The sequence below is a fragment of the Carassius auratus genome, chromosome 21, assembly GCF_003368295.1.
Source record: "Carassius auratus strain Wakin chromosome 21, ASM336829v1, whole genome shotgun sequence".
NCBI lineage: Eukaryota > Metazoa > Chordata > Actinopteri > Cypriniformes > Cyprinidae > Carassius > Carassius auratus.
In genome coordinates this window covers 26,100,596-26,172,684 of record NC_039263.1, presented here as the reverse complement: position 1 = coordinate 26,172,684, position 72,089 = coordinate 26,100,596, and the positions used below count along the sequence as shown (strand labels likewise).

The window sequence follows — 72,089 nt, the reverse complement described above, 5'->3', positions numbered from 1 at the left end:
AACTAAATATTTGCCATAATGTAGCTTTAAAAAATGACTGTACTTCTAATAACATCAATAAACTGATGAAGCCAAGACTTAGAGCAAGGAAACTCTTACCGCTGTAGTATCTCCTCTGGTTTACTCCCAGCACCTGCATTTGATATTAAACATTTCCAAAGATTATGATAAAGATTAAATAATTGCCAGTACAAATAACTTTCTTTGTTTTTAATTCTAAATCATTTTCATCTACATTTGACATGAGGATGTGATTTCTGAGGATCATTTGTTTATTTATTTGAACACAAAATTAATGACGATAAAAAATTCTTCATCATGTAATTTATGGACTTACAGTTAAAGTAAGGAGGAAGACCAATACTCTTATCTAAAGCATCGCTGTCATCACCGGATCCAGACAGTTTGCGACGGCGATCCATTTCTTGGGATTAGTTTACTTCAAGCAGAAGGAGCTGAGTGAAATATTCAGAAAGAAATTCAGAAAGATACACAGTTTGACTTGTGATTAAATCACACATGTTGATTCGTCTGGTCCCCGGCTGAGTCTGGGTTCTCCCAATGTTTTTTATTTTGTATTTTTTCCTGCATTTCCTTGCCACTATCGCCTTTGGCCTGCTTAGACTTACCCTTTCCTATTTTTCCAGTATTATTAAATTGAATAACATGTGTAATATGGTTTTCTATAAATAACAGGTAAAACAAGCAGTTTCAGTTAATAAATGTTTCTGTTGATGGATGAATATTCTGGCTTCCCAGACATTACAACAACAGCGAGAGTGAGAAGATTTGTGCGTGCGATCTTCCAAAGCGTTCAAACCCTTGCCTCAGATCGTGTGCAAATATAAGCTCTCTCTGAAGTATTGTGTTTAAATTGACAAATTCACACTGAAATTGTGTCTTGGTAAGTATCCTACAGCCGACTTAAAGTAGGTCTACTGGATCAGTGCAGTGCATTAAAGTGACTTTATATTAATCAAACAGCAACAACAATGAAATCACTTACTGCTCTTGATTAAAGATTTTGTACCTTTAATTAAGAATAATCTTTGCTGTTTTACATTTGATTACTTTATTCAGTTTTTCTACCTAAAAACTAATACTAGACCCCCTAAATAAAATCACGAAAATCAGTTTATTTTATTTGTATCTTTACTCTTTTGTATTTATTTGTGTTGTTGCTTGTAGTTAGATAGAATATTCTTAATGATATGATAAAATATATTGTGACGAGTGGTGCGGAGCCGAGAGCCGTGGGAACAGAGCGAAGTCGGTGAAGTGATTGGAAATGAGCGACACCTGCTCGACCCATTGGTCTCGAGTCCCACGGAGGAGATGGAAAGATATAAAACAGGAGCGACGACAGTGACGGACGAGAGAGGACCAGGACTGGGCTTTATTTTATGTTTTGTTTGTGCGCGGCAGTCGTCCGTGAGGGGCTGTCGAGCTAGTTTGTGTTTATTTTATTATTAAAGTCTTTATCGGATTGTCCGCTGGTTCCCGCCTCCTTCTTCCCGTGATCATGTAGTTTTATTGTTACATTGGTGCCGAGGCCCGGGAGAAGGAAGGACGCGCTGCTGAAGATCCCTCGCCGCTGTGGGGAATCCGCGGTGCCATCGAGCTGGTGAGGAGTGTGGTGCCATGGACGCTCGAGGCAGTGGGCTGGAGTGAGTTTCCGGGGACGGATGAGAAGGTATCACTCATTTCCAATCACTCCACCGGCCTCGGCCCGTTCCCACGGCTCTCGGCCCCGCCTCACTCGTCACAATATGTTTTTTTAAAGTTTAGTTTTTTCCATGAATATAGCAATACCGAACCAAAACCGTACCAAAACCAATTTTATTATGTGCTATCAGCCTATTTAAAGCTATTATAATCCCCCTGTATCCTCTGAGTAAGAACAGAACTGGTGAGTTTGTGCCGTGTGTTCACTGTTGGCCAAGCAAATTACTACAAATAATCAAAAGTATGGGATTTCCAGAATAATCAAATATCTAAATTAATACATAAACAAAATTTATGATCAGTTTTTAATAAACTTTGTCTAAATTTGATTATCACTTGGAGTCAGGTTGAACATGGAGCCAGACTAAACTGTAAAGTAAATCCTGATAAATGTAGAAGTGCAGGTAAAAGACTGAATATGCATCAAACCTTCAACCAGGAGCTGGACTATCTTTCTTGAGCCGGTGAGTGGATCCTTACACCATTATATGTTTTGGCCTCAGAGGGGATCTGTTAAATACAGCAGAAAGTGTAATGAAGCAGAATGTATAACCTCCTCAGTTTTTCATTTTGGTAAAGAATTTATTTTTCATTTTAATTTACATTTGTCTACAAAACATATTTAAGATATCTATCTATCTATCTATCTATTATATATATATATATATATATATATATATATATATATATATATATATATATATATATATATATGCAGGAATCTTTATAGCCTATCAAAAGATCTTTAAAAATAAAAATAATAATACTGTCATTAATTACTCCCTCATGTCGTTTCTAATCTGTAAAACCTGTAAAACCATCATCGGAACACAAATCAAGATATTTTTGATACACTCAAGGACACAAACACGATCAAGGCTCAGAAACGTAGCAAAGACATTATTAAAATAGTCCATGTGACACCAGTGGTTCAACAGTAACGTTATGAATCTATAGAATACTTTTTGTGTGCAAGTAAAACAATAATAATGACTTTATTCAGCAATTTCTCTCTGTCGTGTCACCCTATTGTGCATTTTGGAGAGTATCACATATACAAAGAACGAATGCTGTTCTGTGTCAGAATCACATTCATGATACGCTGTTTACGTTATTCTTACGCTTTGATCTGAACATAAACAATGTATCCATGTACATACGTTGCATATGTTGTTTACATGTGATATTCTCAAATGGAGTATAGCGTGATGTGGAGGAGACAAATTGTTGAATTAAGTCGTTATTATCGTTTTACACAAATTCTCGTAGATTCGTAAAGTTACGTGGATCCGTGTCACATGGACTATTTTAATGATTTCCTACGTTCCTGTAACTTGATCTTCTTGTGAGTTTGGAACGACATGAGGGTGAGTAATTAATGACAACATTTTCATTTTGGGGTGAACTATCACTTTAAGATCATGAGATTGTCGGCTTGTACTGTCTGATTACACGCGCTAACATGCTAGTGTAAAAACAAAAACAAAAACCTACAGAGAGTAACTATAGATGGTAGTGGTTTTCAAACCGGTTTTAAACATATAACATTAAACATATAACGATGATGATTATTGTCTGCTGTTGTCAATAATGTGGCAGTAGCCTGAGAGGTTAAAGGTTGAAGCTAAATGTCTCATATTTTCAGTTTATTCTAAGACTTTCACAGTTTGTTCTTAACAAAATTATAATAAAGAATTTCAACAACACTGCAGCTGAGGAGACTTTATCTGTGTCTGGAAATACTTTGGATCTGGAAAAACTGAAATGAAACGTAAACCAGCACTTTGTTGGAATATGTAATTAAAATATTGAATTGTTTAAAACATTTATTTATTAATTTAATTTTATAAAACTTTTTTTAAAGAAAGAATAATATGCAAATAAAAAATAACTATATAAAATAATTATATAATATAATTCTCAGTATGATTTAACAGTAGGCCTAATCAGGTTTCCATCCAGTTGTTTTATGCATAAATAAATAAAAAAAAACAAAAAAAAAAACACGGCAAATCAGTAAGTGGAGAAGCTCAGCTATGGCTGAAAACTAAACAGAAGTAGCAGCTTCCCTGAGAGTGAAGTTAGATCGGTACAGACAGGCCTACAGTATGTCCAGAAACGGCCTCTCATAAATATCTGACTGAATCAGACTGTCTGTGTTATGACCCTCACTCTCGACATACTCTTTTGGTATAATATGACATAAACATGTTTTAATAAATGATGCAAGACACAGAAAGTCACAGCATTAGCATGCAGCTGGAGAAAATAAACACTGGTTGACCCCGCTCTCCCCCAACATTCATTTACACGACATAAAATCATTAAATCAGATTTAGACTTTTTAAAACTTGCCTCACAGAAAAAAATAACTTTGAATATACAATATTTTTTTGGGATCTGACCTCGAGCGTCGAAATGTTTGTCTGTCGTCAGTTTAAGCGAGAAAATACTTTCGTTTTCAAAAACAACGAGCAGCACGATTCGTGCAGAAATTAGAGGCAAGAGAGTGACGTCATCAGAGAAACATGTTGCGTTCAGCTCGCATCCGAATAGTTTAAAGTTTTACACAGAGTCTGAACAGTGACAAACATACTTCATACATAAGATTTGCAATTGCATTACGACGATCCTCTAAAATAATTTATATATATTTGTTTTTGTATTTTATGAAAAGATAATACGACATGGGATCAACAACGAAGAAAGCTTTCAAACCGAAAGTAAATCTAAAGTAGAACGTAAGTACAAAATGAGGAAATATTCACGTGTGTCAATTTAAGATACACAATTAATTCATTGAAAAGTAATCTCGAATCATTCCTAATGGCAGAAAGTTACCTTTTTGACCACGATTGAGATTTACAGCAGATCACAGCGACGCTCGCGCAGTTTATAGCGGAACTCTCCACTGAGAACTTCCGGAAGCAGAAAACAGGCCAGAACTTAAAGTGCGTCATAAGAATAATTTCTGCCGTGTATCATAAAATCTGCGTGAGGCTGAAATATGATATCAAGGATAGTAATGTAAAATATACTGGATTTCTGCTAACGCATGTGCTTTACAAGTATGTGCAGTATTTATTATGTGTTTTGGAGCTGATGTTTGTCAGTCATCAGCTGAACATGAACTCTCTCAAAATAACGCACATGTAGGAACTATTGTGCACTGAATAAATGCTCAAAGCATGAAAACAAAGAAAGAAAGCTTGTTTTAAAGTCACTTAATTAAATACTTATTCTCTAAGTGTCAAAATGCCAAGGGGCTCCTCATTAGGGCAGATATATTACAATAATATTTTAATTATGATATCTTGAAGTTAATTAGCTACAATACAACTAAATGTAATATAAGATATAAATAGGCATCTGGATATTTGATGCTTACCATGTATCTGTCCTTTTATATAATGTGGGCTATAGAGTGAATATATAATCATTTAGGAGATGCTTTTATCCAAAGTGTCTTACAGATAATAAATCCCAAACCAGACTGTCATATAAACATAGATTATTGTGTTTAGACTGCCATATACTTATTTTACATATAAACTATTATAATGAAGATAAACTGATTTGAAGGAAACATGAAGGCAAACAAACTTGTGTGTGGATGTAATTTTGATGATGCAGGGACAACAAGACTTTACCTTAAATAAGACTGAACAAGTACACGATTAAACAATATAGAGTAAAAACACATTATCTGCAAACCTAGAGATGACTCTGTGTCCTATCAAATAAAGGAAAAGCCCACAAAATAATAATAAATGAAGATGTAATCTGGCTTTGATTAATAGTGGAGTGATAAGATCATCTGCCGGTGAACGAGTGAAAGGTGAATTAATAATTTAAATGAGAAATTACATTTTGCGTAACCAGCATTTCTCCTGATGTCTGTCCTGCAAACCTAGAAAACTTGCTGCTAGATTTTCTTTATGTTAACACAATAAACTGTGCACATTTTTTTAGTTTATCATATTAACTAGACTGCTAAAACTAAAACTACTGTCGTTTGCAATGTGTAGTTTCAGTAGCTAATAAGAAAATTCACAAAATCACATACATTTTAAAAACAAATATAAATGAACATATTACAAATCTCATTTTCAATCTCATCTCACCATCTAACCAGCTTTTAATGATAAGAGACAGACACAAGAGCAAATCAGCAGAGGAGGACACTTACACTTACAGTAGCGGTGCTGATTAACAACAGGTGCTGCTAATTAACTTAGAAAATCAAGAGATACAACAGCCATACACAAAGATACCTACAATAACATAACACACACACACAGTCACACACACACACACACACACACACACACACACACACACACACACACAGTCACACACACAGAAGATTTGACTAAATACATACAAATTCAGGTCTATATTTATAAGCACAGAATTTCAATTGCATAAAAAAAGTATTAGGGCATTATAAATAAAACAAATTCATGAATGTGTTCCCTGCTGAAGACTCGCAGTAATTTCTATCTTTGTCCACCAGATGACAGAAGAAGATCCTCAAACACAGAGGATCGTGTTTCACATCATGAATCATAAACTCACTGATCCTCAAACACACATCTGAGTCTGGATCATATTCTGTTACAGAAACACTGTTATTATGACACAGACAGCTTCATGAAGAAACCGGTTTTAGAGAAGAAGAAAGAGCGATGCATGCCCTTACGAAAAAAAGAAGTTTATTCAAGTGTGCTATTAGTGTACTTCTTTTAAACAAAGAATAGGAAAGTATGCTTTTAGTTTACTTTTTATGTACTCCTCAGAAATATACTTAAAATGATATTTAAGGATACTTTACTTGTACTTACAAAAAGTCTAAATATATTTGAGCTATACTTGTGCTCCTAGAATGTGCTGCCTTCGATATCCCACAATCCTGTGCGTTCCATTCTGTGACAGTTAAGGTAAAACATAAAGATGGCGTCTGAAGTTGCAGTCGGTGGTCAGTTTGTGTGTAAATGTATGTTTTTGTGCAAAGTTTTCCACTTTTTATGTATTTTCTAGTGAGAAATTATCTATTTTTATCACCACAGCTCTCTTTGTTTTGCTGTAGATTATTAAACCCTTACTCTGCCTCAGAAGATGTTCCCTAAATCCCTAAATCAGTTTCATGAGATGCCTGCAAAGTTATTTCCTGATACGACAGAGAGTTTTCTACAGATACTAACACACGTAATCTAACACGATCATCTGACATAAAACAGCATCAAAACTGTAAGGTTATAGATTAAAATGTTGACGGATGAAGAGGTAATAATTACAGTCAAGCTTCATCTATGTTTTGATTATCATTCTGAATCCAATTCATAGTCTTTATTCAGCTTTTCGTTCAAATGGTATTTCTTTATTTTTTATGAAACTTACCCACATTAAAGTGTTTTAGAAAAGAATGAATAAAGCTAGAATAAAATGTTTTTTTGTTTACAATCAGATACTCTGTTCTTTCTTTGGATGTTGTGTATGTTCAGATATCCACAAAACAAAATATATACACATTAATACCTAATGTAAAGTTCACTTAAAGAAAACTTATAAGTATACTTGCAGTATAACACAACTGAACTAGTTGTTTACTGAGACTATACTCCAAAGTGAATAAAGTATTTATTTAGTAAACTATCAGTGAACCTATAAGTTCACTTTTAGTATTTAAAATATACTTGAACGTTACTTAAGTATACTTAATAAAAGAAACTTGAGTTCTACTACTTTTTGGTAAGGGTGGGTTTGAGATGAGTTATATGATGTACAATGTTTATAATGACTGAAAGGTAGACAGTTATGACAGTTTGTCCAAATAAATAATGTTCACAGCTAAACATGTTTTAATAAGAGCAATCACTGCTGACGGGGATCTTTATAATGAGAGAGACCAGTTTGCTGTAACGAGACAGACTTTATCTAATATCTCATCTCTTAAGATCAGAGCTAGATTTGATAATGTGACTTTGTTTGATGGTGTAGAAAGTGAAGGCACAGGGGTATGAATATCATCAACAATATCCCTTCATGTGTTAACCTTTGAACATGATGAGTAATAATAGTAGCGTTTTTCATCCTAGAATCAAACCATTCAAGCCTCGAAACATAACCACACACAAACTGTCAGATACACACACTTCTGCTCAAAGACTGTTTCCTGTTATAATGTGTGTCTTCTCATCAGATGAAACTCCCTCATTCTGAAACTCAACACAAGATGATTACAGAAGCTCTTACTGTAGTCAAACTGTGACACTAAAATAAAAAAAATGTAAATACACAGTGACATAGCAAAGATAGTAATAAGAATATATTGTATTATAGTCTAATATCACCAACACAAGAACAACAGACTGGAGATTTGATGAAAAAGAAAGAGGTCTGCTTCTAAACAAATGCTTTTATCTCCTTTACATCATTGATGTAGAAACATGTTTTTACTGAACACTGTTTTATTTCAGCAGGAATTGATTCAATAATATATTTCTGTTTTGCCTCAAGAAGCAAAGTAAAGTCCATGTGTTGCATGCAAGAAAGAGCTTGATCTATTGTTCTGATGACCAATGTTCAAAACATCTTCTTGTGTTGATGACAGACTGATGATTTTTGGGTGAACTATCACTTTAAGAGCTCTATAGTGTAGATTGGGGAGAGGGTCCTGGAGGGGCACTATCCTGAAGAGTTTAGCTCAAGTCAAACTAGACGCATGTTCTGTTACTTCTACAGTCAGAAATCTGGGTGTTATATTAGACAGCAACTTGTCTTTTGAAAATCATATTTCCCAGTGTTACAAAAACTGCATTCTTCCATCTTAGAAACATTGCCAAGCTACGAAACATGTTATCTGTTTCTGATGCAGAAAAGCTAGTTCATGCATTCATGACCTCTAGACTGGACTATTGTAATGCACTTCTAGGTGGTTGTCCTGCTTCTTCAATAAACAAGCTACAGGTCGTCCAAAATACAGCAGCTAGAGTCCTTACCAGGTCAAGAAAATATGATCATATTACCCCAATTTTACAGTCTCTGCACTGGCTACCTATTAAGTTCTGTATCAGTTACAAATTATCATTACTTACCTATAAGGCCCTAAATGGTTTAGCTCTTGGTATCTAACAAGCCTTCCTGATAATGTTCGGGGTTCAGACTCACTCTCTCTGTTTAAATCTAGATTAAAAACGCATCTCTTTCGCCAAACATTCGAATAATGCATCTCATAATTTGTGACTGCAGTTGTATCTGATCAAATGCACATTCTTATTCTTTAGCTTGGGTTAAACTAATTAATTTTACTTTGTTGGAACAGCAGCTATGCTAATGATGTCTCTACACTCAAAAAAAAATTTAACCCCAAAAGTTAAAACTTATTTAATTCAATTAGATGTCAATTTTACATCCAATTTAATCACATAAATCCAACGCAAAAGTTAATATTTGTTTAAGCTTCACCGTTTCATGTTCAGTTAACGTAAATGAATTAAATACATTTTATGAAAACTGATGAACTGTGATTTAAGCTTGTATAATACTTAAACTTTACTCATTTTCAATAACTTATGCTTTATATAAGCACCTTACATTTTCTTAATTCTATTAAATAAATGGACAAAACATTACATTTACGTTACATTTTCAAACCTTTATTGTTGTAATTGAAAATGAAAAAAGTGAAATGACATTCAGCCAAGTATGGTGACCCATACTCAGAATTTGTGCTCTGCATTTAACCCATCCGAAATGCACACACACAGAGCAGTGAACACACACACACACACTGTGAGCACACACCCGGAGCAGTGTTCATCATTTATGCTGCGGCGCCCGGGGAGCAGTTGGGGGTTCGATGTCTTGCTCAAGGGCACCTAAGTCGTGGTATTGAAGGTGGAGAGAGAACTGTTCATGCACTAACCACACCCACAATTCCTGCCGGCCTGGGACTCGAACTCACAACTTGTCAATTGCCAGTCCGACTCTCTAACCATTGGGCCGCAACTTCCCTATTTTTATAAGTTTAGCTAACTTGGCAGGTCCTCAACCCAACCACAAGCTCCACACTTCACCACAATGGTAACTCGCACAAAATACACCAATATAAAGTATTTTAACATGCCTACATAATAGAGGATTAGACATGAAAAAGTCTCCTTATTATCACATTTTACTAAAAACTGCATAAAATAACACTTTATTTCAACATTTTCTCTCCCCATATCCAGTCCTGTGCAAAGCATGATGGGAAGTGTAAAACTTATTTTGAGGTACTTGATTGAAACATGTTCTTTCAAAATGAAACCTTTATGTTAAACCAACGAGTGACAGTTTTGACACAATCATGTTGAACTGAAAAATAGCCAAAATGGCATTAATTCAACATGAATTGTTCAGGTAAAGTGAACAAAACTGAAAAATCATTTTTTTGAGTCTATTTGTTTCTCTGTTTTGGTAACTAGGATTTACACAAGCTCCAGTCTGGATCCAGAACATCTGAGAAGAGATGATGCTGACCCTCAGAGGACCCCAGATGATGCTAACCCTGAATCAACAACAGAACTAACAAATATTGCTACTTACTATGCAATCACATTATAATTGCTATTAATAATGTTCATTGTCTGGTTGACTATGTCTTGTTTTAATTTTTCTGAAAATTCATGTCATATGCAAATTTAATAGAATCTATAGCCATTTGCACTATAGTGTAAGTAGCCACTGCATTTCTTATTTTAATATTTCCTCTGTCATGGTTCTTGTTTATCTATTTATTAACCATAATTTTGGACATAGTTATTTTGCTTTGGCAATACTACATGTGAAATATTTAAGCCAATAAAGTAGTTTTAAGTTCAGCTGACATCATACAGTATATATTCAGTGTCTGCATCACATTTTATGCATGTTGCCTCCAAAAAACCAAATAGATTTTTATTACAAAGAACAAAACAGTAAATATAATTGGATATAGAAATATAGATTAAGACTGTAGACATGACACAACAGCAACAAAAACCTACTAATTCTGAAATTCACCTCCATCACTGATAAAACAATCAGCCGAGCAGTAGCCCTCAAATACTTTGAACGAATAAAACCCACACAGGACTCCTGTCCAATATTTACCAAATTTGACTCGGACCATCTTCAGACCATGCTGGCAAAAATGTATGACTTTCTTGTCGATATACGAAATGGTTTTCCTTTAAAGCATCAACGAATTTGCTGGAAAGATACCAAACCTTATCTGAAGCTCTGCAAAGCTTTGACATATTTACACCAAACATTGTACGTGCCATTGTCACATCACACTGACCACACCACATTCATTTGGTAAAAGCACTACATATTGGTCAAGAGTAATAAACCATTTATTAGCCATTAATTATGAAATTTCCATTAGCCTATTTTAATGCATTAACCTATTTCAATAAACAATTAGTCTCAAAATATTCCTTGGGTCATGCTGGCAACATACCAATTATGCAAAAGTAATTACATTTCAATATTTTATTCAGAATACAACATAGATGAGATATCAAATGTTTAAACTGAGAAAATTTATAATTTTAATGGGAAAATAAGTTGATTTCATATTTTATGGCATCAACAAATCTCAAAAAAGTTGGGACAAGGCCATGTTTACCGCTGTGTGTCATCCCATCTTCTTTTTATAACAGTCTGCAAATGTCTGGGGACTGAGGAGACAGGTGTTTCAAGTTTAGGAATATGAATGTTGTCCTATTCTTGTCTAATACAGGCTTCTAGTTGCTCAAATATCTTAGGTCTTCTTTGTCACATCTTCCTCTTTATGATGTGCCAAATGTTTTCTATGGGTGAAAGATCTGGACTGCAGGCTGGTCATTTCAGACCCGGATCCTTCTTCTACACAGCCATGATGTTGTAATTGATGCAGTATGTGATCTGACATTGTCATGATGGAAAATGCAAGGTCTTCCCTGAAAGAGACGAGGTCTGGATGAGAGCATATGTTGTTCTAGATCTTGGATATACCTTTCAGCATTGATGGAGCTCATCTTTCCAGATGTGTAAGCTGCTCATGCCACACACACTCATGCAACCCAACACCATCAGAGATGCAGCTTCTGAACTGAGCACTGTTAACAACTTGGGTTGTCCTTGTCCTCTTTAGTCCGGATGACATGGCGTCCCAGTTTTCCAAAAAGAACTTCAAATGTTGATTCGTCTGACCACAGAACAGTTTTCCACTTTGCCACAGTTTATTTTAAATGAGCCTTGGCCCAGAGAAAACACCTGTGCTTCTGGATCATGTTTAGATATTACTTCTTTTTTGACCTATAGAGTTTTAGCTGGCAACGGCGAATGACACGGTGGATTGTGTTCACCGACAGTGTTTTCTGGAAGTATTCCTGATCCCATGTTGTGATCTCCATTACAGTATCATTCCTGTATGTGATGCAGTGCGTCTAAGAGCTGAAGATCATGGGCATCCAGTCTGGTTTTCTGGCCTTGACCCTTACACACAGAGATTGTTCCAGATTCTCTGAATCTTTGGATGATATTATACACTGTAGATGATGATAACTTCAAACTCTTTGCAATTTTTCTCTGAGAAACTCTTTCTGATATTGCTCCACCATTGTTCGCTGCAGCATTGGGGGAATTGGTGATCCTCTCCCCATCTTGACTTCTGAGAGACACTGACACTCTGAGAGGCTCTTTTTATACCCAATCATGTTCCCAATTGACCTAATAAGTTACAAATTGGTCTTCCAGCTGTTCCTTATATGTACATTTTACTTTTCCGGCCTTACTTTTCTGGAATGAGTAGCTCTCATGAAATCCAAAATGAGCCAATATTTGTCATGACATTTCAAAATGTCTCACTTTCAACATTTGATATGTTATCTGTATTCTATTGTGAATAAAATATAAGTTTATGAGATTCAATTCCTTTGTTGCTCACAATTTGTACAGTCCCAACTTTTTTTGGAATCGGGTTTGTATAATAATTGCTGCTAATAGAGTTCATCGTCTGTTTGATTGCATCTTTAATTGATTTTTTTTTCCTGTACATTTCTGCCAGTCGTACATAAACTGACCTACTTTATACTGAAGAAGTGTTACAATGACTAGAGTTTGTGCAGGAATACCAGATGTAATTATTCTTGTTGATTAATTGTGTTTAATTTATAATGTGGCTGGTGTATTTTTATAGTTTTACTGGAAACAGCTTAAAATCTGGTTAATTTTCAATTAATATGAACAAAAATATTAAATACTGTTACACATGTATTGTTATTGTTAGTTCAAGTTAATATTCACTAATGTTAATGTAAGGCAAGGAGCAGCAGGTCAAATCTTAGAGCTAATATACTATTTACCCGGTATACATGCATGCTTTCACACACAACCAGTAAAGATCCCGTAACGACACGTGACATCAGGGCGTGACGTGTAATGTACGAGTCGACAACGCTAGGCACGATATACTTTCACTGAAGCAAGCGAACGATCTCGGCGTCAGCGAGGAAAGTGAGGAACTAACTGATCTCTGCTTCATTACAGTTTGCACATATTTTTTTGTCGCGAATTGTAACAACATTTTTTTTTTTTTAATCTTTCTTTAAAAAGGCCGGTAACATTTATTGTTTCTTGTCTTTTGTTTAACATTTAGTTTTTTCCGCTCAAGATTCCACATAACATGGAAAACCAAATAAGAAACAAAAGAACAAGACTAGCCTACTGTATAAGGTATATACAGTACTGTATATAAAAAGAAGCCATGTTGTCATTTTTTCTTTCTTTTTTAATAACTGTGTGATCATTTATTTCTGGGCCTGATAGATGTGCTGTTTAGAAACATTTAGTTAAAAGTGTTTATGACAAGGTTAATTTTATCTAGAGTCTCCTGAAATTGAGAAGCTGTTTCTCTCGTGTAATGAATAAACTTCAGAGTTTGTGATTTGATTTCTTCTGCCTTTCTCTCTTTTGCTGGTTGATTCATTTCAGAGATCTCTATTAAATCTTGAACAATAGAAGCAACATCAAGAGTAAGAAACAGAGATGAGATTACACCAGTGGTTGCTGCTACACGCTTAGCTTTGGCAGCTCCTGCAGATCCACGTACAGCACTGACATTGTTCTCATACACACAGATTTCTTTGGCAGCCTCTGCACAATAATTTCCAACTATAGCTACATCAGCTACTCTCACTATCTTTAATAAGTCATCAAAACCTCTTACTGGTCTCTGAAACCTCAGCTTACTCAACATCTCATTGTTCCGTTGAACATCAGCAGTGATGTAAGAAATTATACTCAGATGCTCAGTCATTGGTTTGAGTATCTCCAGGAAATCACAGATGATCTTCTCAACAGTCAGACGTAGTTTTCTTTGCTTGAACTTGTTGGTGATGTTTGATGCTGTACTTGTTACTCGTCCAGCTGCTTCAGCAACAGCTCCAACAGCAGAAAGAGACATAGCAAGTCTGGATGTGATTGGAGCTAAAGCCATACCCGCTAGTTCTGCGATTCCTCCAAATGCTCCAACTGATGCTCCAACCAAATTGCCCACTTCAGTGCCCTTGTGCACAGATTCAGTCTGATCAGCGATGTCGTTCAGTTTCTTTATTTGATCAGTGAGTGTGGGAAGATTTCTATCATATTCTGACTTTAGTTCCTCAATGGTTCTTTTGAATGTATCAAAAGTTTGAAGTTTCCTGAAATATTAAAACCTTTATAAGGATTAAAGGATAATTATAATGTGTTTTGTGTGCTTTATAATTGTACAATACTTGCCAATGAGAGCATATGTTCTGCATGTGTATATAGTACACTGTATGATTTACTACTATATAAGTACTCTTACAAGTATTTAACTAAATTTTTACAAGTATCAACTAAATATTTGCCATAATGTAGCTTAAAAAATGTTGTAGGCCTACTTCTACATCAATAAACTGATGAAGCCAAGACTTAGAGCAAGGAAACTCTTACCAATGTAGTATCTCCTCTGGTTTACTCCCAGCACCTGCATTAGATATTAAACAGTTTTGAGATTATGATAAATAATTGCCAATACAAATAACATTCTTGGATTTGTCTGTGTTCTCAATTGTAAATAATCCAGATTTTCTATTTGACATGAGGATGTGATTTCTAAGAATCATTTGTTTATTTATTTGAACACAAAATTAATTACGATAAAATATTCATCATGTAATTTATGGACTTACAGTTAAAGTAAGGAGGAGGATCAATACTCCAATCTGAAGCTCTGCTGTAATCACTGGATCCAGACAGATTGCGACGGCGATCCATATCTTGGGATTAGTTTACTTCGAGCAGAAGAAGCTGAGTGAAATATTCAGAAAGAAATTCAGAAAGATCCACAGTTTGACTTGTGATTAAATCACACATGTTGATTCGTCTGGTCCCCGGCTGATCCTGGGTTCTCCCAATGTTTTTTATTTTTCTTTTTTTTATCCCTTGCCACTGTCACCTTTGGCTTGCTTAAACTTACACTTTCCTATTTAGCAGTATTATTAAATTTAATAACATAAATTACATACATTACCAGTTGATATTCTCCATTTTGAGTCATTTCAAAACCACACTATTTTCTGTATTATCTATTAATCTGTGTCTCTCATGCAGCTTTCTCAGAATTGTGTTCTCTGAATTGTCTCTATGGCATATCAGACTCACTTCAGCAGAAATATCTCTTCCAAATCAAACTAAATATGAATTCCCTCATCCATGATGCAGAAGTATTAATAATGTACTTAAAAGTATGTGTCATCCACATACAGGAAAAAAGCAAGATATAAAGAAATTTAAATTAATGATTATTTTAAAAAGGCAGAGAGATATTAATTAAGACGAACCATTCAGTTCACCACACACGGTTCTGCACGCGCTGAGACCGCGGTTCAACTTAAATCTGACAGAGCATCAGTAATATGGTATGCTGTAAATAACAGGTAAAACAATCAGTTTCAGTTAATAAATGTTTCTGTTGATGGATGAATATTCTGGCTTCCCAGACATTACAACAACAGTGAGAGTGAGAAGATTTGTGAGTGCGATCTTTCAAAGTGCACAAACCCTTGCCTCAGATCGTGTCCAAATATAAGCTCTCTCTGAAGTATTGTTTAAATGGACAAATTCACACTGAAATGATGTTTTGGTAAGTATCCTACAGCCGACTTAAAGTAGGTCTACTGGATCAGTGCAGTGAATTAAAGTGACTTTATATTAATCAAACAGCAACAACAAAGAAATCACTCACTGCTCTTGATTAAAAAGATTTTTTAACTTTAATAAAGAATAATCTTTAACTTATACAGTCCAATATGCAATGCTGTTTTACATTTGATTACTTTATTCAGTTTCTGTACCTAAAAACTAATACTAGACCCCCTAAATAAAACCCTGAAAATCAGTTTATTTTATCTGTATCTTTACTCAGTTGTCTTTATTTGTGCTGTTGCTTGTAGTTAGATAGAATATTCTTAATGAAATGATAAAATACATATTTTTTGAAAGTATAGTTTTTCCATAGTAATACCAAACCGCAACAAAACCGTGACTCCAAAACCGTAAAACAAACCGAACCATTAAAAAGTTGAAGCGTTCTTGTAATCTGTGTCCAGGATAGATCATACAGAAGAACCAATGAGGGAACCATGGGGGACATCATTAGGGACCTTCTGATTTCATTATCCTGGACTTAATATCCACCAAGCCCTGCCCACCTTCTTGCACTGGAAGATACAAAGCGGCTGCTCGAATCCAGTGTTGTCCTGACCAGAAAAAGGTCACCAAACTCCTTTGAATCAGTCCTGTAGGTGGCTGCAATACGCACAGTTTATGCCAAAGAGTAGAAGCCACTAAATTATTAGTGAACAAAACTCTTCTCCTATAGGACAGCTGGGGTAGCAACCATTTCCAGTGAGACACTCGGGTACACACTAGAGTCCATCAAGAGTCCATCTCCAGCACAGAAGCAGACTCATCTGACAGACCATCCTCTGCTGCTGTCACTGAGTCTGTTGGACTCTTCTCTGCACCACACAGAGCAGAAACAGTACTTGGAAACACACTCTCGTCACATTTATCGTCCTGTTCAACTACTAAATGTGCTTTACTCTTAACCGCATCATCATCAGCAGCAGCAGCAGCATTATTTGAACTTGTTTCCACTACCACCGGCATCTCTGACATATTCACTGCTACATGCTACATACACTGCTGCATGTATAATTCATAAAGCTAAGCGTCCATGGTTTTGAAAATGATCGAGACGCTTCCGAAGTGAACGAGTCTTCAGAGGGTTGTGAGCGAGAGTGTGTTGCTAGTTCCAGCTGTTATAAGCATTTTTGGACCTGTTTTTCCACTAAATTTAACACGTTAGAAGGTTAATAAAGTAGGAAGTTGCGGTTTAGGGTCAGCAATAACTTAATCTTAACTAATTTCCAAAATATTTGAAATAATCTCGGGTTATTTTATTTATTTATAGGTTTTTGTTAATTTTAATAGCAGCATTGCCAGTATTAGCAGCTATTTCCACTAAGTGCAAATATAGATTCTATTTATACTATGTTAAAATAGCATGATTGTCTGCTATTTATACTACTTATAGTATGCTTATAGTATACTTATAGTATACTACTTATACTTGCAAATAGTGGCAATTATCTGCACCCCAGTATTGTAGTACATTATAAAACATAATGCAATAATAACTTATTGAGTCTAATTTAATGTATGCCACCTTATTGGGATAATAAAGCCCACCCTACGGCTACCCTTAACTTTTTGATTATTTACTTAATTTCAATTTCAGTTTACTTCAATTTCATTGAAAATGATTTTCTGATGTGATTTGAAATTTGGAAAGGGGAGAATTTTTATATTTTTGCAAAAAAGCGGATTCGAACCCAGGTCGATCACGTCAAAATACGTATGTCACACATTTGACCCTCTGCAACACTGGAGTTGACAGTCAGATATTGTCTTTTGTAATCTCCACTATCTGAAAATAACATGTTTGGTGGGCAATATGTATGTTTGCATGAATAATAAACAACTGATAAAATTATCCACCCCATAAATATATTATTAACAAACTTAGATGCAATAAATAGGGTATGATTTAAAAATGACCATCCCTCCAAAAACATCCACATTCTTGTCTCTTTTCAAGTGTTTGAGTATATAATTAAGATCAGTCAACGAATCCAAGTAAACGACATGAGAAACTGAGGAACAAATGTCAAACTTGCCCTGCTCAGAGAGACTCAGAGGGGAGAGCAGAAAGTTGCACAAAGTTTGGCTAAGTCACATAACTGGGGACGTCACAAGAAAGAGTTTTTTGGGTCCTCCTCACGCACTCTTGGTGAACTCAGACGAACAAATGTTTCTCTCGAAAACTTGTTTTATAAACAATAATAATAAATCGCATATGAAAAATACAACATAATATAATGCCATTTCTGGACGTGATTGTAAGTAATATTTAAAGCAGTTGCCTGGCCGTTTTAATGATTATCCGAATAGAATAGTCCCTAAAAGGGGACGCCTTATCTTGATGTAATATATTGCCCTTGTTTACTGTGGTTTTAATTTGACATATTCTGTTAAAAAAGTCATTTAAGTGTTGTAATATTATAAATATTTCATAAAAAATATAAATAAACGTATTCAGTTAAATGTTATACAATCATATGCGTGTGTATTTGCATTTATTATTATTATTATTTGTATGAAAGGCTCGTAGAGAAATTCGGTCTTTTGTGGAAGGGACTCTTATTTTGATAGTTGTAGACTGTATTTCTACGTACATCCAGTAGGAGGCATTATTGTACAAGTTTGCTGCCTGATGACTGTTTACTAAGAGAACGGCAGCTGCACACAAGTTTTTCCTGCCTGTTATTTTGGATGTTTTTCGGGGTTTGGTGTTTCAAAGTGTTAGTTCATGATCATAAAGTAAGTTCTCTTCAGTTTACATATGTTTTAAATCTGTTTGAAGTGTATGGGCATGTACCGATTCACGTGTCTAGCTAAACAAGATAGGATGTGCAATTTCTGCTAAATACAGAGTTTGATGTTACAGTTTACATAGTAATTGGGTATGTCTTGATACTGTGCAAGGATTAACCAGTATTGCTACCTTTTTGATGATGTTATTTGTGAATTGATGCACGGTTTAATGGACCTGGATTTATTAATATAGGAATACTGAAACCATTTTGTGGGACCAGATCAGTAATCAGAATCAGAATCAGAATCAGAAAGAGCTTAGGCATACAAGGAATGTGTTTTAGTGACATAAGCTTCCAGTACACAGAGACAACAACACACAGACAAAAATTTTTTGGTGTGTTTGGAGTAAACAGTTTACGGTTTGCAGTTTACCGTACCTGTTTATTTATTTAATCATTTATTTATGTTTGCTATTTATTTGTTGTTATGCCATTTTAAAAAAGGGAAAAATTATACGTGAAATAAAACTCCATACTTCTGTATTGGGCTGAGCGATCTGAGGAAAAATTCACATCTCTCTATTTTTTGTCTGATTTGCGATAGTCTATATCTTGGTATTTTGGATTTGGATTAAACAAATAAAGTGAATGTAAGCATATAGGCATATATTAGGGTTAAAATCTCATTACATTGTAACATAACATTGCAATCTAATGTGTGTGTGTGTGTGTGTGTGTATATATATATATATATATATATATATATATATATATATATAATATATATTAAAGCAGAAGTTAAAGTTAAAAATGACAATTATTAAAAAGCACAGACTGAGTAAAAAGGCTATTTTGATTACCCCATTACTCTTTTCAGTTAGCGCTATCATACAAATACACTTACTTATAGGTTTAAAATTCTACATGTCACATTTAATGTCCAACTATAAATATTTCAGCAAAATGTATACATTAGAATTATTGCGCTCCTGTTTCATTGAGCTCATCTGTTTGGCGCGCATGCGCGGCTGCGCTCGACTAGCGGAGAATCGCTGAAGCAAAAGCTCATGCACTTCTGACAGCAAAATGGAAATATTTCCACTGTTTGTTTTTTTAACATTTACAGATGGAGAATATTCACCTTATTCCGCCCCGCCCACTTTAATACTTCGCATTTCCGCATTTTGTCATCCGACTTCCGCTAAACCGATACGGCACGTCCGGTTACTAGTTTAGTAGTTGTAAGATTGTTTATAGCTAGCTATAACTGTGGCGAAATGACAAAGAACGTTATGTTATAAATTGGGAGCACGATGAAAACGTCTTATGACGATCAAAATGGTCTCAAATTGTCCCATCCATCGACGCTGTTAACGTGGGTAATGTTAGACGATATGAAGAAGTGGCCAGAGTTAACCTATATATTTAACTGCCGTCAGGAGGAGTTGATGGAGCAGCAAGGAAAAATGATTTAAAAAAATGTACCGAGGCTTACCAGTATTTACATAGTGAGACAGTGGGTCGTGTACTGTTACACAGCGAGGGTTTTTTCGTCTTTTTAAAATTGAACGTGCAAACAGCCAGTCAAGCCGTCTAAACCTCTCAGCATGGTGCTGGTTAGTTTTGTGTGTGTGTGTGTGTGTGTGTGTGTGTGATGTTAATATACACGAAGTTATAAATGTTTAAAAGTATAATAACGTGTTTGATGACCATCATCAGACTAAGTATTTTGTCTAATAACTTAATTGTACAGTGGAGTAAGGTAAGTGAACGTTTATCAATTATGCATTAGAAAAGGAGGAGGCTGGAACTTGGAAGTGAAAAACGCCTTAAATCCAGGTATGCATAATTATTATGCATATTTTATTTTACAGAAAAAACAAGCCAAAAAAAGATTATATATCACTTATAAAAGATTACATGCAAAATTAATAGTTGAGATTGGTTTGGTTTGGAATCGGTCAATTTTACCAAAAAATATGATCAGAAAATCAGCTTGCCTTTCAATTCTGCACAGTGTATATGCAAAAGGTGAGGTAAAGGTAAGATTTGGTAGGTGTACATTAAGTCTAATCAATGAATATTGTAGATAAACGTTAAATGTAATAATAATGAATGATTCTGAAATAAGAAAACTGTGAAAGCTTTGAAATGAATTTTAGGTTTGCCATGTTCTGTACAGGGCTGAGAGCAAGTTGACAGCAAGTTACATGTGCCACACAATCAGCAATTCTGTGCCAAGACTGTAGCTAGACTACAAACCTTTTGTTTTAAGTGTATGCTTCCTTGTGTCAGATGAGTTTCAGGCAGGCGACCTGATGCTTTCAACAAGATAGTTGCAGCTTTGTAAATAAGCAGGAATGAGAATAATTAGGTTAAGGATAGGATATTAGGTAATTGGGATCGGATGTAGAGGGTGTGGGTGAAGACTAACTATATGAAATAAGTTGTTTTAAATCAGTTGTGTTAAACAAGAGACAGACTGTGATTTGTTTTTTAGAACATGGATAATTTAATATAAGTTGTATAAAATCATTTGTGATGTGTTGATCAGTGTTTGTTGTTTTCAGGAAGCAAGAGACACCTTCTATTGACCATCCTGAAAAAAACTTCATTTAATTTCCATATGTAATAAACCAAGATGGAATTAACTTACAAACTTGACATGAGTTATTCCTTCAAATCAGAGATTAAAGATGAAAAAAAGATCAAATTAAGATAAATAAATAAAAACTATTTACAGCAGGTAATGTCAGGTGACACTGTAAAGGTTCATAATAACTATTACAGCAGGTAACTTCTGGTGACTTTGTAAAGGTTCATAAAAAAATAACTATCACAGCAGGTAACTTCTGGTGACTTTCAGCAAGATCAGGGGCATGTGGATCTGATCACCCTCACAGCTGTCCACTGCATCACTGGCGGTCATCGATACATCTGTGTGAATAAGTAAAAATTTTTACATTAGTACTTACAATATATCATGACAATTAATATATTATCTGACCTGAACTTAGAACAGTGTGTGTGTGTGTGTGTGTGTGTGTGTGAGAGAGAGAGAGAGAGAGAGATGCATTAGAGAAAAAACAGTATACACACTGTTAACTGTAGTGTTCAAACGTAGGTCAGTATCTGAATGAGAAATGTAGCTAGCTTGCCTGCTATCACCTGCAATCTCTGTAGCAGCAATAATGTGAGCTATTGTAATGTACTATAATATCTTGTACTACCGTAAATATTAAATAAATAGGTGGATAATGGTAATCATGGAAAATTCGTGGTCTTTGTTAACTGCCTGTTACTGATCATAAATGTATTCATAGAACGGACTTCATAAATCTAACGTTAGGGGAGCAAACACATAGCTAGTTAAGGTTAGCTTACCCGAATCTGACAACCTTTTCATCCCCAGCGTGACCTCTTTAACGGGACATCGTAGTCGAGCCATTTCTCGGGGTAAGGGTGTTCGTCAGTCGCCTTCCCGTCCATGAAATGGTACGAACACACATAAGAGCGCTTGGGTGGGCGCTTCAAATTTAGCGCCGTCATCCATTTCCTCAGGTGCTTCTCTTCTTTAGGTGGTGGTTATAAATTGTAAAGTGCACCACAACACTCAGACCGCGTCACAATGTGTTCGCTACATCGTTGGTGAAATTGTTTTTTGAATACAATTGTTATCCAGCCCCTAACTGAGCATATATCATACTTCTCTTCGTTCTGCGTTCTGTTATCTAGCCAGCCACTAGCTTAGGTACGTTACATCCGGTCCCTCAGCCGGAAGTAAGATGACAAAACGAGCGCAATGGCGGCACCGTTGTTGCCATGGAAAATAAGGTGAATACCTGTGCAATGTAAGTTATGCATTAAGGAAAGCAGCACATCTCAAACACGTCTCTCAGTCTCTGTCAGCCTCACACGCAGCCTTTCTGTCAGAGCTTCTAACGGGGCGAGCGCGAGCCGCTTTGAACTGAAACTATGAACTATAGGCTACTAGGAAAGAAATAAAACGCAGAAATTATTTAAATGCAAAACAAACACCACAAGCAGCTATTGGCTGACCACGAACAGGAAATATGACTTATTTGCTTCATATTTCGATTCCTTAATATCTTGCGGTCTTTAGTTTTTTTTTATTTCTTCTTTTCTTTGAAAAATAACATTGCTGAACATGTACCGAGTAAAATATTACCGAAAATTGATTAGTAATGCCTTACACTACTGCGTTACAGCAAAAAGTAATATATTACTGTAATGCATTACTTTTGTAACGCGTTACTCCCAACACTGCATTTATAAGCATAAGTAGGGAACATTTAACTGTTCATGAGGGAGATTGCCTGGGGGAAGACACTGTTCTTGTGCCTGACTGTCCTGGTATTTGTGGCTCTGAGGCGCCGGCCAGATGGCAAAAGTTCAAAGATGGGGTGACTTGGATGTGAGGGATCCAGAGTGATTTTATGAGCCCTTTTCCTCACTCTGGATGTATACAGTTCTTGAAGGGTGGGCAGGGGAGCACCAATAATCCTTTTAGCAGTCCGAACAGTTCTCTGTAGTCTTCTGATGTCTGATTTTGTTGCTGAACCAAACCAAACAGTTATTGAGGTACACAGTACAGACTCAATGACGGCTGAGTAGAACTGTTTCAGCAGCTCCTGTGGCAGGTTAAACTTCCTCAGCTGGTGAAGGAAATACAACCTTTGTTGGGCCTTTTTAACAATGGAGTCAGTGTGATTGTCCCACTTCAGGTCCTGAGAGATGGTGGTTCCCAGGAACCTGAATGACTCCACTGCAGTCACAGTGCTGTTCATGATGGTGAGTGGGGGGAGTGCAGGGGGGTTTCTCCTAAAGTCCACGATCATCTCCACTGTTTTGAGCGTGTTCAGCTCCAGGTTGTTAAGACAACATTAAAGGGGAAGCTATAGCCTACATAATAGTAGATTACGAACTTGCTAAGCAACAAAAAAGTGGGATAAATTAAAATCACACAAATGCCATCTTTTCTTCCAAAAATCCTTATATAAAAAATAGTAATAATACAAAAAAAAAAAATATATATATATACATACAGGGTTGGGGAGTAACGGAATACATGTAACGGCGTTACGTAATCAGGATACAAAAATCCAGTAACTGTAATCCGTTACAGTTACGTCAAAAAACGTAGTGATCAGATTATAGTTTATAGTTCATTTTTTTAAAAAGGGGAATACTTTCAGGATTACAATGGTTTCATTTAAAACTAAATAAACCAGTATTTTGGCATAATAACACTATATTAAGCGCAGCTTGATTAATGACTCACGCGAGTCACGTGTGCCGCCCGCTGGTGCATGCGCAAATAACAGCTGTCTACAATCTCCTCAGACGCAGATTGAATCACTGCTGCAAAAACGCGTTCATTTCATGGAAATTACGCTGCTATTTTGTTTAAAAAGAAGAAATTGCAAACAACGATGAACAGTGCAAACTGTGCCTTCCAGCAAAGAAAACACTTTCTTCATCGAAAGATTTGACATCCAACCTAAAGGAGCATTTGCACTTTTAAAAATTAGTTTTATATTTGCAAAATATAAAAAAAATATATTTTTATTCTCTATTTTCCTTTTGAAGAAACATTTCCTTAAAAATCTTTCTTATTATATTTTCTTCAAAATAAAACAAAATAATCTGTAATACCAATACCATGCACTAGATGTCTGTATAGTCCTTTACATATCAATTCAGGGCTGTGAAATTCTTAATTAATAAAAGTTGTTGTTTATAAAAAATAATATTTGACCTTGAAGTAATCCAGAAGTAATCCAAAAGTAATCAGTTACATTACTTTCATATTGTGGTACTTGGATTACGTTACTGAATACTTTTTTTATGAAGTAAGTAGTAACTGTAACGGAATACATTTTTAAAGTAACCCTCCCAAGCCAGTATATATATGGGCACAGTCCAGGAAAAGGTCCGTGAGAGTGTTATCCCAAAGAGGATCAATATCACTTTCACTGACCTTTTCCCGGACTGCAGATGGTGGAATGACTAAGGTATCATTCCCTTGCAGAGCGCAAACTTCTGGAGGGCACATAAGATTGTTGGTGGTCTGCCAGGGGTCGTCTTGCAGGCAAACATCAGTACCTTGAATTTGATGTGAGCAGCCACTGGTAGTCATTGAAACCTGATGAGGAGAGGAGTAATGTGAGCTTTTTTGGCTCATTGAAAACAACCCTCGCTGCTGCATTCTGGATCAGTGACAGAGGCTTGATAGTACATGCAGGAAGGCCCGTAGTCTGGAGAGACTGGACTATAAGAGATTGCACGCAATCTACCCGTTAGAACACACCAAGAGCTGAATTCAGATGTTTCTGACCTGTTTAAAGTAATAACATGATATATTCGCGGCAGCCAAATGTCCGCGAGCTCGCGATGTAAGTCCACATGACAGCCGCGTTTTGGGGCGAGATCGGACAAATAAATAGGCTACACATTTCATTCACACTGACAAGCTGAACCAACATATGTTATTATTACCTGATCAGATCTCATTTATAAATTATGTCTCTGGCCAAAGAACAGAGAGAAAGACGAGAGAGAAATGAGCGCTTCATCAGCATTTTTTAAGAGCTTCCAAAAATAATATTTACAAACACGTCATTAAAATGAACTGTAACTCCATGAATACTCAACGAAGAGACATGAGAGATATATCTATAGAAAGCTTGACATGTCTACTTTTAAACCAAACAAGTGCTGCCGAACAAATATTCTGTGATAAAGTAATCCATATCAAAACAACGCAATGTCCTTTTTTCACGTCTCCCTTCATTATATCTAATGTGTATGGAAGGCCAAGAGGGTCAAATACACGTGAATTTTAACGCGTCAACAACACGTTAAATACGTGTATTTCATGCGTAGAAAACACGTATTTAATATTATTTATTTATCGGCGCTGCACAACATGGTAAAGTCATTTATATATTTTTTTAAGAGCTTCTTAAAATACTATATTACTCCGATATTATATCCAATATTATTTAACGGGTTAAATACGTGTTGTTTACACGTGAAAAATCAGCAGGTATTTAACGTGTATTTCACGTGTTAAATACACGTGAAATACACGTGAAGTACACGTTAAAAATCAGTTTGAAGAGGTCAATGTCATTGGCTGCTGAGGACTTGGTTCAAACCACTTCTGTGAGCTTAGAGGGGTGTACCATTCATAGACAAGCAACCACCATTTAACATGCTATAGATCAGCTTATTCAGCCTTATTATTTAGTCTTTTTTCTTTTCTGTTTTGTATAGCCTATATTTAAGTTTCAGTTTTATGAAACATTTATTTTAATATAAATATTAATTAAAATTTTGTGGTGATAGTATAAAGTTTATAAAAGTTACAGTAGTTTGTAAAGAAACAGGACTTTTTGTTTAGCTCTTGACTCGCCGAAGTATACTATATATAGTGTCCCTTCTTTAATTTTTCAGTAATGTGTGATAACTTAAAATATGTTGTCAGTACTATTAAAATAAGATTAAATTGAATGGTATTTAGGAGATTATGGTTTTTGCATGACTTATTTCGCATTCAGCTAGACAACCCTGTCGTAGCTGTTATCATAGCCTAGGCTTTTTATTAAAAAAGAAAACAGCAAGGGACCATGGAAAAACACTGTTGCATGTGTATTTTTTTAAGGGAATTTTTTTTTTTTTTTTGCAGCGGGACAACTCAAGAATGTTGGTCACACAAGTACTGTGGCTCTTTTGCCCCATGGCCAAGATGGCCAAGCCAACATCAAAGTTAGTTCACTAACTTTTAATTCTAGTTATTATTATTATTTGTATGAAAGGCTCGTAGAGAAATTCGGTCTTTTGTGGAAGGGACTCTTATTTTGATAGTTGTAGACTGTATTTCTACGTACATCCAGTAGGAGGCATTATTGTACAAGTTTGCTGCCTGATGACTGTTTACTAAGAGAACGGCAGCTGCACACAAGTTTTTCCTGCCTGTTATTTTGGATGTTTTTCGGGGTTTGGTGTTTCAAAGTGTTAGTTCATGATCATAAAGTAAGTTCTCTTCAGTTTACATATGTTTTAAATCTGTTTGAAGTGTATGGGCATGTACCGATTCACGTGTCTAGCTAAAAAAGATAGGATGTGCAATTTCTGCTAAATACAGAGTTTGATGTTACAGTTTACATAGTAATTGGTTATGCCTTGATACTGTGCAAGGATTAACCAGTATTGCTACCTTTTTGATGATGTTATTTGTGAATTGATGCACGGTTTAATGGACCTGGATTTATTAATATAGGAATACTGAAACCATTTTGTGGGACCAGATCAGTAATCAGAATCAGAATCAGAATCAGAAAGAGCTTAGGCATACAAGGAATGTGTTTTAGTGACATAAGCTTCCAGTACACAGAGACAACAACACACAGACAAAATTTTTTTTTGTGTGTTTGGAGTAAACAGTTTACGGTTTGCAGTTTACCGTACCTGTTTATTTATTTAATCATTTATTTATGTTTGCTATTTATTTGTTGTTATGCCATTTTAAAAAAGGGAAAAATTATACGTGAAATAAAACTCCATACTTCTGTATTGGGCTGAGCGATCTGAGGAAAAATTCACATCTCTCTATTTTTTGTCTGATTTGCGGTATAAGGTAGTCTATATCTTGGTATTTTGGATTTGGATTAAACAAATAAAGTGAATGTAAGCATATAGGCATATATTAGGGTTAAAATCTCATTACATTGTAACATAACATTGCAATCTAATGTGTGTGTGTGTGTGTGTGTGTGTGTGTGTATATATATATATATATTAAAGCAGACGTTAAAGTTAAAAATGACAATTATTAAAAAGCACAGACTGAGTAAAAAGGCTATTTTAATTACACCATTACTCTTTTCAGTTAGCGCTATCATACAAATACACTTACTTATAGGTTTAAAATTCTACATGTCATATTTAATGTCTAACTATAAATATTTCAGCAAAATGTATACAATTAGAATTATTGCGCTCCTGTTTCATTGAGCTCATCTGTTTGGCGCGCATGCGCGGCTGCGCTCGACTAGCGGAGAATCGCTGAAGCAAAAGCTCATGCACTTCTGACAGCAAAATGGAAATATTTCCATTGTTTTTTTAACATTTACAGATGGAGAATATACCTGTGCAATGTAAGTTATGCATTAAGGAAAGCAGCACATCTCAAACACGTCTCTCAGTCTCTGTCAGCCTCACACGCAGCCTTTCTGTCAGAGCTTCTAACGGGGCGAGCGCGAGCCGCTTTGAACTGAAACTATGAACTATAGGCTACTAGGAAAGAAATAAAACGCAGAAATTATTTAAATGCAAAACAAACACCACAAGCAGCTATTGGCTGACCACGAACAGGAAATATGACTTATTTGCTTCATATTTCGATTCCTTAATATCTTGCGGTCTTTAGTTTTTTTTTATTTCTTCTTTTCTTTGAAAAATAACATTGCTGAACATGTACCGAGTAAAATATTACCGAAAATTGATTAGTAATGCCTTACACTACTGCGTTACAGCAAAAAGTAATATATTACTGTAATGCATTACTTTTGTAACGCGTTACTCCCAACACTGCATTTATAAGCATAAGTAGGGAACATTTAACTGTTCATGAGGGAGATTGCCTGGGGGAAGACACTGTTCTTGTGCCTGACTGTCCTGGTATTTGTGGCTCTGAGGCGCCGGCCAGATGGCAAAAGTTCAAAGATGGGGTGACTTGGATGTGAGGGATCCAGAGTGATTTTATGAGCCCTTTTCCTCACTCTGGATGTATACAGTTCTTGAAGGGTGGGCAGGGGAGCACCAATAATCCTTTTAGCAGTCCGAACAGTTCTCTGTAGTCTTCTGATGTCTGATTTTGTTGCTGAACCAAACCAAACAGTTATTGAGGTACACAGTACAGACTCAATGACGGCTGAGTAGAACTGTTTCAGCAGCTCCTGTGGCAGGTTAAACTTCCTCAGCTGGTGAAGGAAATACAACCTTTGTTGGGCCTTTTTAACAATGGAGTCAGTGTGATTGTCCCACTTCAGGTCCTGAGAGATGGTGGTTCCCAGGAACCTGAATGACTCCACTGCAGTCACAGTGCTGTTCATGATGGTGAGTGGGGGGAGTGCAGGGGGGTTTCTCCTAAAGTCCACGATCATCTCCACTGTTTTGAGCGTGTTCAGCTCCAGGTTGTTAAGACAACATTAAAGGGGAAGCTATAGCCTACATAATAGTAGATTACGAACTTGCTAAGCAACAAAAAAGTGGGATAAATTAAAATCACACAAATGCCATCTTTTCTTCCAAAAATCCTTATATAAAAAATAGTAATAATACAAAAAAAAATATATATATATATATATATATACATACAGGGTTGGGGAGTAACGGAATACATGTAACGGCGTTACGTAATCAGGATACAAAAATCCAGTAACTGTAATCCGTTACAGTTACGTCAAAAAACGTAGTGATCAGATTATAGTTTATAGTTCATTTTTTTAAAAAGGGGAATACTTTCAGGATTACAATGGTTTCATTTAAAACTAAATAAACCAGTATTTTGGCATAATAACACTATATTAAGCGCAGCTTGATTAATGACTCACGCGAGTCACGTGTGCCGCCCGCTGGTGCATGCGCAAATAACAGCTGTCTACAATCTCCTCAGACGCAGATTGAATCACTGCTGCAAAAACGCGTTCATTTCATGGAAATTACGCTGCTATTTTGTTTAAAAAGAAGAAATTGCAAACAACGATGAACAGTGCAAACTGTGCCTTCCAGCAAAGAAAACACTTTCTTCATTGAAAGATTTGACATCCAACCTAAAGGAGCATTTGCACTTTTAAAAATTAGTTTTATATTTGCAAAGATAAAAAAAATATATTTTTATTCTCTATTTTCCTTTTGTAGAAACATTTCCATTGTCTAAAAATTGTTCTTATTATATTTTCATTGAAAAAAAAATGAATTTGTATTCTCTATTTTCCTTTTGAAGAAACATTTCCTTAAAAATCTTTCTTATTATATTTTCTTCAAAATAAAACAAAATAATCTGTAATACCAATACCATGCACTAGATGTCTGTATAGTCCTTTACATATCAATTCAGGGCTGTGAAATTCTTAATTAATAAAAGTTGTTGTTTATAAAAAATAATATTTGACCTTGAAGTAATCCAGAAGTAATCCAAAAGTAATCAGTTACATTACTTTCATATTGTGGTACTTGGATTACGTTACTGAATACTTTTTTTATGAAGTAAGTAGTAACTGTAACGGAATACATTTTTAAAGTAACCCTCCCAAGCCAGTATATATATGGGCACAGTCCAGGAAAAGGTCCGTGAGAGTGTTATCCCAAAGAGGATCAATATCACTTTCACTGACCTTTTCCCGGACTGCAGATGGTGGAATGACTAAGGTATCATTCCCTTGCAGAGCGCAAACTTCTGGAGGGCACATAAGATTGTTGGTGGTCTGCCAGGGGTCGTCTTGCAGGCAAACATCAGTACCTTGAATTTAATGTGAGCAGCCACTGGTAGTCATTTAAACCTGATGAGGAGAGGAGTAATGTGAGCTTTTTTGGCTCATTGAAAACAACCCTCGCTGCTGCATTCTGGATCAGTGACAGAGGCTTGATAGTACATGCAGGAAGGCCCGTAGTCTGGAGAGACTGGACTATAAGAGATTGTTTTAAATGTGCTATATAAATAAACATTGTATTGTATTGTATTGTTCTTTACACTGTCTCTAATGGAGGAGGACTGAATTTTATGTTGAATAATCAGAAATATTAACATGAGTTTCTTCTCCAGTTGAGATTAACAGATGATCATTTTTCTGAAGTGGATGCTGAACGCTCATGTGGAAAAAAGTTAATTACTGATTTTTGATTAAGAATTGATCAAAAGGTGTTCACTGAAAATGATCTGCAGATATGATTGAAGGGACTCTACAGATGTGTGGTTTCTATTTCTAGATCTATTTCACTATTATTTCTCTATTTCTTGATATAAGTTTGTGCTTATTATTGTGCTGCTTCTATGAACAGAACTTTTATTATACTAAGAGTCAGTTTGTTACTGTAAATTAAACGGATTTTGACTTGCATAAACTGTAATTACACAAACTGCAGTCGCTGATATCAATCCCAGTTTTCATATTTTCATATAGTTTTCAGTGTTTTTGAAACTATTGCTGTCAGATTTGTCATCAGCTATCTCTCCTCTCTAAACACAGTTATATCCTCATGAAGCTGATTGTATAAGACTGAAGCTGTGATATGATTCAGATTCATCAGATGTGTGTGATGAGAGTCTCTTTATGCTCCATGTGTGTCATTATGATCCTCATTAATCTTCAGATCAGATCTCTTCTCATACTGTAAACTGAAACTGAAGTCTTTGAGATTGTAGTAAAATCTGCTTGCTCCATCTAGTGGACAAAGATGAAAACAACAGTTTCTATCCTTACCGTTTTATAATAAAACACTATTAGAGACACGTTTTTATTTACAATTCCTTAAATTCTATTTAATACAAGTGAGATTATTTCAGATTAACTTGGTGAATGTCATTCAGTTATCAACTCTTAAATAATTATAATGATAATAATAATGCTGATTTAGCATTTTGTGTGAATTTTAAATGTGTTGGACTTTTACATTTCTTGACTTATAAGGAGTCCATGGAGAAGGACTATCGGTTGGCCTCGAAGAGATTCTGGCAAACTGTTCGACGCCTCAGGAGGGGGAAGCAGTGCCCTACCAACACTGTTTACAGTAGAGATGGGCACCTGTTGACCTCAACTGGGGATATCGTCGGGCGGTGGAAGGAATACTTCGAGGATCTTCTCAATCCCACCGACTTGTGTTCCGTTGAGGAAGCAGTGGCTGGGGACTCGGAGGGGCACTCGTCCATCACCCGGGCTGAAGTCATCGAGGTAGTTAAAAAGCTCCTCGGTGGCAAGGCACCGGGGGTGGACGAGATCCGCCCCGAGTACCTCAAGTCTCTGGATGTTGTGGGGCTGTCTTGGCTGGCACGCCTCTGCAACATCGCATGGCGGTTGGGGACAGTACCTCTGGACTGGCAGACCGGGGTGGTGGTCCCTCTTTTCAAGAAGGGGGACCGGAGAGTGTGTTCCAACTATAGGGGGATCACACTTCTCAGCCTCCCTGGAAAAGTCTATGCCAGGGTACTGGAGAGGAGAATTCGGCCGATAGTGGAACCTCGGATCCAGGAGGAACAGTGTGGTTTTCGTCCCGGTCGTGGAACACTGGACCAGCTTTATACCCTTTCCAGGGTGCTGGAGGGTTCATGGGAGTTTGCCCAACCAGTCCACATGTGTTTTGTGGACTTGGAGAAGGCATTCGACCGTGTTCCTCGCGACATCCTGTGGAGGGTGCTCCGGGAGTATGGGGTCGGCGGCTCCCTACTTAGGGCTGTTCGGTCCCTGTACGACCGGAGCAAGAGCTTGGTTCCCATTGCCGGCAGTAAGTCAGACCTGTTCCCGGTGCATGTTGGACTCCGGTAGGGCTGCCCTTTGTCACCGGTTCTGTTCATAATTTTTATGGACAGAATTTCTAGGCGCAGCCAAGGGCCGGAGAGTGTCCGGTTTGGGGACCATACGATTTCGTCGCTGCTTTTTGCGGATGATGTTGTCGTGTTGGCATCCTCAGACCAGGACCTTCAGTGTGCATTGGGACGGTTTGCAGCCGAGTGTGAATCGGCTGGGATGAGAATCAGCACCTCCAAGTCCGAGGCCATGGTTCTCAGTCGGAAAAGGGTGGATTGCCCACTTCAGGTTGGTGGAGAGTTCCTGCCTCAAGTGGAGGAGTTCAGGTATCTTGGAGTCTTGTTCACGAGTGAGGGAAGGATGGAACGTGAGATTGACAGACGGATCGGTGCAGCTTCTGCAGTAATGCGGTCGCTGTACCGGTCTGTCGTGGTGAAGAAGGAGCTGAGCTGTAAGGCAAAGCTCTCGATTTACCGGTCAATCTACGTTCCTACTCTCACCTATGGTCATGAGCTGTGGGTCATGACCGAAAGGACAAGATCCCGGATACAGGCGGCCGAAATGAGCTTTCTCCGTCGGGTGGCTGGGCGCTCCCTTAGAGATAGGGTGAGAAGCTCGGTCACTCGGGAGGAGCTCAGAGTAGAGCCGTTGCTCCTCCACATCGAGAGGAGCCAGCTGAGGTGGCTCGGGCATCTATTTCGGATGCCTCCTGGACGCCTTCCCAGGGAGGTGTTCCAGGCACGTCTCACCGGGAGGAGGCCCCGGGGAAGACCTAGGACACGCTGGAGGGACTATGTCTCCCGGCTGGCCTGGGAACGCCTCAGGGTCCCCCCGGAAGAGCTGGAGGAAGTGGCTAGGGAGAGGGAAGTCTGGGCGTCTCTGCTTAGACTGTTGCCCCCGTGACCCGGCCCCGGATAAGCGGAAGATGATGGATGGATGGATGGATGGATGGACTTATAAGGAAACAGCCAAGCAAACAAAACTACATACATGTTATAATAGATACATGAAACAGATAATAGATACATGTTTTTATTTTATTTGAATTTTTGTCATGATTCCTAATTATTTTGATTCGCAATTTATAATAGTTGTGCAGTCTTTACATTTTTATTTCAATGTAGAAATGATCTATTCATTTCATTTTATATTTGGACAGATTTGTTACGTGACAGCATTAATGAAAGTTTCTTAAGGGTCAATATCATGTTATCTGCATCTCCTGCGCTCTTATAATAGCAGTCATCACTCAAAATAATGCACAACTCTATTATCTGTATAGCATGTGTGTAAGACTCTTATACAATGAAGTAATAATTTTATGACAAATAAATATTTCAGTGAATAAAACTGTCTGTCTATAGTAGGCTGTTATGGACTACACAGCATTTTTATATTATTTTTTAATAATTTTTAATGATTATTATTTTAAATTATTGTCCCTGAATCAGTACGATACTCTTGTATTAAAGGGGGGGGGGGGTGAAATGCTATTTCATGCATACTGAGTTTTTTATACTGTTAAAGAGTTGGATTCCCATGCTAAACATGGACAAAGTTTCAAAAATTAAGTTGTCCGGTTTGTCACAAGTTTCAGAAAGTTTTTTTCGAGTATGGCTCTGTGTGACGTTAGATGGAGGGGAATTTCCTTATATGGGTCCTGAGGCACTTCTGCCGGAAGAGCGCGCTCCCGTATAGCGGAGCACTGAGAGCACAACAGACTACACTGATCAGAGCCAGAGCGTCGCCAAATGTCACAAAAAAAGTGTGTTTTTGGTTGCCAGGGCAAGACAACCCTGCACAGATTACCAAAAAAAAAAACAGCATTAAGGGACCAGTGGATGGAGTTTATTTTTACAGAGCATCAACGGAGTTGTGCAAGTGTTTGTGTTTGTTCCCTGCATTTCGAAGATGCTTGTTTTACAAAAAAAGGCCCAGTTTGACGACGGATTTGAACATCGTTTATTTCTTAAGGATGATGCAATCCCAACGAAAAAGGGTCACGATCGTGTGTTGGAAACACAGGCGGTGAGTAAAACTGCTTCAAATATCTCTGCCTCCTTGTTAGTGCGTCTGCCTCCCATGCTGGAGACCCGGGTTCGAGCCCCGCTCGGAGCGAGTCGTTGCTGCTGCTGCTCTCGTTCAGTTTCAGCCTCTGGATCTGATTCTGGATCATAAATATACGCTGAATCTGACTGTTAGCCATGGTTTGTTTTGGATGATGGTTTTTTCCTCACCGTAATGTCACAGCTTCCACATGCTCTCAACGCAAAAGCCTACTGGCGCTCGTGATTCTTTAGCTCCGCCCACACGTCACGCCTCCAGCGGCTCGTCTTTTTCCGAAAAAAATCGGCACAGACTATCTTTCTCTCATAAATATAATAAAACTAAAGACTTTTTGAAGTTATGAAGGATGCAGTACTACTCTATAGGTACTCAAGATTAACAGGATATTGAGTGAAAACGAGCATTTCACCCCTCCTTTAAAGTAGCGGTGGTAGCAGACATATTTTGAGTATCAGTTCTGGCTGAAAAGAAGCGATCTAATCCTGTTTACATGAAATAAGCTGCTCCCGAGCAGGTTTAAGCTTACGGACATGTTGATATGACAGCAGCTCCGGGATGAGCTTCGAAGAACCAAATGATCCAAGATCAGGCCAAATCATCAACAATCAAATCCAGCTAACTGAGTTAGTGACATACGAAGAACGGACCCCAGGAGTGTATCATCACACATGTACATCTTCTTCAGCTCTGTGTCACTCATTTAACCTTTACACTCTTTACACTCAGATTTTATTTTGTCACGGAATTCCACATTGAGAATGAGAAGTTGTCGTCATAGCACAAAGCCCCTCCCTCGATATCACGGTCTCCGCCATGTTGGCAGGATACCGGCGGCGAAACAGGATTGTTTACATGTGTTTTTAACTCGGTAGTAGAGGAGCTTTTCGCAATTCTGCACTGTTTTACCATGCCTGGAAGTTACTGCTGCATTAAAAACTATTCCAGTACCTCTCACCATACATATGGAAAACATAGGAGAAGTGGAATACAGTTTTTTTTAGGTTACACCAAGGGCAAAACAGCAGTATTTGGAGAAGCTCTCAAGCGGCACAGAGACCTGGACAGTTTACATCCACGCACACATATGGACAGTGGTGTCAAAAGTACTGCCATTCATTACTCAAGTAGAAGTATAGATACTAGGGTTTAAAAAGACTTTTGTAGAAGTTGAAGTATCAACTCAAGCTTTTTACTCAAGTAAAAGTGTAAAAGTACTGGTTTAAAAAACTACTTAAAGTATAAAAGTAAAAGTAATGTAAGGGGAAAAAAATGCCATTAAGAACAAAAGCTTAGGCCGCACCACAGGGGCCTATTGTGTACTACCCCACCGCCTCAAAAAAACATTTTCTAAATGCCATAGGCCATAATGACTATAATGTTCAGGTTGAAAAATTTGGGATGCACTAGGCTTCTTGTTTCAGCCGCATATATAAAAATACAAAAAATGGTGTGCACATCCCAAACATCCAATTAGGACACAGGTGCAAGACAACTAAATGATATAGACAAATAAAGAAGTGAAGTCTGAACACTAAAAACTACTGCTCCAGAGGAATTTAATTAAGCAACGTTTCGACCTTCAGGTCTTCCCAGGGAGGTGTTCCAGCACGTCTCACCGGGAGGAGGCCCCGGGGAAGACCTAGGACACGCTGGAGGGACTATGTCTCCCGGCTGGCCTGGGAACGCCTCAGGGTCCCCCGGAAGAGCTGGAGGAAGTGGCTAGGGAGAGGGAAGTCTGGGCGTCTCTGCTTAGACTGTTGCCCCCGTGACCCGGCCCCGGATAAGCGGAAGATGATGGATGGATGGATGGATGGATGGACTTATAAGGAAACAGCCAAGCAAACAAAACTACATACATGTTATAATAGATACATGAAACAGATAATAGATACATGTTTTTATTTTATTTGAATTTTTGTCATGATTCCTAATTATTTTGATTCGCAATTTATAATAGTTGTGCAGTCTTTACATTTTTATTTCAATGTAGAAATGATCTATTCATTTCATTTATATTTGGACAGATTTGTTACGTGACAGCATTAATGAAAGTTTCTTAAGGGTCAATATCATGTTATCTGCATCTCCTGCGCTCTTATAATAGCAGTCATCACTCAAAATAATGCACAACTCTATTATCTGTATAGCATGTGTGTAAGACTCTTATACAATGAAGTAATAATTTTATGACAAATAAATATTTCAGTGAATAAAACTGTCTGTCTATAGTAGGCTGTTATGGACTACACAGCATTTTTATATTATTTTTTAATAATTTTTAATGATTATTATTTTAAATTATTGTCCCTGAATCAGTACGATACTCTTGTATTAAAGGGGGGGGGGGGGTGAAATGCTATTTCATGCATACTGAGTTTTTTATACTGTTAAAGAGTTGGATTCCCATGCTAAACATGGACAAAGTTTCAAAAATTAAGTTGTCCGGTTGTCACAAGTTTCAGAAAGTTTTTTTCGAGTATGGCTCTGTGTGACGTTAGATGGAGGGGAATTTCCTTATATGGGTCCTGAGGCACTTCTGCCGGAAGAGCGCGCTCCCGTATAGCGGAGCACTGAGAGCACAACAGACTACACTGATCAGAGCCAGAGCGTCGCCAAATGTCACAAAAAAAGTGTGTTTTTGGTTGCCAGGGCAAGACAACCCTGCACAGATTACCAAAAAAAAAAACAGCATTAAGGGACCAGTGGATGGAGTTTATTTTTACAGAGCATCAACGGAGTTGTGCAAGTGTTTGTGTTTGTTCCCTGCATTTCGAAGATGCTTGTTTTACAAAAAAAGGCCCAGTTTGACGACGGATTTGAACATCGTTTATTTCTTAAGGATGATGCAATCCCAACGAAAAAGGGTCACGATCGTGTGTTGGAAACACAGGCGGTGAGTAAAACTGCTTCAAATATCTCTGCCTCCTTGTTAGTGCGTCTGCCTCCCATGCTGGAGACCCGGGTTCGAGCCCCGCTCGGAGCGAGTCGTTGCTGCTGCTGCTCTCGTTCAGTTTCAGCCTCTGGATCTGATTCTGGATCATAAATATACGCTGAATCTGACTGTTAGCCATGGTTTGTTTTGGATGATGGTTTTTTCCTCACCGTAATGTCACAGCTTCCACATGCTCTCAACGCAAAAGCCTACTGGCGCTCGTGATTCTTTAGCTCCGCCCACACGTCACGCCTCCAGCGGCTCGTCTTTTTCCGAAAAAAATCGGCACAGACTATCTTTCTCTCATAAATATAATAAAACTAAAGACTTTTTGAAGTTATGAAGGATGCAGTACTACTCTATAGGTACTCAAGATTAACAGGATATTGAGTGAAAACGAGCATTTCACCCCTCCTTTAAAGTAGCGGTGGTAGCAGACATATTTTGAGTATCAGTTCTGGCTGAAAAGAAGCGATCTAATCCTGTTTACATGAAATAAGCTGCTCCCGAGCAGGTTTAAGCTTACGGACATGTTGATATGACAGCAGCTCCGGGATGAGCTTCGAAGAACCAAATGATCCAAGATCAGGCCAAATCATCAACAATCAAATCCAGCTAACTGAGTTAGTGACATACGAAGAACGGACCCCAGGAGTGTATCATCACACATGTACATCTTCTTCAGCTCTGTGTCACTCATTTAACCTTTACACTCTTTACACTCAGATTTTATTTTGTCACGGAATTCCACATTGAGAATGAGAAGTTGTCGTCATAGCACAAAGCCCCTCCCTCGATATCACGGTCTCCGCCATGTTGGCAGGATACCGGCGGCGAAACAGGATTGTTTACATGTGTTTTTAACTCGGTAGTAGAGGAGCTTTTCGCAATTCTGCACTGTTTTACCATGCCTGGAAGTTACTGCTGCATTAAAAACTATTCCAGTACCTCTCACCATACATATGGAAAACATAGGAGAAGTGGAATACAGTTTTTTTTAGGTTACACCAAGGGCAAAACAGCAGTATTTGGAGAAGCTCTCAAGCGGCACAGAGACCTGGACAGTTTACATCCACGCACACATATGGACAGTGGTGTCAAAAGTACTGCCATTCATTACTCAAGTAGAAGTATAGATACTAGGGTTTAAAAAGACTTTTGTAGAAGTTGAAGTATCAACTCAAGCTTTTTACTCAAGTAAAAGTGTAAAAGTACTGGTTTAAAAAACTACTTAAAGTATAAAAGTAAAAGTAATGTAAGGGGAAAAAAATGCCATTAAGAACAAAAGCTTAGGCCGCACCACAGGGGCCTATTGTGTACTACCCCACCGCCTCAAAAAACATTTTCTAAATGCCATAGGCCATAATGACTATAATGTTCAGGTTGAAAAATTTGGGATGCACTAGGCTTCTTGTTTCAGCCGCATATATAAAAATACAAAAATGGTGTGCACATCCCAAACATCCAATTAGGACACAGGTGCAAGACAACTAAATGATATAGACAAATAAAGAAGTGAAGTCTGAACACTAAAAACTACTGCTCCAGAGGAATTTAATTAAGCAACGTTTCGACCTTCAGGTCTTCCTCAGCCGCATATATGCCCATTTAAAATGAACGCACTTTAGTACAATGCAAATACATTAAAGGACTAGAGATATGATGACTAGTTGCCAATAAGTATTGTTATAGTGCAAAAAGTCAAACTTCAGAGGCTTGTCATCAATAACTTTTAATGGAATGTTTATGTACATCCATGATTAGCTGCAGGAATCTGCGAGGGCAATGGACAAGAACATTGGTGCAGGCTTAGTAACAATTACACTTGTATGGTGGTCTATTTACAGTAAACATTATAGTGCTGTCAAAATGAATGATTAATCCAAGTGATTGATCAAAAACTAAAACTGAAAAAGAAATCATAATCCTGATACTTTCTTGATTGATAGCTTCTTGTATTTGGTACATACGTCTGCTATGTCCAGTGTTCGGGGGGTAACGAGTTACAAAGTTGGTATAGCCTACTTATCACAACATTGTCAATCGCATCGTCAATCGAAAACGCTAATTTATTAAAACATCTCGCTACCGAACTACCTACAGTAGCTTAATTTGTGGAGGACGAAGAAAAAGCACTCATTTGGTAAATGAGCCAGTGAGAAATAATAACTTTTAAATAGGGTCCAGTGCCTTTTCAATACTTTTAAAATGGTACCGGCTCCTAAACGGTGCCTGAACCGATACTTTAAAAAAAAGAAACACAAAAAAACTATGGATAACTTTAAAGAACATTACAAATATTTAAAATAAATCCATAGCTTGTTGTGCAAGTTGTGCTTCCCTTAATCTAAGGCTAATAAATGTATTTCACAATCTGGGTCATTATTTAATACAAAAGCACACATAATGTTTCTACTGTATCTCTGTCACTCACTCTGATATTTAGTTAAGATGAGTGCTGTCTGTCACTGTCTTAAATCAGTTTTGTGAATTACTGTATGGTCATTCTTTATAAAGTAGCAACAATGTCGTTTTTAAAATACAGTACTGTGCAAAAGTCTTATGGAAAAATTAGTATTTTCTCCCCAAAAAGGGTTTTAAGCCAGTTATTTATATCTTTTGCTGTAGTGTGTCAGTAGGAAATATCAGTTGGTCATTAATTTTAGTAATAATCTAGTGCGATTCTGAATGCACAAGCAGTCTGACAACGGGAAAATTAATGTTTGGAAATGTAAACTGATATTTTATACTGACATACTACAGCAAAATATATAAATAACTGTCCGAACACCATTCTTTTAAGTGAAAATACTAAAGTGTCTAAGACTTTTGCACAGTAGTGTATGTATAAAGTACGTATGATTAAATTAAGTATATTTTAGTAAGTGTAATTAAAGTATGTGTTCGTTCATATGTGTTAAGGGCTAGATTTTCGCTGGAGGAAACGGCTGTGGTGTGATGAGCGAAAACTTTACAGATGAGAAACCGACTGCTACCTCGTGACTTTTTGTAAACTGTATTTATGACAAAGAACTGCACAGATATGGATATTCTAACAATCTATCGATAAACACATACCTTGTGTCCTCTGTTTGTTTAAGTGCGCATGCGCTGCTCCGTTCGCGGTCTGCGCCTCTGCGGATTGAAGAACGCGCTCAAAGACGGGAGGAGACCGGTCTGACGCTGCTTTCATGTGAAATTTAAGCGGACTGACTCTGAGGCGATCGGATACCGGTTCCATACCCAACCCTACTTTTAAGAAATATATATTTTGATAAACGAACCCAAAACTGTCTATGTCCTTGCTGGACTGTGATGTGATTTGTGTCACGTGCAGGTGCGATGGATCGCGTAAAGACCAATAGGGTGTCGGAATGGTATATGTTTATACTTCTCATCCAACCACAATCAAATTCACTCCATCCGGATGGCGCGATTTATCTGGATAGGTTTTTTTTTTTTTTTTTTTAATGATGACAAGCCGGAATGAAAACAAGCCGAAATGAAATAGCAGTAACGAAGCTATTTTTAAAATGTAAGGAGTAGAAAGTACAGATACTTGCCTGAAAATGTAAGGAGTAGAAGTAAAAAGTCTGCTGAAAAATAATCACTCAAGTAAAGTATAGATACCCAAAATTTCTACTTAAGTACAGTAACGAAGTATTTGTACTTCGTTACTTGACACCTCTGCATATGGACATTGGGAATTATATTGTTTTTGGTTTAAGTTACTACACAATGCAGGAGTTTAAAAGCCACAAGTCTTTGGAAAGTTACGAGGCTTTCTGCTTTGGCTGGGTCCATCTACAGCAGGTGATGAAAACAGTGTTGTACTGGCCAAAGTTAGTTTATTCACATGCGTTTTAGTGTATTGTAATTACATTGCATTTAGAATGCACTTCTTTTGTTGGGGGCTGCAAAGTGGGCAAACCAGTTCTGGGTTAGCTAGGGTAGTTAAATGTGTGATTGCGAGATGTAAATGTCCTGGTTAGATTAAAGCCATTATCAGCGTGAATGCAAGGTGACTTACATTGTAAACAATATAATTCAAAATGTCCATATGTGTGCACGGAGGTAAATTGTTCAGCTCTCTGTGCCGCTGTAGGGAGCTCGTATGGGTCAATATTTTGGATGCCTGAGAGCTTTTCCAAACACCGCTGTTTTGTGCTTGGTGTGAGCTTGTTCCTGTAAGGTCCCCTTTCTTTCGCCTTATGTTTTTGCATTGCTTTACTTTCTTCCTTTTCTTTCTCGTATACGTAGATCCGTCTCGATCTGTTCCGCCGACAAAATAAATGCGCAAAAATTAAAGATCTCTGAAATGTTTAGTCGCGCCTCTGTGAAGTTCTGAAGGCATTGCCCCTGGCAACCGATAGCTTATCCTGCCATCATGTGGTCGGCTCAGACCCCTCCCAAATCAACCCAAATCGGCACGTGACTCCTCACTCTCAATAGTATGTTCCTGCACAACCGGAGGCTGCAGATCTGGGCCGCAGTTCTAGGACCCTAGTTTTTCTTGACAGCGCCACCTACCGTACTGGACGATATAGCGATGGCTGCAACCCTGTTGGTTTAGTTTGCGTGACTGCAAACTTTGTATATAGCATCAATATATTAATCTCAGTAGTATTTGTTTTTAAATTTGATTTTTGATTAAAAATGCAGCAGAGGTTAATTACCAAGTGTGATTTGAGTCAAAATTTTTAATTTAAACATGCATTTACACAAAATATAAATGAAATATCAATTTTGTAAAATTGATGTATATCAATTTTAAAACAATTGTAAAAAATGAAGAACCTTAAAAGTCTTAGTCTCTTGAATTATACAGTATATTGATTAACCTCCTGAAGGTGAATTAGCTCATTATCAGGTAAGTTAAAGTTGGAATCAGCGTATGGAGTCACTAAATTACTGCCGATATTTTAAAAGTTGTTGAGAGGCAAGACAAGACACAAGAATGATTCAAGAATGTTTATTTATATACATATATACATACATGTGTATATATATATACAGTACAGACCAAAAGTTTGGATACACCTTCTCATTCAAAGAGTTTTCTTTATTTTCATGACTATGAAAATTGTAGAGTCACACTGAAGGCATCAAGGGCTATTTGAGCAAGAAGGAGAGTGATGGGGTGCTGCGTCAGATGACCTGTCCTCCACAGTCACCGGACCTGAACCCAATCGAGATGGTTTAGGGGTGAGCTGGACTGCAGACAGAAGGTAAAAGGGCCAACAAGTGCTAAGCATCTCTCGGGGAACTCCTTCAAGACTGTTGAAGACCATTTCAGGTGACGACCTCTTGAAGCTCATCAAGAGAATGCCAAGAGTGTGCAAAGCAGTAATCAAAGCAAAAGGTGGCTACTTTGAAGAAACTAGAATATGACATTTTCAGTTGTTTCACACTTTTTTGTTATGTATATAATTCAATATATAATTCCACATGTGTTAATTCATAGTTTTGATGCCTTCAGTGTGAATCTACAATTTTCATAGTCATGAAAATAAAGAAAACTCTTTAAATGAGAAGGTGTGTCCAAACTCTTGGTCTGTACTGTATATATATGTCATTTTTGTGACAACATCACAACAGCACCAAAGTGAACCCCTTTTCCATCAGTTGCTGCATGGATAGAATGGCTGTAGGCTTCAACTCTAGAGAAAGAGAGAGCGAGAGACAGAGAGATAAATAAGAAACATTTGTTTAACATATTCAACTGAAATATATATATATATATATATATATATATATATACACACACACACAATTAGCCTAACCAAATCCATAAAATCACTTCCTATTGGCCATGCAGAACACATGATATCAATGGGCTGTATGTGGAGTAGACCTGCAGATTAGGCCAAATTGTAACAAGCTATTAACACTGCCAAAAGCCTCATTCATCATTGCAGAACAATGCCAAAACAACAGGCTAACACATACTGCAACTAGGCAGTCAGTGCAGTTTAATTATGAAAGATATTTATACATAAATATGGTAAAACTATGACTATTAAGCCAGTATTCACTCTAATACATTAAGCTGCAGGTAAATCTTACAAACCTTACATCAACCATGCTCTTGTCATCTGATAAGTTTAATTTATGTGCAGGCTAGATTCACTTATTATACTCCGTCATTAAAACACAACAAGGGTTTCATATTATCATGGTTTTGCGCACTGAAAGATTATTAAAAGCTTATTATATTTTTAGCCTGCACAATACATTTACAGGCCTCTCAAGTTTTGAACTGAGTTCAGAGTGAGATTTTGGCGGCGGCAGCGATGGCAGCAGGCGGTTGATGGGGACAGGTGTCTGATTTCATAAATGACACATATTCTTACAAATAAAATAATATGTAATTCAGCATTTGTGTGTGTGTGTGTGTGTGAGAGAGAGAGAGAGAGAGAGAAAATAATCAGTGTTGTTTATTGTAGGTGTTGGTACTTGGTAGCTGGTTTTGAGGCCAGGGTTTTTGTGGCTCCCATTTGAAGCACTGTGGTTCCAGGCCAGCCATGTTTACTATCATGATGGATGACAAGGTCCTGGTTTTGGTCTTGTTTAATCCCACCATGAAGAAAACCCTCTCAGCATAGGCATTTGAATGAGGGAGCACTTACACCAATGCAGCTATTTTAGAAATCCTCCCTGCTTCTGTCCCTCACACCTTGATGGACACAGGAGTTCTCTTGTCTGCAGACTAAGCACCAGTAAAAAGACCTAGTGGTTCCCTTTGTGATGAACGGCCATCGGGTTGACCACTCCTTCTTAAAGGAACACCTATAGGTGGCTGCTCTACTTAACCCTCTCGTTTTCCCTGTTTCCAGTGGGTTCTCCACTGTTTCCTCAGTCTCTTCCATGGACCCATCCTCTACTGGCACCCTAATTGCCTCCTCCACTGTCTTCTCCACAGTCTCCTACTCTGACCTAGCCACCTTTGTAGGGAGCAGATCTTAGAGCAAAGCATGAAAGAATGCTCCTTTGCCTCTTCCCTTGCATCTTTGAAATAGACGAATGCAATAATCAAAATTATACATTGGATAAAATATAATGAAATAGCTTAGACAAAACGTTTTCAAAATGGGGACCAGGAAGTTGTGCAGTAAAAATAAAAGGAAAGAAAAAACTAAAAATAATTCAAACTACTGCCATACAAGTATTATGGATAGCCCTATTATATAAGTCTCTTATATAAAACTGTCAGAGTAGTCCCGCATCCTCTTCAACATATAACGTTAGCTATAAAAATAGTGGGCTAATAATAGGCGCAAAACATACGGCCAACCACGTACGATGGCCAAAAATTGCGGGAGGGTCAGGGTCATAATAACCATCAGACCAAAACATATCTTAGATTGTCACACCATATATGTCTGAACACATATATTCCCCAGCAATGGTGAGATGACTTACTGTACTCATAGGATGCTTACTGTCCTCTTCTGTAACCGTTACGTTACCTACTTCAGCGAGAGTCTGAATCTGTTTTGCGCACGAGCCTGTGAAAATCTTACCCAGATACAGCAATGCTATTTTCTGATTGGCTGATCGGTAGCTATATATTTTTTTATTTGATTAGCTGGTGAGTGTCAGGCATAGACAGTAAAAGAAATGGACACAGCGACCCCATTGGAACTCAATTGAGACAAATGAAGCCCAGTTTTAGCGTTTTTTAGTACTTCCGTTTCTGACGCGCAGACTCAAACGAAGCTTGACGACGTCAGCAACCTGTCTGACAGATGTAAATCTTCTAGTAGCTGTGCGTGCAAACTGTCATCGTTAATCTTGCAGAGACGGCGAGCTTGAGCGGGGAGATCTTTGTCGTGAGTGAGCAGGAGTAAGTATTCTGATTAATTATTGTGTATAGTATTTTAAAATGTAACGCCAGTACGCCATATTAAGTTAATTGCCTGCGAGCTTCTCTTCCTGTCTGTACGGTAATGCGACAGAGAGACGAGTGGTTATGACGCAATCGTTAGCCTATTTTTACAAAAACTGTTTCTACGGGGCCATAATGTAACATAGACGGTAATGGAGCCCTTTATACATTGTCGTGTATCTTTAGAAATAAATAATGGACAAACAGAGTCTTTAAACGCCTCAGATGTAAATTTATTCGCTGTCAAAGTGACGCCAAAATGAATGGGAGTCAATGGGAATGCTAACGCAAGTGAAGTTCTGCTAAAAGATGGCAGCCCCCACCCGACTTCAACTTCCGGTCGACTTCCTTGCCCCTTGGTGTCAGGTCCTTAGGGAAACTCACTTGATTCCTCTACCTGTTTCGCTGTTTAAAAAATAGCGCCGCAACTTGGTGGGCATTATTATCCTCGTAATGTCTCTGCGTGAGAAATACAAGGTGTGGCGTGTGAGCGTGTGAACGAGTTGAAATGCGTGGGTCTCACGCATTGAGAGCCCTGCATTTAAAATAAGGATGATTTAGTTGTATTATTTCTGTGTAGTGTACCCACCCAGCACCAGACGTCATTTGGACGTCGTTTTCTGATCTAAATCAAGTCGGCCCGTCATGGCCATCTTTTAGACCAAAAAGCGACGTTGAAAATTGGTCTTCGATTGGTCCATCGGATTTGGTCCAAATTAAGCCCAAAAAGCGACATTTAACGTCTTTTTTTTATCCAAATTTAGCCCAAAAATAGATGTAAATGGGCTTTAGTCCAAATTTAGCAGAAAAAAAAAATTATTTCGCACCACAAAGCCATTAACATAAACTAGTGAAGAAATATATTAGACATCATGTCTGAAGCACTGTTAAATATATTTAAATATATTTTGAAAACACTTGATGGTCACGCGCTGTACTGGAGTCACCATGGAAACGGGCCTCAGCTCAACCGTCAAGCAGCTGAAAGGACGCTGTCTCACTTGTGGTTGTTTTCACTAATTTCAGGTAAGTTTAATCCCTAAATTACACAAATATTACATAAAAGTGTCTCTGAAACTTTCTTTCATGTAAATGACACGCTTTCGTTGAAAATATACTTTATAGAAATGGTCAGTGTCTTCAGAAAAAGTCCGTTAGCATCTCAACTGTAATGCCAAATACAAGAGGTTACTTTGTGCATTTTTCACAATATATTTCGCCTACATCAGCATGAATCTGTAATTTTCTTATATATGTGTGTGTTTATAATATTTTCATAATATATATGTCTGTGTGTGTTTGTTTGCCTGTTAGTTATTTTGATGTCCACAAGAGTATTAATCGGTTAGTAAACCTAAAACTTTAAATTCTGTTATTATTCTTTTAATTTTTTTGTATAATCTGTAAATTAATTTTCTTTTCTGCATTTCACCTCTGCTATAGTTTATTTATAATAAACATGGCATTGTATAATAAATATTGTTGGCTTAGACAGATTGACAGAATGACAATGTTTATGTTCTAGATTCTTCCATGCTGATGGCCGTGCGTGTATCCAGCTGAAGAACATTTTTAGACATTATGAAACATATAACTAGTAAGTAATACCTCAAACATACACTACCATTCAAACGTTTAAGGGTCAGATTCATCGTGTATTTACATTTACATTTATTCATTCAGCAGACTCTTTTATCCAAAGTGACTTACAGATGAAGACAGTGGAAGCAATCAAAAACAACAAAAAGAGCAATGATATATAAGTGCTATAACAAGTCTCAGTTAGCTTAACACAGTACACATAGCATGGGATTTTAAATAATATAATAAATAAAAAGAAAACCGATAGAATTTAAAAAAGAATAGAACAAGCTAGTTAGAGGTCTTTACACCTACACACACACACAAACACACACACACATACACACACAATTTCATAATAAATGTAAAGAAAATAGAATACAAAAAGATTAGAAAGGTAGTTAGATTTTTTTTTAAGAATAGAATTAGAATAGTGAGTGTTAAAGTTAGAGGGTCAAATAAAGGTGGAAGAGAAATAGAAAATATTATTTAAAAATGTATTTAAAATAAATATTTTATGCTCACCACTGCTGCATTTATTTGATTCAAATACAGTAAAATAGTAATGTTTGAAATTACTAGGGGTGTCCTTGACTAAGGTTTTTCACAGTCGAATCATAATTTTTGAATCTTGCTGATATTCGACTGATAGTCTAATCATATGTTTGGGGGCAGAATACACTGAGTCAAGTCAGACATTCGACAGTCATAATTACTGATCTTAACACACTGCTAAAATGTGTAATGAACACCTCGCAGATACAAACAGGGTAAATAATAGTTCATCATTGATAGATCTTTTCTATTTCAGAGACTGAAAATCATTGATAAACCACAAGGTAATTGTGAATAAACTTATTGCAAGAGGAATAATACGAAGAAAAGAAAATGCATGTGTGATTTAATATTTCTTCTTATTTTTCAGTGTTGAAAGTTCTTTCTTGTCATCTTTGTGCATTTTCAGATGTTGTGCATATTTATGGATAAAAAACTTTTTAACATTATAATATTGGTTGTTTTCTCTTTTTTCAGAGTTTAGCTCCAACCCAAGTTAAGCAGACCTGAGCAGCTGATCAAGGATCATTCTGCCTCTTTATAGTGCATGTTCAGAACATATTGCAGGAGATCTCCACATTGTCTCTCAAGGTCCACTTACATGCAGAGTTTTACACCAACCTAGTGCAGTGCACCTGAACACATCACTCAAGGTCTTCAGTTTTACTAACTATAAGTCACAAACAGGTGAGTGTGATCAGGTGTGGACGTAAACTCTGGGTGTGCTTCACTCAGGTCCGTTGCTCAGTAGTCAGTGGTGAAGGGCTGCCTCATTCACAATTTTCTTTTTACGGTGCACTGATAATTCGCTATAAGATTACACGTAATAGATTTTAAAACACAAAGCAATAATATATTTCAGAATAAACATATCACTAGACAGGTAATGTCTAATCTAGTAAACATTTCCAATTAATTTATGAATTAAATCTTGCACATACATGTAATAAAGTATTTATCATAATGTGCTGTAAATAGCATTAAAAGAAAGATATCAGTTTTACTGTTGTGCATTAATGTCAGTAGTGATGTTGTACAATGAGGACAGAAATAGTCACCAGTGTATAGTGAGCCACAGTGTTTACCAGTACCTACATTAATGTACACAATATATTCACAACTTGGCAAACTGTGAAGCTGATTGAGACGTAAACTCTGCATGACAGTGGACCTTAAGCCAAACATAGGTCTCTGCAGGAAAGTAATGGGAGTTACCAGATCAGGGTGTTTTTAGACCATGATACCTGATTGGCTGACGTAGTGACGGTAGGTTTAGGGGTGGGTTTAGGAAATATTAAATTCATGATTTAGAAACACCCAGCAGTTTGAAAGCACACACTAAGTCATAAACGCCAACTTTTACTCTGCAGAGACCTAAGTCTCACCTTAAGGGCCAGAGCTGACAACCCCTGACATATTGAATGAGTACACTTTAATTTGTACATTTTGGACAACCATTGTTTTTGTATTATTAATTTACATTTTAGTTACTGTTTTCTTTTTCACTTTAGATGCTAGAGAAAAACCAGCGAGGCTAAAGCATTCAAAGTGGAAACATCTGCCGTGGCTCATTAATCCAGAATTGGGAAGGAGCAGAAGAAGCGGAGATCAGGCAGAGATCTACTGGTGTCCCTGTGGGAACCCCATTTATGTATTAGTTAAACCAAAGATTTTTATCACTCATTTTCATGTTGTTCCAAGCAAGACTTTTGTTCATCTTTGAAACATAAATGCAGAACTTTTTAATGAAATCTGAGAATTTTTTTATATATATATATAAAATAACGCATGCACAAGCACCATGATGCATCAGTGTTGCATTGGCGTGAGAGCTGGCACTTTTGGTGCTTTTGTGAAAATCCATTGGGGATTCATAATTTCTGAATAGATTATTTTTGCTGTTGTTGTTTTTTTGCGTACACAAGGCATCTGTTAAAAAAAAAAAATCTTAATTTGTGTTCTGCAACATGTTTTGCTGCAACATGAGGGTAAGGAAATAATGACAGAATTTAAATTTTTGGTTCTTCTAATGTGGTTATAATCAAAGTTGGGTATAACGCGTTACAAAGAAAAAATATTATAGTAAATAAATTAAAATGCATTTCTAATCACGTTTTGGGGCGGCTGCGTCAGTTATTGAGCATGCGCTTTAATGAATTACTGGAGAACTCGTGCTGTTAAAATGGACGGAGATTTTTGTTCAAAATCGGGAGGGAAGGTAACTTTTGGACAGGTGAAGAGAGCTGTAGCAGCGTGTGTGGTGGAGGAAATGCTGCGCTTGTCGACTGTGGAATCGCAGTCATTTAGAGACTTGCTTACGATGATACTCATGACGGACAGTACCCTTGCAGGCCCGAAAGACATTTGCAAGGTATCTAGATAAATGCTATGCGGATGGAGGGCTGTCACTTTTGTGTAAAAAGCATTTTCGATTTTTAAGACATAAGTGTTCATTGAATCGATTGCAAAATCGATTTTCCATGTCTAAAATAAAGACGTTTCCTTTTTCAACGCCACATATCGGACGAACGAGAGCGCTTGGAAACGCACAAGTCAGCAATATTTCTTATTTATTGGCATTAGAGCTTTAATCCGGCCTTAAAAGTTAGGCCCGACAGGACCCGAGCTCGACAGGTTTCGGCCCGAGCCCGACAAGTATTACATTTTGATTGACAGCTTTTTAAAAGCCCGAACCCGTGTGCAGCTCAGCCCGACATTCAGATGTGCGCATACACACGCAGCTCTTTTGCCTTTTGTCAACAATGAGTCATTTATACATGTTTTAACATAATTTATTCATAACTAACGTAGACTAGGCCACTTGGAAGTTGGAATAAAGAAATAAAATAAGTCCTCTGTAACATCGTAACATCTCAGCACTCTAAATAGACATAGGGCCCTATTTAAACGATCTGAAACGCAAGTGTGAAAGCGCAAAGCGCAAGTAACTTTGTGGGCGGGTCTCGGCGCTGTTGCTATTTTCCCGGCGGGATAAATGGCTCTTGCGCCCGGCGCAAATCTAAAATGGGTTGGTCTGAAGTAGCTTCATTATTCATAGGTGTGGTTTGGGCGTAACGTAAAATAAACCAATCGGAGCGTCATCCAACATTCCCTTTAAAAGCAGGTGCGCAAGTTCCATTATGGATTGCTATTATTATGGCGTATTTACCAGGCGCACGCCAGGAGCGGTTCACAGCCGAGGAGACTGATGTTCTTGTAAGAGCAGCGAAAGACAGAGAAGTTGTGTTGTATGGGCATGGGAGAATAATTATTAGCCTGAATAATTTGTAAGCTAGATTTATGCCTATTTTTTTCACATCTTCGTGGCACACCACAATGATTTCCGTCATCTCATGTGTTAATATTTTTTTAGTGTAACAATTTATGATTTGCAAAAATAACTGTTGCATCTGTGTAGATTACATGAGCAAAGTGTATGCGCGTTGTGCACGCTATACATTATGGTCAAGCATGCGCCCTTAAAATAGCATAATGAACAACGCGCAACGCGCCACTGACTTTAGACTAGGTTTTTTCTGGTCAGTGGCGCAATTGTTTAATGGAACAGCAAAATAGCACCAGGGATTGTTTGCGCCGGAACACGCCTCCTTTTTTGCGCTGAACCGCCCAGGGAGCGCAAGTTCATTCACTAGTTTAGCGACGTGCTTCTGTGGAGGAAAAAGCGCGCTTTTAGCGGGTGCAAAATAGAAATGACACATGCGTCGGTGTACAAAGTCAATTGCGCTGGGTGCAAGATAGGGCCCATAGACTCATTTAGCCTATAAATAAAAAAAACGCACCAAGAAAAACGAGTCTTTTTTCATTATTAACTCATTATTCTCATTATAAACATGGTCAAAACTTTTCCACACCTCAGAACTTTGCTTTAGTTGCTGGTGCAACCAAAACGTATTTTCGCCAGAGGCAAGCCTCCATTGCATATACTCAGCATCCATTTCACATCTTTCTCGCGCTAATCGAAACACATCACATGAACGTTCATTTACCTCACAAACTGGAGCGCAAGCCCGAGCCCGCGTAACATGATATAAATTAAGCCCCAACACAAGTTTTTTACATCTATATTTTTTTAATTGTTTAATTATTTTAAAATTAATAGTTTGGTCAAAATCGATTCCCTATTTTCATTTTCGAAACTTTTTTTGGTTGGTCCGATCGATTGTGCAATCGATTTTCGAACGAAAAGGATATGCGGATATGGAGTATGAACTTAAAAAAAAAAAACATTCGATAGTTTGGAATATGTCTCCACAACCGCAGACATCAGGACTTGTAATAATAGAAGCTTCCTTGGAATGACACCCATGTAGTTAAGACATACTGTAGATACATTTAAAAAGACTACAGTTTTCATTGTTAGGCAAGTTTATGTTAAGAATGTTAAGTTATAGAAATACATTTTTAATTCAAGTTGCTGTTTTCATATTTCTGTAATATTTTTTAATATATAATCAGTCAATATTAAATTACGGAAAGAACTGAGTTTCACTTTGTTTGTAGTTTTTTTCCTTGTATGTTTAATAGGTTTTCAAAGTAACTTGAAAGTAAAGTAATTAGTAATCTGATTACTTTTTACATGCAGTAATCAGTAATGTAATCAAATTACAATTTTAGAGCAGTAATTAGTAATTTGTAGTGGATTACTTTTTTTGAGTAACTTACCCAACACTGGTTATAATTGGTCATAGTTTATTGTCTTGAAAAATTATATTAATACAGAAAGATGGATTAATTTGATAAGTTTATAGTAAAGACTTTCAAATTGATAAAAAAAAAAAAATCTAAATAAATACTACTCTTTTGCAAGGTCTATTAAAAAAATACTGACAAATATAATGGTTTCCACAAAATATTGGGCAGCACAACTGTTTTAAACATTGATAATAATCAGACATGTTTCTTGAGCAGCAAATCAGTATATTATAATGATTTCTGAATATCATGTAACACTGAAGACTGGAGTAATTGTGTTAAAAATTCAGTTTACAGGCATACATTACATTTGACAATGCATCCACTTAGAAAACAATTATTTCTGTAGTTATATTTCACAATATTACTGTTTTTACGGTCTGTTTAATCAAAGGAGGCTTAAGATGTGATCAAGAATTTACATGAAAGATGTAATGTGTCAATAAATGTGTCAATATACTGTGAATTGTCTTATTTTCACTAATTAGGAATATGAAAAATAATTCACGGTTGTAATTAGGTTTGGAAAAGACGTCTTTTCACCTTTCACTTTTCAACCACATTTAAACGTAATTTGGACGTCTGTTTATAGACGTCTTTTCGACGACCTGAAAAAGAGTTCTTTTCACCTTTCACTTTTCAACTAAATTTTTACGTTGTTTAGACGTCTGCCAATGACGTCTTTTCGACGTCTTTTCAACGAGTTTTTGCTGGGTGGGTAGTGTAAGGATTTTAAATATATACACTTCTGAATTCTTGACATTCATATATAAATATTAAATTGTGAAATGTATGATTGCCTGATTGAATTTTATAAGAGTACTAATAGTAATTTGTTTTTATTAACATGTTTAGATTGTGTAAAATTACTGTGTAGATTTTTTCAAGAACTACTTTTTGTATTTATTTGCATTACATTTAAATAAAATATGTTGCCATTTTTAATGTGCCCCTCTGGTTAAACACTGGCCCCTCCTTGGCCCCCCTAGTAAAATTTGTCTAGAGCCGCCACTGTTTAGAAGCTCAAAATGATTAATCAGGATTTTGAAACTTACTTAAAGACAATTTTATTTCATATTATTAGAATACCAATTAGTACAGAAAAATTAACATATAACTTAAATCCCAATATACGACTGTTTAAGCAAACTCAATTATCAGTTATATTTCTCTAGGCTCATTGCTCAGAGTGTTTCTGTAAATCTTTCAGCTTTCGAATCCTCAACAGTTTTCAACTTTAAAAAAGCAAGTGCTCCTGCTTGACTTAAATTGGATATTTAAGTTATCTCAACAAATTTTAATTAATCTAAACTAAAGTTAATTTTAATTTTAAGTTCTTATAACTAATTGCAGCAGTAACTTTTTACAGTTTAAATATTATAGCATATTGTGTAAGGCTATAAGACTTTTCAGATGTCAGAATTCTTAATTAAGATGCTGCCTAAATGACTTTTTATTAAGCTGACATTGTTTTTATCTACAATGTAAAAAGCTGTAGACAACATCTATCCACTGGTGGCGCCGGGGGGGTCTTGGGGTTTTCAAGGTATTCTTTTGGTGATTGATTCTGAACTGATTCTGTGCTAGTGTTATAAGCGCGGGTAATAAAAGTTTGTCTAAACGTTTATTATATTACAGTACTTTTTTTTTTTTTACACGTTGAGTGCCTTAAAAATAATTATCGCAACACTGGTAAGGCTTATTTAGATTTTCTCATTCTCTGAATTAGCATTATAAAAATTCAGAAATTAATTAAAATATAATTATATTTTAAATGTGACGCAAATATTTTTTTTTCTACAATAGCAACAGTGTTTACAACAGCAAGATCACTTTAGCCTGTAAACTCAATAATATCTCTCTGGAAATAAATGTAAAAATATCAATGTCAATATAAAATGAATAATATACCTGACATCAAAGTGCAGTGTGAAGGAGATGAATAACAAATGTAGCCTGTCATTTGTTTACATTGCAAAGGTGTTCGATTTTAGACAACAACTACAACAGTAATAAAAATATGAATCACTATATTCCAGTGTATCAGTTTTTTATGTTTTGTATCAATTCTCAAGGTGGACTTATTGAATAGGTGCAAGAGTAGTAGTGATGGTTAAAATAATAGATTCATGCTGAAATAGTAAATTGTGCCTTGTTCCTAGATGGACAGAGAGTGGAAAGTAATAGATCAGATGAGGAGATGGAGATAGAGGAAGAAAAAGAGGGAAATGTAGAGGCACACATGACAGAAAGAAAGCAGGTAACAGTATGCCAGGAGACAGAGGCTGGTGAGAAAGAGGAAAATGTAGAGGCACAAGTGTTTTCTATAGTTTTTATTATAACCGCTGTTCTTAATTATTCTGTAGAATAGATAAGAAAAAGCCATCATGTTGGGACAATTTAAGACATTTCAGTTTCTAATCCCAGAGCTATAATTATTTTGAACTCAAAATTGTCTTCTCTATTGTTTCTTTTTCAAAACTGCAACAAAGCATTTGCTGCTGTATCAATACATAACCATCCATATCGATACGCAAATCAGCAAGGAATGCATCACAATATATTGCTGTATTGATATTTTGAACAGTCCCATTTAAAGCCTTGTTCCATGTTCCCCTTTTATACTTTGAGCACCTGCCCCTCCAAAGGTCTCTACATGGCCCTGTTCAGAGGGAGTGTCAGCCACGTTAGAATAGTTAACCGCTTAAGTCACATATTATATTATATGTTTTATATATATTTTATATACAAAATGTTTTAATTATGAAGCACAATTGTAACATAAAGCATTGCTTATTTGTTTTTAATGGATTTATTTTATCATCTCACAATATGGATCTGCATTCAAAAGGATTTTTGCAACTGAACATTTCCTGTAATTTCTAGAATAAATAAATAAATAATAGAAATAATAAAACAACAAGATCATACATCTTAACTTATAACAAATGAAGTTAAATTTGCTAAAAAAAATAAAAATATAAATATACTGTATTCTATATAGGCCATATAGGTTAATTCTATTTTTTATATTTTTATTAGACTGCAGATTAAGATAAAATCATTCTTGATAACATCTTTAAAATGACGTAAATCCCTGACATTTTTAATTGATTTTACTCTCTTTGACTGCAGAAAAAAAAATTGTAAAACTTTTAATAAAAAATTAATAAAAACATAAATGAGAAATAAAATTACAAAATGGATGAATGATATTTGACAGTTAACACACACAATCGCTGGTATCAGTCACAAATATTAAACATGACTGGCAAAAAATTTTACATTTGAAAAAGTGCACTTTTTAAGAGTGTTAAGAAACAGTCATGGAAGTGTCTCTCTTTAGGTACACTCAAGTATTTTAATAATATTATATTATCTGGGAGTACCCTGTACACATTTTATATATTTTTAAGATTCAAAGTAGGGCCTACAATACAAGTGCACATTCAATACAATTAATGTCTTTATTTTTCACAAGGAAAACTTATTCTGGAACAACAGTGTGGGATGTGAGATGAGAACAGAGACACTTTGAGCTTTAACCACTAACCATCGACCAACTGCTGACTGATGAGGAAACATCATTAGCTTCTGAGAGACAAAGACAAACTGAACCACAGTGATCTGAACTGAAGACAGCGACTGTAACACATTTCAGTTTCATTCAGGTAAGCTCTCATCTGTCTGATTTAATGTAATTTTAATGTGAAAGTAATATTACAAGAACTTCTCTTAATGAAGATCTGCCAGGTTTATTAGTGCTGTGTTGTAGGTTCTTGACTTTGTTTTTTCGCTCTCATAATGTGAAAATAAAAATAGAAACTTACAGTATTGTTCAAAATAATAGCAGTACAATGTGACTAACCAGAATAATCAAGGTTTTTAGTATATTTTTTATTGCTACATGGCAAACAAGTTACCAGTAGGTTCAGTAGATTGTCAGAAAACAAACAAGACCCAGCATTCATGATATGCACGCTCTTAAGGCTGTGCAATTGGGCAATTAGTTGAAAGGGGTGTGTTCAAAAAAATAGCAGTGTCTACCTTTGACTGTACAAACTCAAAACTATTTTGTACAAACATTTTTTTTTTCTGGGATTTAGCTGTGAATCACTAAACTAATATTTAGTTGTATGACCACAGTTTTTTAAAACTGCTTGACATCTGTGTGGCATGGATTCAACCAACTTGTGGCACCTCTCAGCTGTTTTTCCACTCCATGATTCTTTAACAACATTCCACAATTCATTCACATTTCTTGGTTTTGCTTCAGAAACAGCATTTTTGATATCACCCCACAAGTTCTCAATTGGATTAAGGTCTGGAGATTGGGCTGGCCACTCCATAACATTAATTTTGTTGGTTTGGAACCAAGACTTTGCCCGTTTACTAGTGTGTTTTGGGTCATTGTCTTGTTGAAACAACCATTTCAAGGGCATGTCCTCTTCAGCATAGGGCAACATGACCTCTACAAGTATTTTAACATATGCAAACTGATCCATGATCCCTGGTATGCGATAAATAGGCCCAACACCATAGTAGGAGAAACATGCCCATATCATGATGCTTGCACCTCCATGCTTCACTGTCTTCACTGTGTACTGTGGCTTGAATTCAGAGTTTGGGGGTCGTCTCACAAACTGTCTGTGGCCCTTGGACCCAAAAAGAACAATTTTACTCTCATCAGTCCACAAAATGTTCCTCCATTTCTCTTTAGGCCAGTTGATTTGTTCTTTGGCAAATTGTAACCTCTTCTGCACATGCCTTTTTTTTAACAGAGGGACTTTGCGGGGGATTCTTGAAAATAGATTAGCTTCACACAGACGTCTTCTAACTGTCACAGTACTTACAGGTAACTCCAGACTGTCTTTGATCATCCTGGAGGTGATCATTGGCTGAGCCTTTGCCATTCTGGTTATTCTTCTATCCATTTTGATGGTTGTCTTCCGTTTTCTTCCACGTCTCTCTGGTTTTGCTCTCCATTTTAAGGCATTGGAGATCATTTTAGCTGAACAGCCTATCATTTTTTGCACCTCTTTATAGGTTTTCCCCTCTCTAATCAACTTTTTAATCAAAGTACGCTGTTCTTCTGAACAATGTCTTGAACGACCCATTTTCCTCAGCTTTCAAATGCATGTTCAACAAGTGTTGGCTTCATCCTTAAATAGGGGCCACCTGATTCACACCTGTTTCTTCACAAAATTGATGACCTCAGTGATTGAATGCCACACTGCTATTTTTTTGAACGCACCCCTTTCAACTAATTCAACTAATTGCCCAATTGCACAGCCTTAAGAGCGTGCATATCATGAATGCTGGGTCTCATTTGTTTTCTGAGAATCTACTGAACCTACTGGTAACTTGTTTGCCACGTAGCAATAAAAAAATATACGAAAAACCTTGATTATTCTGGTTAGTCACATTGTACTGCTATTATTTTGAACAATACTGTATTTACTGTGAGAATAATTCAAAGCAGTGAAACACAACATAACTTATTTTATATCTCAGAATGATGGAAAAAAGTTAAAATAGTTGGTTAACTCAACATAGATTTATGTTACAAATAACTGTTTTATTAGAGTATAACTGAACACGACTAGCTGACTAGCATTAGTCTGAACACACCAAGTACACTGCATTCTCAGACTCAACCTGACTCGAAAAACACAGACAAACAGATGAACACTGATGTTTACTGTTTTTCCATTTAAATTCTTATTATGTATTTCCTAGTTATCAACATTTCTTTAAAAGATTTAATCGAAACTACCCAGACAGCAAACAGTTTCGGCCAAGATCTGGCCCGCATGGATTTAAAAAATAATAATAATAAATTCACTGAGCTCTGATTTAACTATGATAGTGCAACCATGATTAATTAGAGCAAGTCATTTCCATTAAAGAGAGCAATAAATGTATGAAACAGCTATGTTTTGAATAATTTACACTATCACTCAATATTAAATAATATAAAACTTTTTTTTTCTTTCAGCAACATGAACGGTGAAAATCAGACCTTGATGGATGAGCAAAGTTATTATTTTGATACTGGTTATTATTACAATATTACTGATTATCTGATTGATGAAACTCAATATGATTCTTCAGAAATCATTATAGTAATCTTCTTCATCACTAGTGTTTGTGTGGGTCTTCCAGCTCTGGTTTGGGCTCTTCGTCTTCTGCACCTTCACAGAAAGATCAGAGACCGAATCTCAGTCTTCATCCTCCTCCTCCTCCTCAATGACCTGATACAATTACCCCTTCATCTATATATACTGGCATATATACTGACAGAATTAGAATCCTTTATCGATGCGGTTATCCAGCTTTGGTCAGGATTACATTGGTGTGGTTTTCATCTGCATCAGCTGGTGGCTCTGGAGGGGATTTTGACTCTGAAATATCCGCTTTGTTCTGCTCGTATTTTCTCACTGCCCTGTTACATCATAATCTCCACCCTTGTGCTTTTTTTTTCTATAGTGAGTGCATTATTTATTTTCACAAATTCAGAAAATAGAAACATGTCATTATTCAGTCTCAGCACAAGTTTTGTTCCTCTGATCTTATTGGCTGTATCATCTATAATCAGCTGTAAAGCCTCTTCCACTCCTGTCAGAAAAAACAGTTCGGTGCTCACTGTTGCTATTCTTACATTTGTTTTGATGTACTTACCTTTCATGTTCCTCATCTGGGTGGATTTACTTAATTTAGATCCATATGTCAACCAATCTTGGTGGGTAATATCTTTCTGTTTGATTAATTTGAGAGTGATTTCAGGCCCTATTCTGTGTGTTTTGGTCTGTAGAGAAAATCTCAGAGATGTTCAGACGCCACAAACACACACAGAACCCAACGCTGATGAGACGTCATTCTGAACTTGAGTTTCATTAGTCCTCACGTCTGAATCTGGCTTCAAAACATACACCCATCAGTATAATGAAAATTATTAATAAAATAAATAATATATGACTTAAAGATTGATTCATTTTAAATGTCTGTGATTGCTAAAAGTGAAAGTGTGCTCTCTATGCCAAAAACAGCACAAATTGAGTTTTTATCTCTTTAATGGTCATTTTGGCAGTTTGTTTAATATTGTAATATAAAAATTATACGTAAAAAAAAAGTTAAATCTAAATGTCAAGTTTGTTGTTTATGATTGATTTCAATATTCATCAATTGAAAGTCTGGTAACCGGACTTCCCATATACAAAAAAAGTGTAACATTCAATGTGATTTCAGCTGTCAATCATCCATATATTAGAATAAAACATCTAACACAATGCAGTTCTGCCCAGAAAATGATTTACACACAGATCATTAACATTTGGACCTTCAATGGTATCAAAACTACAAATATATGAGCATCTCCCTCAAATGAACACATTACAGTCCACGGACATTTTTTTTAAAGACCAATTGACCATTTTTCTAAAAATCCCCCAAAATACAAAAATACAAAGATCTTCTTTTTTTTTTAGCTTCTGCCTTTGCTACCGTTCGGATGTTCTAGCTTACTGCTCTGTGCTTTGCTTCTTATTTCTGTACTTTTCTCTGATTTTTTTAAGATTTTTACTTCAGCAGATCAGCACAGTGCTCAAACAACAGATTTTTGGCACAAATGCTAAAACTAAAAACTCTTTGGGACAGGAATAATACTACAAAAAGAAGACTTTGCCTCCCACTGCCAGCAGCTTACATTCTGGAGATGGGAAAACAACTGCCTACATTCAAACAGAAGAGAGAAAATGCCTCCTGTTGGATCTACTTGTTGCATGAACTGATGCAAACTTCTACAAAGGATTGTGATTCTTGAAACAAAGTTACTTTCTGGACTTCCAAAACAGACGGAACACTCAGCAGACGGTCGTCATGGACCCCCTCAGCATACAGCCGGTGAGTCCCATGAATCTTCTGAATCTCAATAGTTTACACCAAGTGTAGAGGAACAAGCCGAAACTGATCGCCACACTAATCGATGGCACACACAGGGAGCGAGACCCAAAGGAACACGAGACATATTGCTGCCATAGCTTCCTCTACTCCAGATTCGACAATGACAAGGCTTGTGAATACTGGTATTCTACCACCCCCTATACATCTGGAGAACCGATTTCAAGCATTAATGAATGTGGGTGAGGAATCCCCAAATGTGATTAAACATGGATCGGATCAGCCAGCACTCCGCTACTAACAGACGCTCAAGGACGAGCAGCTCAGAGCGCAGCCGAACCAAGGACTCTGATAGTGGGCGACTATTATATATATATATATATATATATATATATATATATATATATATATATATATATATATATATATATATATGTATATATATGTATATATATATATGTATATATATATATGTATATATATATATGTATATATGTGTGTGTGTGTTTCATATACTCATATATTTTCATATATATTCATTTTATATATTTGTAAGTAACTTTTCAATATACGGTACTCAAACTCTCTATACTGAGTGAGTTAAATTGTTCACCATTCAAAGTGAATTTGTGCCCTCACAAGACTTGGAGAGTTAAACATACATGTCATTTATTTATGTGCTGTCCCATTTATGAGCATTCATTTTGATAGACGGAGCCCTGCCTCAGCGCATTGAGATCAGCATTGAATTCAGGAATCACAACCTATTTTCCAGTAAGATAGACTTCTTTTTACAACAAAAATATATACTTTTACAGTGAGTTAAATGCTTTTCCTTAAAGGGTTATTAAAGTTTACCCAAAATAAATAATCATCTACTCACCCTTGAATTTTGTCTTATGTCATACCACAAAAGGAAATTTACATTAAATGTCCCAAATGTGCTTGCCCATATAATGTCAGTGTATGGCGAATAACATTAAGATGTTAAAATAGAAGCCAAAGTATGAGTGGTCTTATGTATCGTCAAGTCAAGTCAAAGTTTATTTATATAGCACAAATTTAACACAACTGTAGCTGATCCAAAGTGCTTTACAGTAAAACATGATTTAAAATAAAAAAGAGTGGAGATAAAAGCAAATATCATATACAACAGACCAATTATACATAAAACACCAACTATATATATACATAAAAAAAAAAAAAATATATATATATATATATATATATATATATATATATATATATATATATAAACAGTATCACTCAAAAGCTAAGGTATAAAAATATGTCTTTAAGCTAGTTTTAACAACAACCAGTGATGGAGAAGCCCTAATACTCAAGGGTAGACCATTCCAGAGTTTTGGGGCAGCTACAGAGAAAGCTCGATCACCTTTTGATTTGCAGCGAGAACGAGGAACTGATAAAAGTAACTGATCTCCAGATCTTAATTGCCTAACAGCTGTGTAAGGTTTTACAAGATCAGAAATGTAATCCGGGGCCGAGTTATGCAATGCTTTGTATGCAAAAAGAAGGATCTTAAAATCTATTCTAAATTTTATGGGAAGCCAATGCAATGAGGCAAGGACAGGTGAGATATGGTCTCTTTTTCTAGTTCCGGTCAGCAATCTAGCTGCCGAGTTTTGAACCATCTGTAAACGGGAAAGTGTAGATTGAGGTAGGCCAATATAGAGCGAATTGCAGTAGTCTAGTCGAGAGGAAATTAGTGCATGAATCACTACTTCAAGGTCTTTTCTAGAAAGAAAGTGTTTTACTTTTGCTACAGATCTAAGTTGGAAAAAGCTACTCTTAACAAATGCATTTATGTGCTTGTCAAATTGAAAAAGAGGGTCAAAATAGACACCAAGATTTTTGGCATGAATTGTGCAAATTATTACTTAAAAAACCTAACTGTGTTTTGACAGAGTTGTTGGTAGCAGCAGGACCAGTAGAAGCACTTCGGTTTTATTTTCATTTAGTTGCAGTGAGTTATTTGACATCCAGGATTTAACTTCATTTAGACATAAGAACAGACGGTCTAAGGAAAGGTCGTTGGCATATTTGATTGGAAGATATAATTGAAGGTTGTCAGCGTAACAGTGATAATTTATATTATATTTCCGGAATATTGAGCCTAAAGGAAGCATGTAGAGGGAGAATAAAAGAGGGCCAAAAAGGGATCCCTGCGGAACACCGCATTGAGTAGGCATGGCGGGAGAAGTGAATGACCCAATATTCACAGAGAAAGTTCTCCCCTTTAGGTATGAGGTGAACCACTGCAAAGCTTGGCCCTGGACTCCAACAACGCACTGAAGACGATTTAAAAGAATGTCGTGATCGATAGTGTCAAATGCGGCACTCAAATCTAAAAGAATCAGGATGGCAGAAGACCCAGAATCGATAGACATGTATCGTGATGTATATTCCAAGTGTTCTGCAGGTATACAATAAGGTATAGTGAGAAACATACTGTATAACCGTTTCCTTGATCTCACAATGGTATTAGTTATAACTCTGTTTTTATAGGGTGGATTCACTAACTATGTTTCAATACGACCTTCACAAGTCTGTAATATAAAAAAATACTTCACATTCATTTGCATGTTGTTTTATCTTTTTATACCCCTTTCATTGACACACACAGAAATCGTACATGTTTTTACCCTCAAAAACCAACAGCATAGAAATATAAGTCTTATCTGATTTTGGGTGACGGTGATGAAGACATTGATGATGATGACGATGCTGACGGCGACGATAATGACAAAGACAATAATCCTGAAAGTCCATTCACCACACTCTAATCCATGAATGTCCACGGTGTACATCCCAAAGTTTCCACGTGCAAACCTTTGTGTTGATATCGAATCACAGTAAACCCAAGTCTTCAAAATCACTAGTGTGGCACAATCCGGTTTCAGGATCCACAGCAGTATTTCACATTGCCTCTACATTCACTTCATTGACATGTTTCAGACAGGCATATAAAAGAGAAAGATGTCTCCCACAGAATGTGGAGTCCTTTTCAGATTGAGCATGAAATGCTAAGCTTCCCAATCAGGACCAATGATTGTTTGGAGCCATAAGCCATGATTATTCCTCCTTTACCAATCTACTACTTCTACTCTCTACCCCAGTTTTATACATCAGAGTATTACTCCTTGTTGCCCCCTCATGGTGAGTAGTAGAGGAACAACGAAAAAAACATGTTAACAGGTTTGACTGTTACATATGCACCTCCTCACTTTAAGACTTGACATAACCATGGCAAGGCTTTAGATTTTGCACATGGTAAGTATCTATTGTTGCAGGGCCGGTAAGCAAAGAAACAGTGTAATTAACAGGGAATAAACATTTAAGTATTCTGGCTGGTCCCTTCCATCTACCAGAGAGTAGAAGTAGACTGAAGAAGTAGAATCTTGCGTCACAAATGGGAAAAACTGGTTAGTGCCCTGGCCGCTTGCAGAAGGTAAACCATACTGGGCTTTACTAAAATCCAAAACAACCCCAGACTGTGACAAAAAATCCATTCCTAAAATGAGTAGTACTGTTAAATCTCTGTCTTTCAGGATAAACAGTGTTAAGGTAAATGGCTGACCCTGCGCCTTACTTGCCATATCACTTTTCCAGTTGCTGCCTGCTTCTGCCCATTAGCCAACATAAAGGTTTGGCCCTTACTTGACTGACTTATTTCACCCTTGTTCAGTTGTTTCCAAACTGATTCTTGGATTAAGGACAACGAACTACCAGTGTCCACCATGGCCAACAGAAAACGATCTTGTAAGATAATAGGTATGTTGACTGTTTTTGTTACAGTCGGACACTGCACTTCAATAGACTGCATCACTCTAGTACTAGCCGGCGTTTGTTTTCTCTTTTGCTCTTCCGAATGAACCTGATTCCAGTATTTCTTGGCTTCATCAAAATCACGTTCAGTTTGCGTCCCAATTCTGACCAGCTCACCAACATTTGCCACAGTACCTCGTAACAGACTAGCCAGGCGAGGATTGCAGTTACGCAATATGGGAAGTCGTGGCCTAATGGTTAGAGGGTTGGACTCCCAATCGAAGGGTTGTGAGTTCTAGTCTTGGGCCGGACGGAATTGTGGGTGGGGGGAGTGCATGTACAGTTCTCTCTCCACCTTCAATACCACGACTTAGGTGCCCTTGAGCAAGGCATCGAACCCCCAACTGCTCCCTGGGCGCCGCAGCATAAATGGCTGCCCCACTGCTCCGGGTGTGTGTGTTCACTGCTCTGTGTGTGTGCATTTCGGATGGGTTAAATGCAGAGCACAAATTCTGAGTATGGGTCACCATACTTGGCTGAATGTCACTTCACTTCATATGGCCAGTACAATGTCCTTCTCCAGCATATTCTTTCTCCATCTCAAACACAAAGCTCGATAATGGAAAGCAAAGTCTCTTATGCTTTCTTTGGTCCCTTGCTTTCTCTCCACCAATCGTCTTGATGCCACATCCTCATAATCTTCACTCAGAAAAGATCTTAAAAAACATCTTTTAACTGCCGCCAACTATTCACTTTCCTTCTTTCTGCTTGCCACCAGTCTTTAGCGGTTTCTTTGAGCACTGTGTTAAGCAATGCCAGGACTTCCTGATCACTCAAAGGCCTCACTGCAAAGAACTCCTCGCAGCGTTCAATAAATAAAATAGGGTCTTCATCTTGCTTATTACTAAAACAAGGAAAGTCTAACTTGACTGGAGGATTGTAATGCATTAACATAGTCTTCTCTTGACTGGTCAACGTGTTTTGATGGACTTCACAGGTATGATGCTAACTTGGTCCAAAATCATGAGCTCCACCACAACTTTTGGACGTTACTGGTGTGGACATTGGAGTCAATGATTTGATCTTGGCTTCAAGCTGCACATCCCTTCTCTTTAGACAGTCTACCATTGACTGACCGAGTTCCTGTACAGACCTTTCCACCACTTTCTTGACTCTCTCACATTCACGCTCCACACGATACATCGACCGATCTTCCATCCCTTAACATTTTTTCTGGAATTCTTCTTGTGAAACACAGCCACTCATCGTCTTGATATTGTCAGCAACCTGTCCTTCCAGCGCATTGACTTTATCAGTGAGTTGTTCTATCAGGTTGGTAATGAACTCAGGAAGTGTCTCTCTCTCTACTGCAGGTGGTGGAGGTAGTGGTAAGTTAAGGACTTCATCTATGATGGCTTCACTCTCATTTTCAGAGAATATGTATAGATCACTAAAGGTAGTTATTAAAGGGGGGGGGGGTTGAAATTCTATTTCATGCATACTGAGTTTTTTTACACTGTTAAAGAGTTGGATTCCCATGCTAAACATGGGCAAAGTTTCAAAAATTAAGTTGTACGTTTGAAGGAGTATTTTTGTTCCAAAAAAACCTCTTCCGGTTTGTCACAAGTTTCGGAAAGTTTTTTTCGAGTATGGCTCTGTGTGACGTTAGATGGAGGGGAATTTCCTTATATGGGTCCTGAGGCACTTCTGCCGGAAGAGCGCGCTCCCGTATAGCAGAGCACTGAGAGCACAACAGACTACACTGATCAGAGCGAGAGCGTCGCGAAAAGTCACAAAAGAAGTGTGTTTTTGGTTGCAAGGGCAAGACAACCCTGCACAGATTACCAAAAGAGAAACAGCATTAAGGGACCAGTGGATGGGGTTTATTTTTACAGAGCATCAACGGAGTTGTGCAAGTGTTTTTGTTTGTTCGCTGCATTTCGAAGATGCTTGTTTTACAAACAAGGCCCAGTTTGATGCCGGATTTGCACACCGTTGATTTCTTAAGGATAATGCAGTCCCAAATGAAAAAGGGTCACGATCGTGTGTTGGAACCGCAGGCGGTGAGTAAAACTGCTTCAAATATCTCTGTGTTGTTAACTTAGCTATCGGCGCGTAAGCACATCAAGTAAACAACATGCGATGTTGTCATCAAACTGCACTTTCCACAAAAAAAAAAAGACGACATATAGTGGAACTTAGTCATTTTCCAAAACCGCTAAGCAGATATATACAGTTTCAGTACATACCACATAGAGACGCCTTTGCTGATGCTGCTCTTGTTAAATTTCAGCCTCTGGATCTGTCACAGCTTCCAAACGCTCTCAATGCAAAAGCCTACTGGCGCTCGTGATTCTTTAGCTCCGCCCACACGTCACGCCTCTAGGTGCTCGTGTTTTTCCGGGAAAAATCAGTACAGACTATCTTTCTCTTATAAATATAATAAAAATAAAGACTTTTTGGAGTTATGAAGGATGCAGTACTACACTATAGGTACTCAAGATTAACAGGATATTGAGTGAAAACAAGCATTTCACCCCCCCTTTAAATCTTTGAGGGGTTCTCTGGGATTGGTAAATGAACCAGTGGAAAAATCTACCTCTGGCACACACTCATCCCTATCCAGAGTTGCATGACTTTCCATCTTGTGTGGACTATTCTACTTTCTCAACAAACAGTTAGTGTCCCTGTTTGGGCGCCATTCTAAAACCGTTTCCTTGATCTCACAATGGTATTAGTTATAACTCTGTTTTTATAAGGTGGAACCACTAACTATGTTTCAATACGACCTTCACAAGTCTGTAATATAAAAAATCAATAAATAAATACTTCCCAATCATTTGCATATTGTTTTATCTTTTTATACCCTTTCATTGACACACACAGAAATCGTACATGTTTTTACCCTCAAAAACCAACAGCATAGAAATATAAGTCTTATCTGATTTTGGGTGACGGTGATGAAGACATTGATGATGATGACGATGCTGACGCGACAATAATGACAAAGACAATAATCCTGAAAGTCCTCTAATACATGAATGTCCACGAAACCTCATGTCCATGGTGCACATCCAAAAGTTTCCACGTGCAAACCTTTGTGTTGATATCGAATCACAGTAAACCCAAGTCTTCAAAATCACTAGTGTGGCACAATCCGGTTTAAGGATCCACAGCAGTATTTCACATTGCCTCTACATTCACTTCATTGACATGTTTCAGACAGGCATATAAAAGAGAAAGATGTCTCCCACAGAATGTGGAGTCCTTTTCAGATTGAGCATGAAATGCTAAGCTTCCCAATCAGGACCAATGATTGTTTGGAGCCATAAGCCATGATTATTCCTCCTTTACCAATCTACTACTTCTACTCTCTACCCCAGTTTTATACATCAGAGTATTACATCTTGTTGCCCCCTCATGGTGAGTAGTAGAGGTACAACGAAAAAAAACATGTTAACAGGTTTGACTGTTACAACTGAACTTTTTCATATTATTTAACAAACATCCTGACTTGATTGTTGGTCTCTGTGCATGACTGTGTGTTCATGAGACACTATTAGTTCAGTTCACACTGAATTGCACACAAGTTGTGAAAAAAATCAAGATTTATAAAAATATTACTTCAATCAGGACCACTTCCGTCAAGTATATTTATGACAATTATAATTGCATACTGTTAGTGTTGGCGGTATGGTTATGTTCTGTCCATGCAGCCATGCTTGGACAGAGCGGGGAGAGCAGCTAGACAAACCCCCCTGGGGTACAGAACAGAACCATATAAGCATACATATTTACAATTCTCAATTACATGAGTTGTAAACAAAATGTCATAGAGACTGCTTCCAATGAAGACACTGTAAAGAAAGAACAAGTTAGTTCGGATTACAGGGTCAATTGGTGGAGTTGGGGTTGGAGGAGGGAGTTAATTGCAAGCAGCAATGCGATGGAAGAGACACTGAATAATGGGAATTTAAATAGACCGCAGGTGATAGGTGTCAAGACTGGATTGGTACACGTCAGGAACAGCTGACTGTCAGCTGATGCAAGCGTGACTAACATGGCCTGACTGAACTAACGCAATGCTCGATTTTAATCAGGACCACTTCTGTCAAGTATATTTATGACAATTATAATTGCATACAGTTCGTGTTGGCAGTATGATCATGTTCTGGGCAACACTCCACTCGCCTGTCCATGCAACCATGCTTGGACAGAGCGGGGAGAGCACCAAGACAAATCCCCAAAACAACCATATGCCAAAACTCCCCAACGTGTGATACATACGACCCCTTGCTGCGGCATGAGGAACATGTAATATACATTAATGCTGTAGGTTGCATAATGGAGGGTGGTAGTCCAGCAGGGGAAGCATGCACCCTTCGGAAACTTAGAATGGTGTCCAGTATGAATGAAAATGCTCCATAGAAACACCTCCGTCAGAATAAAAATGCCTTAACGAAATGTTAATCTGTTGAGAGGTAGGATAACCTTCTATAACCGAACTAAGTTAAAATCCTGCCATGTAAATATGTTAAACTGATTACTTGTACCCATGTAATCACATCAATAGTCGGTCATCAGAATGGGAAAGTGATGTCGGCAACGCTGTGCATTCAGGGATTAGTAGACACTGACAATACAGTAGAGACTGGGAAATAGTGGACAAAAATGATAAAATTCCACTTGCTGGCTTACTGTCTAATCCGTCAATGACAACGTTTTTTTCCCGAAGGCACCTCATGAAACGGATTTTGGTTTAATGACCAATGGTTTAATGATCTACAGCAAAATATAGAGAGCTTTGGTTATAACTAAGTGGATATTTCATTACTGCAATATTAATTTCTCGCTAGAAATTACATAAGTGGAAAACGTTGTTCAAAACATACATTTACACACAAACTGACCACCGATCGCAACTTTCAGACGCCATCTTTATTTTTTGGTTTAATTGTCAAAGAATCGAATGCACGGGATTGTGGGATATAAAAGGCAGCAAAGGATACATCTATGCTGCCTTCAAAAACCGGCCAGATGAAGTCATCTCAGGAGACAGGAAATGAAGCTGACATTGATTTCGGACATGCCTTGAAGCCTTCCTACCTGCGAATGCGACCTCCAAAGGCAGCATTTTTCAGTTTTCGGATGCAGCTTATGATAGTGAATAGCTCAATAAAAAAACTTGACCAAAATTTGCCTGTTATTGTATGAATTATTACAGATTCATAAACCCATTTGTAAATGTCGTAAGATAGCTCATTGCAAGCACTATCTGCATTCATAAGCTGCCCCCTCGTGATTCATGTTTTTACAAAACTTGGTGAGAATCATGTATTTTACCATTTAAAGTTACCTTTTTTTAAAATATCATAATACAATTCATTTCAGAGCTACATTAAAGAAGGTCTTAGACTACAGTTATTTCCCCTTGCTGGATTGACATGCCTTGGTGTTTTCCAGTTTTCCTCCTCATGCCATTAAGATTATTCTGGATGTTTTCATCCAGCAACATTACAGAACCTTTAATGTTCTCATGTGTCACACGACACGACAGTATCAATAATTCTGTGTAACATCTGAATGGATGAAGCGGTTTATAACTTTACATTGTTGAGCAAATGCAGCGCTGTGCGGGAGACTCTGCTCTTGCATTCAGCTGGCGAATGCAGTGCGTAGCACCGCCTCACACTTTCTTGCAGTTTGGTATAATTTAGAAACAGTGGGGGAGAATTCCCTCGCTTTGGCGATCAGCTCTCACTCAACCGAACCAGAAATGTGCCGGTGCTCCCGATGACATTTGAGCGGAGTTCTCTCGCTGCAGTGGACATGCGCACTCAGTAGATGATGGGCGGGGAAATGTGAAATGACAGAACTGATAATGCACCAATTACAACAAATAATCACTAGTTTCACAACTGTATGGTACACCATTAAAGGGAACAATTCATGATAGTAAATTACAGATTTTGCGAAGCAACAAAACAAGTGGGTATACTTAATGGCCCCAACCACACCTCGTGGTACGATAGAAGACGGCCTTAGTGTTTATGTGATCGTATTTAAGCCACATGACTGAGCACACGAATGAACACTAGAGGTTCAATATTAGTCTGTTAATTCCAAGCAAGTGCGAGCAGCTATTAAAAATATTAATATTATTATTATTTTTTTTTTCCTCTTCTGGTAATTTGCATGTCATTGAAGCCACTTATGTCCCAAAATCGAAGCACAAGCACATGTAAACACCACATCGGATTAGATAACGTCTCATGTGGTACACCGAATCTTTAATCTGGATGAAGAAATAAAATACATGTAAACGTGGCTATTTTTGTCACGTTCTTATAACCCTATGTATAGAAACCATAGAGAGATAAATGTCTGCTTTTGAAGCTGCGTGCATCTGAACACTCACACAGTTAATGTGACATCAACCTTAGAAATAAACACCAGTTACATTGATATTTCGCCGCTAATACAGCGAACCCCATTGAAACGCTTACACGAGAATGCTGGTCTCGTTTAACCCTGTGGTTAAACAGGGTCATGGCCTTATCGGCGTGTCCTTAGAGCGATTGCATGCCCTAGCTACGTATTGCTCCAGGTGTATGAACACAGATGTATAAATGCTGCTGCTAATATGCTTAATATTCATTCCTGCAACCGATGCAAAACCATGTTAACCACCAGGCAACATACACAGCGATATGGATTAAAAAGCATTCACTTATCTTAGATGTGGATTTCAGATGTTCTGAAACAAACTGCAACAGTTTGATTTGCAAGAACCGATGCAACAGTTTGATTTGCAAGCAGCGATGCGATCAGTTAATTGCAAGCAGCAATGCGATGGAAGAGACACTGAATAATGGGAATTTAAATAGACCGCAGGTGATAGGTTTCAAGACCGGATTGGTACACGTCAGGAACAACTGACTGTCAGCTGATGCAAGTGTGACTAACATGGCCTGACTGAACTAACGCGATGCTCGATATAAAAAACTTAGCATGGAAATCCCCCAAAAATGTGTATTTTCTTCACTGCGGACTGGAGCTTCGGTTGTCATGGCAGTCAAAATGACAGCTGACAGATGAACGTGATCACTTCCTGTTGCAATGAGCACAACAGATGTATTTACCTCAGAGAAAAAGGACATAGATTGTGTTTTATTTTGTGTTTTTATTCATCTTGATTGTTCACAACTTGTGTGCTTTTCCTAATTGCTTTGCTAATAGAGTCTCATGAATGCACATTAATGCATTGTTATTTACTGTAGTAAGTTCGTAGGAGGAAAGGAAGAGGACAAGGGGTCGGATGGACTGCTGACAAGTTTTTAATAATAAAACAAAAAGTAATCTTTACAAACACCAATGGTGACTTATTCTGACACTAGCGCACACACTATCGCCAAACGCTTCCAGGTAACTCCTTCTGGTTCCAGTCAGCAGTCCGTCTCTCTCTCGACTGCTTCTGTCTCTCCTGGCGTTTTATACTCTCTCCACGCCAATTACTAAAACAAGAAACAGGTGTTGACCGTTTCCGCCCAAACCACTCACTTACCGTTCGTCTGCTGATTCTCTCTCCAGCTGCCGACTTCGCTAAAACACGCCCCCCCTGCCACATACCCCCACTGCCCGACTCAGGCCGGGGAGCCATCAAGCAACTCTTCAACTCGCGGCATTGGATATGCATCGAATTTCGACACAGCATTCACCTTGCGGTAATCCACACAGAACCGGACTGAGCCGTCCGTTTTCGGAACTAAAACTATCGGGCTCGCCCAGTTACTATTGGATTCTTCTATTACCCCCATGTCGAGCATTGCACCTAATTCAGCCTGAACTACCTTTTTCTTGTGCTCAGGTAAGTGATACGCCCGGCTCCATCTCTATATGGTGCTGAATGAGGTTGGTACGGCCCGGTAGGGGCGAGAACACGTCGGCAAATTCCGCCTGTAATTTCCTTAGATCAGTGAGTTGGGACGGCGAGAGGTGATCTCCTCCTGGGGCCTGGGCGATGGATTGTGCTTTGACATTCGCCTCTGGCCCGAGACCATCCTCTCCGCCAATCACCATTGCCAACATCACTGATTCCGCCTCATTCCATTTTTTGAGGAGGTTGAGGTGGTAAATCTGACGTGCCCCGTTCCTATCGGATGGTATTACCTCATAATCGAGATCTCCGACTTGTTGTGCGACCTCAAACGGTCCCTGCCACTTAGCCAATAACTTAGAGCTTGATGTGGGTAGTAATACAAGTGAAGAAACAGTCGAGCAACATAGAAGGACAGCAGCTTGTGAGTGTTTTGTCTTGTTTTCTCATCAGACTAGTGTGTGATCATCATTGCTAGGAAAGTTTTAGGGTTTAAATTGTGTGTCTTACCCTGGTTAATACGTGCTGAAAGTGGCGC

At 37.4% G+C, this 72,089-nt stretch overlaps 1 protein-coding gene and 4 long non-coding RNA genes across 6 annotated transcripts in view; 2 read left to right on the top strand and 3 right to left on the bottom strand.

Moving 5' to 3' along the window:
• Nucleotides 1-4,666, bottom strand: part of LOC113039128 (uncharacterized) — a 6,436-nt gene extending 1,770 nt beyond the window's left edge. The window contains exons 1-4 of the long non-coding RNA XR_003274879.1: nucleotides 4,567-4,666; nucleotides 2,155-2,235; nucleotides 338-455; nucleotides 100-133 (exon numbers count right to left, since the gene is read on the bottom strand). This is a non-coding gene — a long non-coding RNA (uncharacterized LOC113039128). The remainder of the gene's footprint in view (nucleotides 1-99; nucleotides 134-337; nucleotides 456-2,154; nucleotides 2,236-4,566) is intronic.
• Nucleotides 4,667-13,325: 8,659 nt separating this feature from the next.
• LOC113039152 (apolipoprotein L3-like) lies at nucleotides 13,326-15,039 on the bottom strand. Its single transcript, XM_026197051.1, has 3 exons — nucleotides 14,955-15,039; nucleotides 14,716-14,749; nucleotides 13,326-14,438 (listed from the first exon to the last, which is right to left on the bottom strand). The coding sequence occupies exons 1-3, from the start codon at nucleotides 15,037-15,039 to the stop codon at nucleotides 13,583-13,585; spliced, it is 975 nt and encodes a 324-aa protein (XP_026052836.1). The 3' UTR covers nucleotides 13,326-13,582.
• A 6,270-nt stretch (nucleotides 15,040-21,309) lies between these two features.
• Nucleotides 21,310-22,195, bottom strand: LOC113039126 (uncharacterized). Its single transcript, XR_003274877.1, has 2 exons — nucleotides 22,089-22,195; nucleotides 21,310-21,641 (listed from the first exon to the last, which is right to left on the bottom strand). It is a non-coding gene; the product is annotated as an uncharacterized LOC113039126 (long non-coding RNA).
• A 4,247-nt stretch (nucleotides 22,196-26,442) lies between these two features.
• On the top strand, nucleotides 26,443-59,279 carry LOC113039125 (uncharacterized). 2 transcript variants are annotated; one of them, XR_003274876.1, is made up of 4 exons: nucleotides 26,443-26,762; nucleotides 54,153-54,250; nucleotides 55,472-55,661; nucleotides 57,989-59,279. It is a non-coding gene; the product is annotated as an uncharacterized LOC113039125 (long non-coding RNA). The 2 variants fall into 2 exon arrangements; XR_003274875.1 differs by lacking the exon at nucleotides 54,153-54,250 and having other exon boundaries at nucleotides 26,457-26,762.
• On the top strand, nucleotides 45,402-49,253 carry LOC113039127 (uncharacterized). Its single transcript, XR_003274878.1, has 3 exons — nucleotides 45,402-46,485; nucleotides 46,667-46,738; nucleotides 47,755-49,253. It is a non-coding gene; the product is annotated as an uncharacterized LOC113039127 (long non-coding RNA).
• Nucleotides 59,280-72,089: the final 12,810 nt, after the last annotated feature.

Bases quoted from the DNA above. Each gene is read 5' to 3' on its own strand.
- LOC113039152 (XM_026197051.1), bottom strand. From the start codon at position 15,039: ATGGATCGCCGTCGCAATCTGTCTGGATCCAGTGATTACAGCAGAGCT. The intron at 14,750-14,954 runs GTAAGTCCATAA...TATCTAATGCAG, and splicing joins TCCTCCTCCTTACTTTAACT to GTGCTGGGAGTAAACCAGAG. The intron at 14,439-14,715 runs GTAAGAGTTTCC...TTAATATTTCAG, and splicing joins CCAGAGGAGATACTACATTG to GAAACTTCAAACTTTTGATA.